This window comes from Mauremys reevesii, linkage group 11 (assembly GCF_016161935.1).
Source record: "Mauremys reevesii isolate NIE-2019 linkage group 11, ASM1616193v1, whole genome shotgun sequence".
Taxonomy (NCBI): domain Eukaryota; kingdom Metazoa; phylum Chordata; order Testudines; family Geoemydidae; genus Mauremys; species Mauremys reevesii.
In genome coordinates, this window is record NC_052633.1 from 71,593,776 (window position 1) to 71,665,864 (window position 72,089).

Sequence of the window (72,089 nt, forward strand, 5' to 3'; positions counted from 1 at the left end):
GCCTTGTCATCATCCTCACGGGAAGCACAGAGCACCTCAGAAACGAAGCATGCGGCGGCATAGAAATCAAAGTATGCGCATTTCACTATAGGTTTGAAATACATTCTCTGGATGTTATATGTCAGCCTCAGGGCTTCCCATTTGGGGTGAGCAGCAGCTCTGCACCAAACAGCGGTCCACATAATGGTATTTGATTGAGCCCCCCCATTCTTTTGCTTTATTTATTTATTTATTTATTTATTGCGTCTTCGTTCTGCATAATTGACTTAATGTGAATTTCAAGGCTGACACTCAGCCGGGCCCTTTTCTCTTGGCTTGTGTGTCCCCTCATGCAGCTGGGCTTCCAACCTTTTGTTTTAATTAAAATTGCAGAACAATAGCAATTCACCTCCAGAGCAAACTTTTTTCCCAAGTCATAAACAACTGAGGTTTATGCATGACCGTGTTTAACTTCTGGTTTCTAGGGCCCTGTTCCACGCACATAAATTAGAAAATGTATTAAGTATCTTAATAAGAATATAAAACAGAGGAATGCTCTTAAAAGCAATGCAGCTTTTTATTATCTCTCTTGCCATGGTGTAGGATCCTTACGTGTTTTTCTCCAGATTTTGCATTTTGTTCAAGGGATGGCAAGCCACGCTGGCTCCAGCTAGCACTCGTTCTGACAAGGCCAGGTGTGTGCTAACATGTGTAGAAGCAGCAGGTATAATTGCTGTTTGTTTTGCAGTTTCTCTTTAATTTTCCCTATGTTAACTGGGAAAGAGGCAACATTTATGTTGTTTATTTCCTAAAATGGTTCGGTAATTAAGTTGACTGGGCTTCCTATTCATCTCCGAGGCCACTTCAAAACGGCCTTTCTGGCTACCAAAGCTCTGCAACAATTCATTGTGCCTTACCTCTCAGACATCACATCCACCTGCTATATATTGCTGCCTGTTCTCGACATCTACCCACTCTGCTCTGCTAGCCATCACCTGAGCTCTTTTATGACCACCCGCCTTTCTAGTCTCCTCTCGTCCACTTCTTCCCCCATCTGTTCACTGTGCTAATCCAGTCTCCACCCACTCCATTACCATCTCAGTCTGCTCTGAAAATCCACACTTTTCCTCCTAGGCCTTCTGTACACCATCTGCCACACAAGGTCAATCTAGTTCTCCTTCACCAAACTCCACCATACTGCATGTTCCACTAACCTTGACCTCCCCTATGTCCTCTCCCGATCCAAATTTGGATATTGCTCTTTGACTTGCACTGCTCCATCTAATGGGAGGTCTCCATTTTCTTTCCTCCTAGCACTTAAATTATTATGTCAGTCTTCTTCTTCCATACAGCAACTTGAAAAATAACATTAAAGATTGACATCCTAGTTTGTCATTGTGATAAATGAAGGGGAGGGGAGGGCTAGCTCCCTTTTATGGACACCCAGTCAGCCAGTTAGCTGTAAACTCCCTCTTGGTAGCTGTTCTCTGCTTGCTTTACCTGTAAAGGGTTAACAAGTGCCCCAGGTAAAGAAAAGGGAGTGGGCACTTGACCAAAAGAGCTGAAGGGAAGGCTAGAACTTTTTAAAATTGGAAAAAGAAGCTTTCCCTTTGTGCCTGTTGTAGCTCTCCGGGAAAGAGGGGAACAGAGGGCAGAACCAATACCGGGTAAAGCTTTAAGCCAGGTCTGAGAAATCTTCAGATCATACCTAGAATTATTTATTTGAACCCCCCCTAAATATGCTAGTAAATTAGGAATGTTTAGCTAGACGCGATCAGGATTATTTTGCTATTTTGGCTTGTGGCTCTCCTCTGTGCTAACCCCAGATGCATTTGTTTGCTTGTAACCTTTAAGCTGAACGTCCAAGAAAGCTAAAATCTAGCAAAAGCCTAAGTTCCAGATGTATTTTCTTCCTTTTTGTTTTTAATAAAATTAACCTTTTTTAAGAACAGGATTTGGATTGTTGTGTCCTACAAGGTTTGTGCATGTTGTGTGATTAGCTGGTAGCCACAGCTAATTTTCTTTGTTTTCTTTCTCAGCTCTTCCCCAGATGGGGAGAGAGAGGGCTTGAGAGTACCCCATAGGGAGGAATTGCCACATGCTCCTTCCTGGATCCCAGGGTTTTTTTTCTGCATTTGGGTGGTGGCATCGTTCACCAAGCCAAGGTCAGAGAAAAGCTGTAATCTTGGAAGTTTAATACAAGCCTGGAGTGGCCAGTTTTAATTTTTAGAATCCTTGAGGGCCCCCACCTTCTGCACTCGAAGTGCCAGAGTGGGGAATCCGCTTTGACAGTCATCTACTCTATGGTTTCTGTTTATGTGGAATGAATCATAGAATAAGGCTGCCCCTCTGGAGAAGGATCTTAGAGGGCATTGGTTCACTTGATGTTCCATGATTTGTGTCTCTTCTCCACAATCAAACCTTGGGTTTTTCATTTCCCATTTGTGCAGTAGGTAACCGCAATACCCATGTGAGGTTCTGATGCACGTCACTGTGATCCATGTTAAATGAAGTTGAACAGGAGCTCCCGGTGTGATTCTGTAGCCAAGAGGGTGAATGTGATCCCTGGATGTACAAGCAGGGCGTTAGCAAGGGGGAGTGGGGAAGAGGTATTACTTCCATATAGGGCCCATTTCTGGAATACCGTGTCCAGTTCTGGTGTCTGCATTTCAAAAAAAGATATTGAACATAGTGGAAAGGGGTCAGAAAAGGATTACAAGAATGAGTCAAAGTCTGGAAAATATGCCTTATCCCGATACACTTAGGAAGCTCAATCTATTTAGTTTATCCAAGAGAATGTTAAGAGGTGACTTGATCATGGTCTATTAGTACCTACATGGCAAAGACATTTCTGTTAGTAGATGGCTCTTTAATCTAGCAGGACAAGGCATAATGAGATCCAATGTTTGGAAGCTAAAGCTAAAGCTAGACAAATTCAGACTAGATATAAGGCATAATTTTTTAACAGTGAGGGTCATTAACCCTTTGACTAGAGATATGACAGATTCTCCATCACCTGAAGTCATTAAGTCAAGACTATATGTCTTTGTAAACGATGTGCTTTAGCTCAACCAGAAGTTAAAGGCTTGCTGAAGGGACTACTGGGTAAGTTTCTCTGGATGGTGTGATGCAGGAGGTCAGATTAGATGACCATCATGGTCCCTTGTAGCCTTAAAATCAATGACGCTATACATTATTGTTTATTATTTGTATTGCAGTAGTGCCTAATCGTAGAGCAGGGCACTGGTGTGCTCAGCAATGTACAGACACTTTAAAGTTTCTTTAATTCTCATCTTAAAATCATCCTTTTCTCATTAGCTTGGGAACATCACTATCAATGGAGAGTTTTGCAATATAGGGTAGGCAGGATGCTATCTAAAAATCAGTAGTATGTACTAATTGTTGATTACAATGTGTAAACTGTATTGAAAAGAGACTAGAGAATAGTGCCATGATGTATAGAATCACAATCTATCTTATACCACAGAGGCATTTATTAAAGCAAACAACTACAGACTATGACAAAGTTCCTCCTCTACCTTGGTGGGTCCTGCGCTTATTGGCGGATTTGCTCGCCTCACAGATTCACCCTGTGGGTCGGGAAACAGCCCAGAGATCTTCCCCTCTGGGAGAAGCCACAGTCCAGGTCAATTCTTCCTGTGTTTGATCAGGAGTTGGGAGGTTTGGTGGGAACCCGGGCCCTCCCTCTACTCCGGGTTCCAGCCAGGGCCCCGTGGACTGCAGCTGTGTAGAGTGCCTCCTGGTACAGTTGTGTGACAGCTACAACTCCCTGGGCTACTTCCCCATGGCCTCCTCCCAACACCTTCTTTGTCCTCACCACCGGACCTTCCTCCTGATGTCTGATAAGGCTTGTACTTCTCAGTCCTCCAGCAGTATGCCTACTCACTCTCAGCTTCTTGCACTCCTCTTGCTCCCAGTTCCTCACATGCACTTTCTCTCCTCTGGCTCCCTGGCTCCCTCTGGCCTGACTGGAGTGAGTCCTTTTATAGCATCAGAGGGGCCTTAATTAGAGTCAGGTGCTTAACAGTCTCACCTGACTCTTAGCAGGTTAATTGGAGTCAGGTGTTCTCATTAGCTTGGAGCAGCCCCTGCTCTGGTCACTCAGGGAACAGAAAACTGCTTATCCAGTAGCCAGTATATCTCCTTTCTACTCTGCTGTTCCCAGCTGGCCTGAGTCTATCACATGACAAATAGGCTTCCACACATTTCAACTTCCAACTTTGTCTCCCTTGTTTATCAGGAACCATGCTCTTCCTGGAACGCTGTATGGCACACAAAGACATCTAGTGGTTGAATAATTTATACAAGTAAACATATCATTACAAATGTTTCCTTTTCTGAGCTTTGGAGTAATGCAAAAATAAAGCCAAGATATATTATAACTATTGGATTCAGGATTAATGTGGTAGAACAGTTATATTCAGTAAAGGACTCTCAGTCCTGTTTTTTTTCTTTATTTCCACCTTATACAGTACCAGGAAATGTATTTAGATGCTCATATGCCATCTCTGTTTGTAGAAAAAATTAAAGTTCCATTTCTTTATCATCTGATTTACTTTGCTATAATAATCTTATCCAGTGCTGTATATTGAATTATATTGTAAAAGAAAGAACCTTTGTTCAAAGAAATTAACACAGAGCTACAACAGTTGTCTTAATTTAAATTCACTGTGAATTCCTTGAAAAATAAATATACCAAATATCCAGCCCACTTCTGAATGTGCTGTGAACGTTAGGTGTTCAAAATCCAGATTGGATTGTGCATCCTTGAACTTCCTCTATATTTTCATTCCAAGAATGGACATGTGTAGTTCTAACAACTGATCCCTTGTTCACCTCACTGAAAGCAAAATGGTGACAGAGACTGATTCATTTCAAAAGAGGCGTGTGTTGTGCAGCTCTTGATATTTACACAAATAGTGCAGACACAGGGCCAATTCTCTCTCTAGTAATACTGCACAAGTGTAGCTGCATGAGAGTAATCGCGGACAAAATTAGCACCCATATCCTTTAATGTACATATGAGGTAAATGAAGGCTTGTGACTTAATTATCTGCAGCAGATCAGATTTTGAACCCTGCATTATGCACCAACAGATTAAATACTCAAAAGTGACTAAAGAACAGAGCTGGTCAAAAAAATTTCTGTCCAAAATGGCTTTTTGACCAAATGTAAATGGTCACCCAAAAAAAATTAATGAAAACTCAAATATTAGTGGCATAATTTCAGTTTATAGAATAAATGGAATAATATGGCAATTCAGTGCCAAAACAGGGAGATAGTCACTATCAACAAATTGGCTTGGGATCTTTCTTATAGTCCTGTTGAATCATTATGAAGCACCTCAGTGGTTTAAAAGGTAGCAATGGTTGGAAAAGTGACTAGGCAAAAATGGTGCCATATTGCTTGTATATTTCCTTGGTTCCTTACAGTGCCATCTGGTGATTTCCTTGATGGAACTGATGTTTTATTTTCCTTAGCACTGCAGAGCTCACAGCTATGGGAGAGTGCGGGGATTTCTATTCAGCCTTATGCATCAGCAGCAAAAGTGAATCTTTATTCCTGGTGGTGATGTAAAGGCCAGAAACAGCCCAGCTTGATTCTCAGATCCCAGGTTGAGTCTGCAGAGCTGACAGTTAAGAAATTCTCTTTTAGCAAAATTCCTCTTATGGAGAAGAATGTCATGATGCCTATTGAAAAGTTAATTTGTAAAGCCAGCATCTTTTAGTGATTACAATAGTAACTGGTTATGCCCTGTGAGCAACTAATGACAATCAGTTGTGATGATGTAATGCTTGTGGTTCCTCTATCTATATTTGCACCTCAGGTTTACAATTGTATCTATTACAGGTTTTCAGATGGAATATGAATTTATTATACTAATTGCCATTAAAAGGTATCCATTAAAACATACATTTTTGCAAACGGTTACCACAGGGTGATATTTGAATCCGATTCTAAATAGAGGGAAAGATTACGGTGTCTGAGACAGTAGCGTGGGATCACTGCCGGCAAACAATGACTTTTTAAATGGCAGCTCTTGTAACGTGATGTTCTGCTTTAGATAGATGTCCCTTAAATGATTAAGATAGGTAACGTTCTACAGAACCATGCAGAAATGGAATTGTCCCTCGGGTGGCCTGCTCATGCAGTTCGATTTTAGCTCAGTTGAATTAATCACTCTCCAGAAAAAAATCTGTTGTTATTCTCCCAAATCACCTCTGGATTCTTAATCCTAGTATCATCTACACAACACCCATGATGCCTTTTTTTTTTCTGTCGGGAACCAGGCTTTTTATTTAAAAAGGGGTTTTAAAAATGAGCACTGTGACATGTAGAACACAGCTTTGTGATTGCAATGTAACCTTGATTTATCCACCCCTTCAGTTGTCTGAAACTCCCTATTATCCAAAACACGGCCATGTCATCTGATAGCTATTAATTACATTGACAATGCCTCTGACTAGCTTTTATCCAGACCTACTCGGCTTCCCCTATGACATCTGGGTAATCAAGGCTCTGCTGTACTTCTTTTAGTTCTCATCATTTTTCTGTTCTTTCAGATGAGAGAAATAGCATCTATCTCTTTTTAAAGGTGGACAGAATAAGTAGACACAGCCAGATGGGCAATATGACCTCTTTCTGTCCCCCAAACAATACTTTATTCAAACTGACAAAAAAAGTCAGTAACGCAGAGTTAAGACTCCCCTCTGGGTGTCTTGTGTGAAACCAGGCTGGCAAGCAGCTCTCTTGGCTAGTCTTTCTGCAGATGAGCAATGTAATCCATCTGCTGCATGGGCGTTAGACTAGTGCCTATCTAGACAGCTTCTCTCTTTTTTGAATAAGGTTTTTAATATTGCTTCCCCAAAGAGCCCGTCAGTCCCGTGCACTAGCTGGGGGTAAATGTTAAGTGATGGGGTGCGCTGAGGCACAATTGGTTTCACCATGGTTTCATCCCCAGGTCTGTGCAAAAAAAATCATTGGTAGAAGGAATCAGCTTTAACAATTTTTTTTGTGGGGCCGTATCTTGTTCACCCCTTGCTCAAATGACTCCAAATGTGGATCACTAACCTGACTCTGCACCTCCATGAGGCACTCTAAATTTCAAGGCAACCTGCGTAAGTCTGCAGATTTTAGAGGACTTAATCCTGCTGTGTACTACTAATACTATTGAGTTGGTTGCATAACACACGGACAACACATTGAATAAAAGCAAAATGGAATTTTTCATCCAATTGCTCCTAATTCAAAAAAAAAAGAAAGAAAAGAAAACAATCACCTTAACTGACAGCCATGTTCTATCTACTTAGATGGTCCCCATCCTACCATCATCTGAGAGCTTCATAAGCTTTAACTAATGGATCCTCATAACACCCCTGCAAGGTAGGTGCATGTGCTAATACCCCCTGTAACAGACAGGGAACCAAGGCTCTCAGAGATTAAGGGACTTGGCCCAGAATTGAACCTAGTTTTCCAGGGTCCCAAGCACCTTCTTTACCCCCAAAGCCATGCTTTTCTGCTGAGCTGAGTACTAGTAAAGGCCTGAATGAGTAGAATATCAGGCTTGGAAGGGACTTTAGGTGGTCATCTAGTCCAACCACCAGCTCAAAGCAGGGCCAATCCCCAGACAGATTTTTGCCCTAGATTTCTAAATGGCCCTCTCAAGGATTGAACTCACAATGCTGGGTTTAGTAGGCCAATGCTCAAACCACTGAGCTATCCCTCCCCCAATGCAGACTAAACCTACCCTCTCCTAGCTGAGGTGGCTCCACTAGGGCACATTTGAAAGAAGTAGCCTAGGGGAGCTTTTACTGCTATTGCCCATTATCTGGGCATAAATATAGGTCTTTCTTTCCAGGACTACCTGCCTGGAGCCCTTCAACACCACTCAACTCATCTTCAGATAAACTAATGTAATCAGGAAACAAAGCTAATAAATTATCATTACTGTGGTGTATTGAAAACTGTGTTAAAACGAGGAGCTATCACTTGAAATTCCGTGGGGTTTTCCCGGTCCTGTTTGTTGGCAAGGGGCCTCTGTAAGGAAGTGTGTGATCTGGGACATTCTTCCATTGTTAGTAAGTAATAGTAATAAGTAATAATTGGAGATATACCAATCTCCTAGAACTGGAAGGGACCTTGAAAGGTCATTGAGTCCAGCCCCTTGCCTTCACTAGCAGGACCAATTTTTGCCCTAGATCCCTAAGTGGCCTCTTCAAGGATTGAACTCACAACCCTGGGTTTAGCAGGCCAATGCTCAAACCACTGAGCTATCCCTCCCCCAATGTGGTGGTGGTGTTGTAGCCCAGGTTATTAGAGAGACGAGGTGGGTGAGGTAATATCTTTTATTGGACCCGCTTCTGTGGGTGAGAGAGAAGCTTCTGTGCTACAGAGAGCTCTTTTTCAGCGCTGGAAAACTTACTTGACACTCTGAATACATTTACCAGAGCTGAAAAAGAGCTCTGTGTCGCACGAAAGCTTGTCTCTCTCACCAACAGAAATTGGCTCAATAAAAGATATTACCTTCCCCACCTTGTCTATCTGGAGTCAGTCTCCAAAGAGTCATCCAAGGGCAAGGTAGAGCCTTGCAACCCATCCTGAACCCAACTACATGTGTTGGGTTCGAGCCCAGCTGAGAACAGCTCAACGCTCTTGGCTTCAGGTCGAGTCGGGCCATCTCTGATCAGGTCTTTCTGCCCGTGGGGTTGAAGTGTCTTGACAGTTGAGACAACAGGACATTCCAACAGACCTAACATGCGTCTATTTCTGAAAGTGTGTAGGGAGGAGCTGTTCATATTTTATGCACTTTTCTTTCCCGTTATGGATTCCAAGACAGAACTTCAGGGTATGTCTACACTGCAGCTGGCAGCGTGTTTCCCAGCCCAGGTAGACAGATACACGGTAGCTCTGCTTGAACCAGTGCACTAAAAGCAGCAGTGTCTCTGGGGTAGCACAGGCAGCAGCAGCTTGCTGGCTGCCTTAGTAAATACCTGCCCAGATGTCCAGCTACGTACTTAGGCAGCTAACAAACTGCCACCTGTGCTACCCAGCTACGCTGATAGTTTTTGAGCACCAGCTCAGTCAAAGCTAGCAAGTGTCTTCTACCTGCACTGGGAAGCACCCTCCTAGCTGTAGTGTACGAGGGAGGGGCTAGTCGTTGGCATTTGTTACTGGGGCGTAAGTGTCTCACAAAATATTCTGTCCCTCAGACTTCATACGAAAGGAAGATTCAATAAAGATGAAGACAATAATCCAAGACAGCATAGCTTTGGGAAAAGGTCACCCATCCCTCTTCTTTCTCTTCAGTATTCAGGCAGGAAGACATACACACGTGGAGAGTGTAATACGGGATATACCTGAATGATGACATACTTTATAAAGGCAGCGCCAGTATTCTAACAACTCCAGTCAAATTAGGAAATACCTCTCTTTCCCCTGAGCCACTGCCCACTAGAAACAGATATTAAACTTTGCACTGCACCTAGTATTCTGCTGTTCTTTGTCATGGTGGGTTCTAGTTGTACTGAAGAGCTGGCTCTTTATCAAGTCACACACACACAACATGTGCATTAAAGGGAAAATGGTGTTGATTTCTTGACTGCTCTCTAAGTACTGAAATCCCCATTGCTGCAAAATAGTTAACTAATGAGTGCCAATAGGTGGCGCTCAAGAATATATCGCCTCGTTCCTGGGTTTTGTAGGATCAATAAAACATGTCGGTATTGTTGCATGGGGCAAATGGCTACCTCTGGAGCTCTTTGCATCAGCTCTTAGCACACATTATCTCGGCACGTTTATCCCAAAGGTAGTATGGGGGTAAATTTGCACGAGGGTGACTTCCTGGTTTTGGAACCTGCAATTCATTTCCGAATGCTTCATTTTGCACCAGCAATGCACTGATGTGAGAATCTGAGTATTTCCCTGTATAACTGTCTGACTGTGGACCCCTGCGACATAGCTAGAGATGGGCACTGACTGAAAATGAATTCTCAGAGCAACGCATAGTGATCAGTGGCTCGATGTCTAGTTGGCAGCCGGTAGCAAGTGGAGTGCCTCAGGGGTTGGTCCTGGGGCCGGTTTTGTTTAACATCTTTATTAATGATCTGGATGATGGGATGGATTGCACCCTCAGCAAGTTTGCAGATGACACTAAGCTGGGGGGAGAGGTAGATATGCTGGATGGTAGGGATAGGATACAGAGTGACCTAGACAAATTGGAGGATTGGGCCAAAAGAAAACAGATGAGGTTCAAAAAGGACAATGCACTTAGGAGGGAAGAATCCCATGCACCGCTACAGGCTGGGGGCCAACTGGTTAAGCAGCCGTTCTGCAGAAAAGGATGTGGGGATTACAGTGGATAAGAAGCTGGATATGAGTCAGCAGTGTGCCCCTGTTGCCAGGAAGGCTAGCGGCATATTGGCCTGCACTAGTAGGAGCGGTGCCAGCAGATCGAGAGAAGTGATTATTCTCCTCTATTCAGCACTAGTGAGGCCACATCTGGAGTATTGTGTCCCACTTTGGGCCCCCCCCATTACAGAAAGGATGTGGACAAATTGGAGGGAGTCCAGTGGAGGGCAACAAAAATGATCAGGGGGCTGCGGGACATGACTTACAAGGAGAGGCTGAGGGAACTGGGGTTATTTAGTCTGCAGAAGAGAAGAGTGAGGGGGGATTTGATAGCAGCCTTCAACTACTTGAAGGGGGGTTCCAAAGAGGATGGAGCTCGGCTGTTCTCAGTGGTGGCAGATGACAGAACAAGGAGCAATGGTCTCAAGTTGCAGTGGGGGAGGTCTAGGCTGGATATTAGGAAACACTATTTCGCTAGGAGGATGGTAAAGCACTGGAATGGGTTACCTAGGGAGATGGTGGAATCTCCATCCTTACAGATTTTTAAGCCCCAGTTTGACAAAGCCCTGGCTGGGATGATTTAGTTGGGGTTGGTCCTGCTTTGAGCAGGGGGGTTGGGCTAGATGACCTCTTGAGGTCTCTTCCAACCCTAATCTTCTATGATTCTATGAACAGCTACAGATAGCCCCTAAAGACCATGTCTCCTCCCAGATGAGGATGGACCCCTGACTCAGGAAGTAATCCTGACTTTAGGGTTCAGGTGAGGTGTTTCCTGGCCAGGAAATGGAAAAGTATTTTCAGAGTCAGCAGCAGGAGGGGAGCTGCCTCTGCCCCCCTCTTCCTGTAATAAAATACATGTTCTCTTGTTTACTGAGCTTTGTCCAGGGACTCTGCCTGCTTGTGTTATTCCAGCCACAAGGACACCATGAGGTCATGCAGCAGTGCTTATCTGGCCCCTGTTACCAGGGTGTCTGAGCGCCTCACAATTTTTATCACATTTATCCTGACAATGCCCCTGTGAGGTAGAGAAGTGCCGTTAGCCACATATTACAAAGCGAGTGCTAAGGTTAAGTGATGTGACCAAGGTCACACAGAAAATCTGTGGCAAAGCCAGTTTTTGGAAGGCCTAGGCTAGTGCCCTGATTAGCCCCCCTCTCTAAAATGGGCAATAGGCTTCAACCACAAGGCTGAGATCTGGATTCAGACTGAAATTTCCACAGGGTCTTCAGATCCAGAGGTTTGTTCATCTCACTTTCGAAATAAAGGCCCAGCCCTGAAGTTCAGATCCAAATCCAGGTGAAGATGAGATTTTATCACTGTAAAAATGAAGAGGACGGAGCAGAGATGGGGGGGAAATGGTTTATGAGAGAGGCACCCAGTCACCAAAGAGAAATAAAGTTCTCACCCGCTAGTGAGGATTTGTGGGGAGCAATAAAGACAGCCATGTTAAAAAGCAGTAATAGTGCCGGGAGGGAGGGGGGAAGGTGTCAGATTACAGCAGTTTAATGATTACAGGGAGATTAAAGTGAAGAACAATGCAATAAGGACCCTGCCTAATATAAAAGGGTTGTCAATAAATGTGTCAGATTACAAGCAAAATCAGATTGCCAAGGTACCCCAGAGACAGAGGAAATGAAAGTATGTCGGGAGTAAAGAAACTGCTTGCCTTGAGTTTAGGAGATTTATTTGTTTGTAATCAACAGAGCTGCCTGTATCACTGGGCACCTATCTGCTCTGCTTAACTGCACAGATAATGGTTTGTTAGCTTTGCAGTAATGCCATTTGCTCCAAGTTATTGAAGCTTCTGAACTAGAATCCTAGAAATGTAGGATTGGAAGAGACCTTGATAGGTCGTCTTGTTCACTCCCCTGCACTGAAGCAGGATGAAATATTATTCTACATCATCCTTGACAGTTGTCTGTCTAACTTATTCTTAAGAACCACCAGTGATGGAGATTCCACAAACTCCTTACATAATGTACTCCTGTGCTTAACTACTCTTCCAGTTAGGAAGTTTTTCCTAATTTCTAACCTAAATCTCCCTTGCTGCAATATAGGCCCATTATTCTTATTCTGTCCTCAATGGATAAGCAGAACAATTTATCACTTTCCTCTTTATAGCAACCCTTTATGTACTTGAAGATGGTTATCATGTTCCCCCTCAGTCTTCTTTTCTCCAGACTAAACAAACCCATTTTTTTTTCAATCTTTCCTGGCAGGTCAGGTTTTCTCGACCTTTGATCATCTTTGTTGGTTTCCTCTAGACTTTCTCCTGTTTGTCTACGTCTTTCCTGAAGTGTGGTGCCCAGAGTTGGACACAATACTCCAGTTGAGGTCTTATCAATGCTGAGTAGAATGGGAAAATTACTTCGCATGTCCTGCTTACAACAATCCTGCTAACATAGGTGCTGAGTCCGTGGGTGCTCCAGGGTTGGAAAAAAAATTAGCCAGTCCTTAGCACCCACTGGCAGCCAGCTCCCCTCTCCCGCCCTGCACCTTCCACCTGCCGGAGGCCATGCCGATCAACTCCTCCTCCACCCTCTCAGCACCTGCCAACTGCTGCAATCAGCTGTTTTGCAGTGTGCAAGAGGCTCTGGGAGGAAGGGGGAGCAGCAGGGATGGGGCACACTCAGGGGAGGAGGTGGAACTGGACAGGAAGAGGCAGGCTGGGGTGGGAACTTGGGAGAAGGGGCGGAGCTGGGGCGGAGCTGGGGGTTGAGCACCCCCTGGTCCTAGAAGAAGCCAGTTCCTATGCCTGCTAATACATTCCAGAATGATGTTTCCTTTTTTTGCAACAGTGTTACTTCTTGTTATTCATATTTACGTTGTGATCTACTATAACCCCCAGATCCTTTTCTGCAGTATTCCTTCCTAAGCAGTCATTTTCCATTTTGTATTTGTGCAATTGATTATTCCTTTCTAAGTGGAGTACTTTGCCTTTGTCTTTATTGACTATCATGCTGTTTATTTCAGACCATTTCCTCCAGTTTGGCAGGATCGTTATGAATTCTAATCTTATCCTCCAAAGTACTTGCAACCCCTCCCAACTTGGTATTGTCCACAAACGTAATAAGTGTATGCTCTGTTCCACTATACAAATCATTGATAAAGATACTGAACAGAACTGGATGCAGGATACATCCCTGCTGACCCCAATTATAATGCCCTTCTAGCTTGACTGTGAACCATTGATACCTACTCTCTGTGTGTGGTTTTCCAACCAGTTGTGCACCCATCTTATAATAGGTTTGTGTAGGCTATATTTCTCTAGTTTGCTTGTGTGGCGGTCATGTGAGACAGAACCAAAAGCCTTGCTAAAGTCAAGAGATATCATATCTATGGCTTCCCTTCCTCCACAAGGCCTGTACGAGTTGTTACCCTGTCAAAGAAGGACATTAGGTTGATTTGACGTGATTTGCTCTTGACAAATCCATGCTGACAGTTATTTATCACCTGTCCTCCACACATTCTCAAAGATCATTCCTGAAGGCTCAGAGATCTCTTCAGCCAGCTCCTTGTGTATTCTAGAACGTATTTCGTCAGGCCCTTTCGACTTGAAGGCATCTAACTTGTTTAAGTAATTCTTAACTTATATATATTTGGTCATCACAAAACGTTTTGGTTGATTCAAAATGAAATTTTTCAATTCAAAGTTTTGAACAAATCAGCAAGGGAGGGGTGTTTCCGATTTTCTGGTTCGGCCCCCAAACACAAACATCAATTGTTTGCTCACGCCTAATACATACCACAATATATATTGTTGCCCTGTTTCCGACCCCAGTGTCTGACAGCTGACATTAGTGTTGCCCACTGCCAAGTGGTAGCAGATGTGTGGCACCTTACAGGTCAGCTTCCCTAAGTGGTGTAATTATAGTCGAGGTATAACATGCTTTATTTACACATATGCTTCAGAACAGAGGCGGTCACCAATAGCATGCAGGAAATCTCTTCCAGAAATCTCATTCCATCCAGCAATGCCAATTCCCAAGAAACTTTGCTTCCTGCTTTATTCTCTATATTTGGAGGCAATGCTTGGGACAGAATACTCTATCATCCATACGTTCTCTCCAATGACCAATGCATAACAAAGCCAAGAACTGCACAGGTTTCAGAGTGGTAGCCGTGTTAGTCTGTATCAGCAAAAACAATGAGGAGTCCTTGTGGCACCTTAGAGACTAACACATTTATTTTGGCATAAGCTTTCGTGGGCTAAAACCCACTTCATCAGCTGCATGGAGTGAAAAAATACAGCGAGCAGTTTATATATACAGCACATGAAAAGATGGGAGTTGCCTTACCAAGTGGGGGGTCAGTGCTAACGAGGCCAATTCAATTAAAGTGGAAGTGGCCTGTTCTCAACAGCTGACAAGATGGAGTGAATATCAAGAGAGGGAAAATTACTTTTGTAGTGCTAATGGGGTCAATGCAATCAAGGTAGACATTGCCCATTTCCAACAGTTGACAAGAAGGTGTGAGTATCAGCAGAGGGAGAATTACTTTTTACAGTGACCCATCCACTCCCAGTCTTTATTCAGGCCTAATTTAATGGTGTCTAGTTTGCAAATTAATTCCAGTTCTGCAGTTTCTCGTTGAAGTCTTTTTTTGAATTTTTTTTGTTGAAGTTAATACTTTCGCTAATACATTTTTTTCTCCTTCCCACAGCTTATCTCAAAAACAGCTTGTCCTAGAAACTTCAAGTGAAGATCATGATGAGATGGAACACTTCCATTGACTTCAGTAGCCTTTGGATCGAGGCTCAAGTGCCCAGAACTAATTTTTAATATTTGGGAAGTTATTCTCCGTTGAATTAGGAACATCAGAATGATCCATTACAGATTCCAGGGGAGTTAAAAAACCATCAAATGACTGTTGGAAACCTTAACGTTCTTTTAAAGTACATTTCTAGCCCCATTTCCTTATGGAAATAGCCTTAAAAGGGTAACTCGATTGATAAGGCGGTTTGTCACAGTGACTTTTCTACAATAAATAGGTAAAATCACAGCTTGCCTCCAACCTTACCAGCTGTGCTTTTGACTGATACCTCCCTAGCTACCAGACAATAGCTCCTAACTCAATTATGCTCCTGGCATAACTGTGCATGCTTTAACGGGGAAACGCTGACCGCTGTAAAGTTTTGATTTCTTTTACATATTAACCTTCACTCTGGATTTATTGTGGATCTGATGGTTGGCTTTAAAATATTAGTGTTCTTTTAATAGTATTTCATTTTCACTCTGAAAAGATCTGATATACACCGTCAACCTTAACAAAGTTCTGTGTCTGGGTGAAATATATTTATATAGCTGTCAAGCTTGTCTCTGCTTAGACTGCCTGGAACAGACACCGTCCTTCTTGATGGTCTGGCAAGCACCTACAGCAAACTGATCATTACCATATATAAATAATAACAATACATTGACATTCATTGGGTTACATTAGTGATAGGAATAATGAGGTGGCATGAGGAGGTTGGAGGTCAGTGAATTAATGGCACAGCTGTTGAGTATTTAGATTTGTTTCAATTTAATCTACAATTCTACTACAGATAGTTATGAAGTGATGCACCTACACAGTGGGTGTCCCTAAATCTCCAGCTGCTAGAAGCATCTGGCCCTGACCACAGGCAGAGACATGATACTGGGCTAGATGAACTATTGGTCTGACCCAGTGTGGCTGTTCTTCTGTTCTTACCTTTAAACTCTTCAAGAGGGTCCAGGGGATTAGCCCTGGAGTTGGGAGACCTGGGTTCACATCCCTGATTCACCACAAGCCTCTCTTGTTTCGCCTTGGGCAGGAGGTAATAGTGCTTCCTCACCTCACAGAGGTGTTATGAGAATAATTACATTGAAGGTGATGAGGTGCTCAGATACTATGGTGATGAAGTACCCTGATCTCATCAGTAGTCTCCTTGAATCTGGAACCTGCTTCTATGATCATTGTAGTCCAGATAAGTGTTGCCATTCACTTCAAAGGATCAAGGCCTTTAGCCCTGATTCAGGAAGATACGGGCCTATCTTATAATTTTAGATGAACTCAAAAGCACAGAACGAATCCTCTAGGAAAACCTGTTTAAAATTGTATTTAAGCATATCAAGAGTCCTAGTGAAGTCAGTGGTGCTACTGACGTGATTTAAGCTAAGCAGGTGCTGAAGCACTTTGCTGGATCAGTGTCTCAGTTGGGAAGAATAGTTTTCCACCACTGAACGGGCTGGAGCTCCATCTCCAAACACCATACATAGATCTCCCAGGATTCACAGGAGCTATAATATCCTGAATTCAAGTCCAGTGTCTTACCCGCAAACCCATTCTTCCTCTCTCACATCTTCACCATAATGCGTGTAATAGATTTTTCTCTTCTGTTCCTCACTCCACCATTCTCAGCCACGTCAGGAGGGTCTTGCTGAATGTGTGGTTGCCAGTTTTCAACACCAGAAATCCACCTTGTTTTTTTTCACAAGCCCATTGCATCCTCTTCCATCTGCACAGGGGCCTTTCTCATTTTGTTCCACTGAGTTAGATAATTCCCTTTGTGTTTCATAATGAGATCCACAGATGAAAAGCGCAACAATTAGTGCAAAGACTTCTTCATGATTACTACTACAAATCCGTGGCAGAATTACAGAAGCATTTAACCAAACTGCAGGGAGAATCTGGCTAATATGAATGCATTATTTACTATACTTTTTTTTAACCTCTGGTTTCTTTTTCTGTTGGTCCTTGGTTTTGTGTGTGTGTGTTTGTTTTAATATATCGCTCTTTAACCCCGGGATGTGGCTGGGTTGGATCTTATAGTATTTATGCATCCTAATGGCGCAGAATGAAATCTGCCACCTCTGCTGATGTTGTTATTAATCCTGTTGTCACAGAATAATAGATGACAGAGATGGAAAAGACCTCCGAAACTATGTAATCTGTCCCCATCCCTCCCCAGGCACGGCAGCGTTCTTCCCTACAGCATATCTCTAGCACTTTGCCTAGCCAGGTTTTAAATGACTCAAGTAATGAGGTTTTTCATGGGGCTACTCATCATCTTACCTCTGATTATCGCTCTGGCAAATGGAGTTTGCGTCTCTCTCCCGCTCCTGATCCATCTCTCTCTCTTTATTACCTCCGGGCCCAACCCACCCCTTGCCCTCTGTCTTGTACCAAGCTTGAGTAGCCAGACTTGGTGCAGGAGTTTTCTGCAGGCGTTGAGGAGTCCTGCTCACCTGCCCATTCCTTTGAGTCTGCTCCATGGGGATTCACACCCAACAGAGCAGCTTTCTCTCCTCCCATTGCCTGGCCTCGCAACTTGAGTGGGGACCCACAGTCCCTTACGTACACATGCAGTAAATTGGCACTTATTCCTCCTTTGCAGCTGCAGAAGGATCCCACTGTGTGTTTCCTCTGGTTTTCTAGTTCTTGTTCCACTATTTCCTCCCCCCCGCACACGCCAATTCTCTATTATTCTCTGTAGCACCCTCAATGTGGCTATTTTCTACCTTGTGTTCCTGTTACTCCCTTTGCATTTTCATTCTGATTTCCCTTCCTTTTTTAAGTTCCTTTTCTCACTTTGATTTTTTTCTCCTCTTTGTACTTACATTGCTCATCAGCCTTCACCACTACAAGGCAGGACAATTCCTCTTTGTCAGGGAAGGAAGGATGGGCTGTGGTTCAGGCACCGGATTGTGTCTGAACCACAGCCCGTGAGACCTATGTTCATTTCCTGGCTCTGCCCATGCTTCCTGGGCAAGGCAATTTCTCTGGGCGTCAGCTCCCCATTTGTCCAATGGGGGATGATCAGAGTGCTTTACCTCCAGAGCTGGGGGCAGGGAAAATCCCTTACTATTGGCAAAGGCGGTGGGATTAGTAGAGCGTAGAGCTGGTTGGGAAATCAAGGTGTATAACCCCAGAAGAGTGATCTGGGCAGTTATCAGGGATGGAAGAGAGATTCTGAACTATCCAATAACAGAGCAAAGCTTCAGAGGAAAAAAAATGCTATGAGACTCTTGCAGGTCCAGCAGGGGCTGATGAAGAACAAACATTGACTGACAAACTCGGTGACATAAGAGCTGTGGTGTCTGACTCTCATTTACCCTAAGGCAAGTGGTCCCCACATTTTTACCTCGTGCTCCCCCTCACCCCTGTTTGCGCACACACACACACCCCGCCCCAGAGCCAGGGCTGGGAGTGGGGCCATCGCTCCGGGAGAGGGGTATGTGGGCAGGGCTAAGGGAGCGAAGGCTGGGGCCACAGATGGGGGTGGGCCGGGGCCGGGAGCAGGCAGGGGCCTTGGGGTGGCAGCCAGGGGCCAGCAACCGGGGTCCTGGGGGTGGGGCCGGGGCCAGGAGCAGAGCTGGGTGGTGCTCCCTCCCTGCCTCTCCATGTGGGCTGGCCCATGCCCCTCTACAGGGGCGCACCCCCCAGTTTGGGGACCTCTGCCCTAAGGTGTCTTTGCACCACTCTGGCCGCATAAAGGAGCCATACAGTGGGCATAAATTACCTCACACCGTCAGAGCGGGGTTTAGTGACACTGAGGCCATGTCTACCCAACTAAATTAAGTCGACCTAACATAGGTCATCATCAGAGGAGACTCCAGGCTCCAGCACGCCAAGCGTGTGCTTGAGGTGGCAAAATGCCTCCACAGGCAAACCACTGAAGGCAGCCTGCCTGCCATGCTTGGGGCAGCAAAATGCCTAGAGCCGCCCCTGGTCGTCATACAGCGGCTGTGATGATTACATCACTTGCGCGTGCCTACGCTTCGGTCCCTGTGTCAGCGGTGCACGTTCTCACCAGGGGTGCTCATATCGATTGTACTGTCAGTGGGGGGCATTGCGGGAAGGCTCCTGAAAGCCAGTAACAGTCGACATAAGCAACGCAGTGTGTACACTGTCACTGCTTCGACCTAACTACATCAACCGTGGCTCTACGCTGCTGAAGGTGGAGTTACTAAGTTGATGTCAGGTTTCAGAGTAGCAGCCGTGTTAGTCTGTATCCGTAAAAAGAACAGGAGTACTAGTGGCACCTTAGAGACTAACACATTTATTTGAGCATAAGCTTTCGTGGGATACAGCTGACTTCATTGGATGCATAGAATGGAACATATAAGAAGAGTGTATATATATATACACACACACATATCCAGAGAAGATGCCATACCAGCTCCAAGAGGCTAATTAATTAAGATGACCTGTTAAGTTGATGTCGCGGGGCAGTTACGTCGGTGGGAGTGAAACGTAAGTGTAGACATTTCTGTAGTTAGGTTGACATAAGCTGCCTTGCGCCGACCTAGCTCTGTTGTGTTGGCCAGGCCCGAGACTCAAGCTCTTCGATTTTGGTTAAACATGTGCTGTAATGTCTCTCAAACCCATTATGTGAAAAACGGGCTCACATTGCAAACTGGCTGGCGGGCTGTGAGCACAGGGCATTGTGCAGGGGGTTATATTTAATATCTTCATTAATGAGCTAGAAGAGGGAGTCAGCAGCAGCACACAGAGGATGTTCACTGATTTGTTTCTTCTCTGCTGAGCCCGTAAGTGACCATGTGCATATGTCACTCAGCATTCCCAGTAATTGATATGCGACTTCCAGCCTCAGACAGGGGGTGAAGCTAGTTCCCTTGTCCCTCTAAAAAGAGAAGCCAGATCCTCCACCGGTGTAAATCACTATAGCTCTGTTGACGAGACCTCCAGCAATTCACACCAGCAGGCTGCAGCAGTTCTTTAAAAGAAAAGACAATAACAATGGTACAAAACGAATCACAGGCGATATTTGGCCTGCAGCGCTGTCAGCTTTACAGTCCCTGGCATGCGACCCTCCTTGGACTGTGTTGCTCATGCTCGGAAGCTGGTTTCCCTAAGGAGGAGTCTGACCTCTTCCAGCAGAGGCAGAAGTGAAGCCCAAGGGAAATGAAAAGAAAGGAACATTTTTATTCTGTCTGGTTGGATCCTTGTCACCGGGGACTCGGCAGAAGCTGAGCTGTCCATGGAATCCCAGAGCCACAATACTGACTATTCAATACATGGCTGGGAGTTTGCTAAAGCCAAAGTGGAAATGACCCAGTCAGAAAACAAATTGGCAGGCTACTCCTGTCCTCTGAGGTACAATGGTCCTTTTCCCCTTACAAGAGCCTGCTCATCCCTCCCAATATACATACACACGCACACACACACACAAACAAACACACTGCCCTTCTTTCTTAACAAATAGTTTAGCTGAATAGTGAGAGGTTGGCTGCCATGGACACTGGAGTCCTCTCCTGGCCAACAGAACAGGTCTAACAAGTGGAGCAGCAGTGCAGTCTCTCTCCAGGTTGTCCTGCTGCTGAAGTGACCATCTGGAAGAGACGGAGGATGGTTCTGTCTCCAGGGCCCACGGGACTCTTGGCAGCTCTGCTGAGGTGCGCTATAATTTAGTGAAGGACGGTCGTGAGGTGGACTCTGGTCTTTCGGGAACTAGATGGGAAGCACAAAATGAATTTAACTAGGCTACTGCATGGCCATGAAATGGTGGCAACTTTCAGTCATTATCCTTGAACATTTGAACCGGCAACTTTGAGGTGAAAGGATCTGCATCCTGTTACCGGGGCCCTTGGTCTCATCCTTTCTAGCTCCCTCAAGTGTGTGCGCGCACACACATACACACACAAACACCAGTAGTTTTTCTAGCTGAGTATTACTTTCGGCATCTTCATGATTTGCTCACTCTTACTCCTGCCCTGGTCTAGAATTTTCCAAACTAGACGATCTTCAGGTGTGCTCAGAGGGACAAGATGGAAGGCAGAGAACTTTGCCTTTACACTGCTTTTTCTGATATTACTCTAGTACCTACTGCCAGGCTGGTGAGCAGCAGCCCTTGAAAATGGGGAAAAAAAAGAAAAAAAAAAGGCAGGACAGGGCCATGTCCCAAAAATAGGGGCAGCTGGCAAATCTCTTGAGTAGATGCACAGTGCTCAAAGTAGGGAAAAAGCAAAGAAACAAAAATACAGACCTCGGATGAGATGAAAACTGGATAATGCCAGAGATGGTTCCAAGGTGCCTGAGCATGGTTAGGCAGACAAATGCAGCTCCTTGCCCCCAAGCCTCTGGTAGGACATTAAAGTGAAGATTGATACAGCTATGCACACATCAGTCTAATTATTGCGGCTGGTTAATGGTCAGATGGCCTCTGAGACGCAGTGATTGTGTAGCTTGTTCAAAGCCTTGTTTGTCGTTTCCAGGTAAATAAATTAGCTCCGGAGCTAATGCTGCTCCGTGCCACTCAACGGGGCCAGCAATTATTGTGGGACACTGTCATAGGTCTTCTCCCCTACTTGGAGCTTTTGGGTTCCAAGATGGGGACCTGCATGGACTCCTCTAAACTAAAATCCTAGTTTAGATCTGTTCTCGCTGCCCCCAGTCAGTTTTAAGTGTCTGACACACTCCCTGTTCCCCCAAAAACTTCCCCTGGGGAACACAGATCCAAACACCTTGAATTTCAACACAAAGGGAAATAATCCATTTCCCTCCTCCCCTCTCCTAGTACTTAGGAGAGATACCTGGATTCAAATTCCTTGAATCTCAACACAAAGAGAAACAACCCATTTCCCCCCTCCCCTCTCCTAGTGCTTAGGAGAGATACCTTGAATCAACCAAAAAGGGATTCACTTTTCCCCCTCCCCTTCCCCTGAAAATCCAAACAAGGGAAGAAATCAATCAAGTTCTAAAAAGAAAAGATTTTATTAAAAGAAAGAAAGAAAGAAAGTACACTATCTCTGTAATACCAGGATGAAAAAATATTACAGGGTCTGACATATAAACTTGGAGAGACTTCCCCCTCCCTCCTCCTCAGAATAATCAAAGTAACAGCAAACAGAAATAAAGAATTTATCCAGCAACACACAACTGCAAATGCAGAAATTAATTAGAAGACTAATTCGCCTTTCTAATACTCACTATACTGGATAGTAGGAAATACTCCAGGAGAACTTGGAGACATGTCTGGCCTCTCTTAGATCCAAAGAGAGCCCACAGAGCAAACAAGGAACACAGACAAAGCCTTCCCTCCACAGAGATTTGAAATTATCCTGTCCCTTGATTGGTCCTCTGGTCAGGTGTTCCTCAGGTTACTGAGCTTGTTAACCCTTTCCAGGGAAAAGAGACTTTAACCCTTAACTATCTGTTTATGACAGACACGGATATTTTTCTCTCAGCATCCCAAGTTCTCGATCTCCCTACCTATTGCTTCAGATCACCAGGTCACTCAAAAGCCGTTCCCTCCAGCTAGCCCTACATCTTTCTGGCCAGGATTCACAGCTGCCGCCAACAAGTCTCCACACTTGTCACTCTGTCACTCCTACTGCTCGATATATGCTTAGCCTCTACGATGTTAGTTACAATGTTTGGTGTATTAAAGGCAAGCTAAGCAGAGCACTCAGAGAGCAAACAGAGGAAACGAGGGAGGTAGAGGAGGACCAGGTAGGTTGCCCCAATGCCAAGGTATTTGCCTGCAGACTCTGCAGGAGGAAGCTGCGTGGTGTCCGGTTGACTCCTGTGCTATATGCAGGGCACGTTCGGATCATGGCAGTGCAGAGCAGTGTGCAGATTCTAGGGGTGAAATCCTGGCTTCATTGAACTCCCATTAACTTCAGCAGGGTCAGGATTCCACCCTACCAGGGTCCAATCTGACACTGGACACTGCTCCACAGAATGTGTGACGCTGAGGGATGCTCGCCCTGAATAGGACTCAGATTGGGACGTTGATTCCATCCCGCCCCGTGCCCAGTCTCCCTCCTTTTCTCCCACTGTCCATTGCCCTCCCGTCTTCCCTCTTCTGTCCCTTACCTGCCAGGCTACCCAGAGTCAGGAGCAATGTCAGGGCTGTGCAGGCAGCTGCAGAGGAAGCTTAGCTCCCATGGTAGCAACGAGGGGAGACACAATGCCGCACTAACCGATCTGCTGGGCCCTGGGATGCAGAAACCAGCTGTGGTGCAGGGAATTCTAACCTCCCCCTAGACATGGCTCTGCTCCCTCCCCTGCACATGGGGCTGAGAGCCGTGTACAGCCCTTAGGCCAATTCTGCTCTGGGTGAGACCCTTCTAAAGGGAGTATTCACAGGGAGCCCTATCTGCCCTCTGCAGAGCTGCATAAAGGGGCCCTGATGTAAATGAGGATCAGGCCCATAGTGCTGACAAAAGGCTGCATTGCAACAGTCCTGCCTTGATCTAGCCAGCGCGTGGTTGGGCAACTGAGCCCTGCAGAAGAGCTCTGTGTCAGCTCAAAAGCTTGCCTCTCCCCACAACATAGAAGCTGGCCAATAAAAGATATTACCTCCCCCACCTGGGCTCTCCAGTCCCAGCCACGTCATCTAGTGCTTGGCAGATTTCGGATGCACATAAACAGGCGTTCCGATGAGCTCAGTTCCTAAACCGAGAGAGACTCACCCAGCTCCAGACCTCAGACAAGCTTTGACATTGGTCTCCAAACAGCTCTGGCCCAACCTAGGCGCCTCCCTCCTCCGTACTCAGGCATCCTCCGAGGTTTATCAACATCCCTTATCAAAGCCCTCAGCAAGGATGCTGATCCGGCTTAGCTCAAGAAGGAGCTCCCGCCGGTGCTCGAAAGATGCAATCGCTGCAGGCTACATAATCAGTCTGTGTAAAAGACCAATCCTCCCACCAAAAAATGAAGCAGAAATTAAACCTACTCCTCAAAGGAGGAGGGGGGAAAACAACCTCCTAGCTCATCGGGGACATAAAAAAAACCCCAACAATGATTAAATACAAGTCAGCAAATGACACAAAGAAAGAAAACTACATAGAGGGAAGCTAGATCGCCGTTGACCTACTGCGTAATTTTGCCTTGTGTCACTTCGCCTCACTGTGACTCTTGGCTCTTTAGATTATTAGTTTTGCTGGGCAGGGGCTGTGTTTGTACCTGCCACCATTTTATAGAGAATGGTAATAAAAAAAGAGATGCAACCCATCATCACCTAGGGCCACATTCAGTAGTCACAGCTGTTCCAAGCAGGGATGGGGGAGGCTGTCATATAGGTGGAGGATGTGTTTATATTGGCTTCCTTGCTAGCCTGTCAATCCAGGTGCATCCTCTTTTCTTAGAAATACATAAGGGCAAGAATCATGTATATTGAAAATTGTGTCCTACCCTCTCTTCCTTCCACACACTGGCAGATTAAGGTGGGGGATTTAGAGGCTGCAGCTCGGGGCCTTGGATTTTGAGAAGTCCCCAAACATAGATATCCATAGATAATTAGGTCAAGCAATGCGTAACACTACTAGTATGTGCCGAAATTAAAATGCTTTTGTTTGGTTTAACTTGCATTTGGCTTTGCTATTGGTCTATCACGTTTAAAAAACAGAACTGCAATAACAAAGGTAATTTCACAATAGAGGGTTTAGCAATGGGCGGGTGTTGGTAAATCAGTAAAGGGGAGGAATTGAATATGCAAAGAAGGCCCCTCAAAACTGTAACAGCTCCGGGCACCTATCAGACAGACTCCAGCCCTGCACCCACTCAGCCTGATTGAAGTAGATACAGCTCCAAAGCTGTAACTTCAAGCACAACTGGGTTATATGGGTCTTAACCTATGGGCTGTGTGGGCATGGCTCCTCCCAGCGCCGGTCGTCTATACTGGCTCTTGTGCAACTCAACTTAATTATGGGAGAGATTTGTTTCTGAGAAGCAGAGAAAAAACCAAACAACTGGCCCCTTGGAGCTGCCGGAGAAGTTGGCCACACAACTCTGTCTATACCCTCCAGCAGCAGGACTCCGCCGTCCGGAATGTGCACTCAGACTGTGCCATGAGGCTAACAGAGCTGTCCTTGTCCACAGTGATTTGAAACAGAGACATTTCAGGCTTGGGAAATGCCTCTAAATGCCAGGATTCAGGCCGGGCGTGCAGAAGAAATGTTTTTCTCTCTGTTTAGTCTGGGAAACTTGAACTTTGGGGTCCGGGATTTCGCTGAGCAAACATTGCTAAAGCTGCATCCTTTTTCCTGGCGGCCTTCCTCTCCTTGTTTGGCAAAGAGCCCCGAGAAAGGAAAATGACCATCATTCTCTAGCTTCATTACTTGCTGTAAACACCTCCGTTCCCAACTGCACGCAACGGAAAGAAAAATCAACCTGTCTGTGCGGGACGGCACGGAGCGAGAGCACACGGTGGCAGTCTGTGGCTTGAATGCATATTGCCATACCCTTCCTCTGATTTACCTCCCCCTGCATAATTGCATAGCTCTATCGTATTTTCACTGCTGGGTGCTGATTAGCTGGCTAGTGGGATGCGCTAAGATGGAGGTTTTTCACAATGGGGTGCCTGAAATTAAGCTCTTAAATTCATACTTAAGCCCCTTAAATAAGTGGATGTTGAGCACCCAAAGCTCCCCTTGGCTTCAGTGTACTTGATGACTACATGGAGGCACTGGAAAATTCACCAGAGGGAGGGGCCCGGTGCAAAAAGCAGTTGCAAGCTCCACTCTATGCCAAGAGCTCACAGGGGCTGGTGCAGCATCAAAAGTGGGTGGGGCTAACTAGTCAGAGGTGTGGCTAGAGAGGCAACGAATCAGAACTTCCCATGAACAAGACCTGCTTTGAAAGCTGCTCTCCGTTCTCCAGAGCAAAGGGCAAGGCGGGGCAGTAACGCTGCTTACTGTCCCTCAGGGCAAATGACTCCTGGGGGCATAGGGACAGTAGCTTGTGCAAGGAGGGTTAGTCCACCATCCCCAGGGGGATGAATCTGTCTTCAGGCATCTGAACGGAGCTGGTGCTGGCTGGTTTAGACTGTAAGGCCCAGATCTGCAAAGGTATTTTGACACTTGACTCCCATTGATTTCTATCCTTCGCTCAAAATACCTTTCAGGATCTGGGCTCAAGTCCCTTGGATCAAGGGCTGAGGTTCCTTATATGTTTGTACAGCGCTGAGCACTGAACAGCATGGGATCAGACGAGCCCTTTAAAGTCACAGAGGGTGGTGCTTTACCAGAGCGTCTCGCTTCCCATCATCCCCAGACCACAAGTGGCTAGAATAATGCATGTCATCAGGATAATTTGCTCTTCATCAAGGGTACCAACCGGGGAGGATAATTTATCAAGCATTCCTCAGCAGCCTGTAGGAACTGGCAGCATGTTAACAGCAATTTACCTGACTGCTGGTGGAATATGCATGCTGAGCTGCCCCCTGTATTTGAGAGCTCTCCTTGGCTGTGCATAGTGAGTCCTCTAGTGGCGAACATCAGCCTTCTGCAGAAAGCCATCAGCCTTCTGCTCCCTGTTCACCCAGCAGCTTCCGCCTTTTCACAGTAAGGACAGTTCAGAGGTTTTCCAAAAAGCCATCCAGCCGGGCCTTCCCACAGAGAGGGCAGAAAGGCAGTGTGTGATTTTTTTTCAGTCAACCTACGCAGACACACACCTGCCGCAAAGTCCTATGTGATGGCACTGGGAGGAGGGTGCAGACCCGGGAGGAGAAAGGCGTGGAATAAGACGGTGCATCCAGATCTGGGGAGTGGGTTAGTCAAGGGAGTTAGCGGAATAATAGAAGGTGGATTCCTGTGGAACAGGAGAATGCAGGGACCCGTGAGGTAAAGTCCAGGATAGAGGGGAGACACCCTGCTTTCTCAAGGCACTCTGGTCACCAGAGAGCTCAGTCACTACCAAGTAAGCCCGGTGCTCTGGGGCCACCCTGCATCTGCAGGTGGGGCAGCAGTGTCTGAGCCAGCCCTGAGCCCTACTCCTTGATGGGGTCACGCCGCCCTTTCCTTTCAGGTTAGGAAAGCCACATTAAACAGCCCATCGCTCCCTTCTCCCAGTCGGCATGTGGGACAGTCACCCATTTGCCTGAATCCCAGGGATTGAACAAATCCCATCACAGCCTGGTGACACTTCTTTGCTTCCAAACCGGAGCTGCATTGTGGTTTCAGGAGGCCCGCTAATAAATTGCAGACCTGGGAATACCTGCTGGGACCAACCCATTTCACAAGGCAGACAGGCCAGCTAGCTTCCAATACCCATCCTTAGAGAGCATTCTAACCAGAGGTGGTACTAAGCAAGCCCATCCAGCCGGCTGCGTTAAACTCTAGTGGCAAATCCTACTGCAGGCCGTGTGCCTACATGAGAAGCTTTTTGTGCTAGTGTGTCTTTGTGGGGGACGTGGGGAAGTGCTTGGAAATGGATATTCTGTAAAGATCCCTTTTGATGAGCTCAGGGTTAACTGCCGCTGTCATCAATTATTCACGGTCCCCAAATGGATAAGGCAAATACGGAATTCAGACCGTACGCTGCCTCTTCCACCCCACACCCACTCAGCACTATCGCCTCTTAAATACGGCTGGCGGGACGTGAGCATTTGATGTTAATTAGCTGTAATGATAATTGCAAAGAAAGTGCTTTAATCTGGGAGGCGTGAAGTGGTTTATATTAAAAACAGAGTATTAGAGAACGCCTTACGTGCTTAAATTGCATCCTAGAATACCCAGTCTCCCCATTAGTTAATACTTAGCCTGACATGGTGGTTTGATGGGGGAAGATGATCTGATAGCATTACAGTTAAAGCTGTAGGACCAGATCCTGAGCTGGTGTGAATCAGTGGAGCATCTCTGAAGTCAGTGGAGATTTACAGCAGTTTAGCATCTGGCTTCTTCTAACACATTATACAGCATGTTTTATTTTGTAATGTTTCTGCTCTAACTAAAACACCCTGTGGTGGTGAGAAAGTGGGCAGCATTTTAAAAAATCTCACTATTTTTCACCATTGCTGCCGTTGGCTTACATGCTGACTTACAAATGCGCACAGCTGCTGCAGCAGGTGAAAACACACCTGCAGCAGCGCGCGCTAATGCGCTGCTGCGCCACGCGCGCCAGGTGTCAGCCCCCCAGCAGCGAGAGCTGTCCTCCGCCTGTCAGTCCAGTATGGAGGTGTGGGAGTGGGCTGAGGAGACGCTCTCTCCAGCGCGCGCTGCTTGACTACCACTCGCGCAAAGCGCTGCCACGGCAACGCTTTGAAATGCAAGTGTAGCCACAGCCTGAGTTTGGGAGAGTGACACCGAGCGGGTTGGCATCAGTGGTTCTTTATAGTCAGCTTCACTTTCTGGTTCTCAGCAACATAAGTGGCTGGGTTTATGTAACTTGCTGGCCAGTGTGCATCATGAGGTGTGTCCCTCTTGGACCCAATTCACAGAGGAAGTGAAGCAGTTACAGGGCCTGCGTCTTTAGGCCCTCTACTCAAGCTGTAGAGACTCTCATGCCTTTGATCACAGGTGTGTTGGCCAAGACGATGGTTGTCACGCTTGTGTTGCAAATACTTTAGGGAAAACTTTAAATTCCCCCTCCCTTCCAAACTGCTATGTGTATTGAACATCTGTACATAGATATATATCATCTGACATATCTTCACACGCACACACATTAAATCAATTTTGATCCACATTACGTTCCTAAAACATTTTTTTTAACAAAACCTAGATCTGAGCTTTAGCCAGTGTCCCACTCATTGTGTCTCATTAACGTGAGTGAAGCAGAGTGTCAGTGTGTTGTAGGGCTGGCAGGCTCCCATCAGGGGCTGTGCTGAAAAAGTGTGAGCTGTTACTTATCCCAGTCACATACATCTAAGCTGTGTTGCTCAGGTCCACGCATTGTAAAGGCTGGAATGTGCAGAAAAAGAGCATCTGAAAGATGGCTGAAAATGGCCAATGGAATGGGGAGGGCTTGTCTAGCTCTCTAATGGAAACCCATTGCCCTGGCAAGAAAGGCTCCGAATGTGAGTGTTCTGCATTCATCTGCAAGGAGACAGGGCACAGCAATGGGCTGCCAAGTGACACCCCTCCTTCCTGCTGACATGCAAAACTGCTGGAGCACATTCCAGAGGCTGCTGCATTCTGCTGGAAGGAGGTATTGCTGCTCCAGGGGATTTCCCTAAAGGATGGGAAATGGGGAGATCCCCAAAATGTAGCTGCTGGTGTCAGGGGAGACTGACCCCTGTCGTGTGATGGGGCAGAACATTTTGCAATCCTGGCTCCCCTTAGGCCACTGAGGCCACGAAATACCAATAAGTTTCTCACCAGTGCTCCTGTGTGTCTCCCCCTTATCAGACAAAGTGTTCCCGTTACACATGCACCAGGAAAGCAATGGAGAGGATCAACTAAGCGGGATTTGCGTTGCTGTTTGGAAGAGCTGGGCTCGGTCTCTGCTCCCCTGTTGACAAGAACTGGGGCTGAGAAAGAGACTCACAGATCTCTTCAGTAACCCCCTCTGGACAAGTAAAGGGGTGGCAATGATCTCCACAAGATGTCCTCCACAAGATGTCCTTCAATGCGCCCCACTGAAAGGGCCTCGGTTTACATTTGTGTGTAGGGAGGAGAAGAGCAGAGGCTAATGTGATTGTGTTTTTAAACCTCCATAAATCAACTCAGACATTGTAAGGGGTAGAAGCATCTGAAGCCCCCTGGATGAGAGTCATTGACTTTCCTGACTAGCTCTGGGCAACCACTTCCGATTGGCCAGTGTGGCTACCTTGGCGCTAGCTACATAGCCCTGGATCTGTAATGGAATGCTAATCTGTATTATTCTGTTTGTCACCAGGTGGCACTGTGTGTAAAATACTTCATTTAAATGAACTTCAGCCATACCTGGCAGAGCACTGAAGGATCTTCTGATGAACACATCTCATGGGTATAAGCAAATTCTGTGTTCAGTCCATATCTGGTACAGAAGTACTTGACATGGTATCAGCAATGGAATTAAGAACAGAAACAGAAGGGAAACAGCAACAAAGGTTGCAAATGCAAGGAGTAAAGTTAACAGGACCTCATGAAGATGGCACTCTTCAATGCCCCAGAGAAGTTCAGCTTTGACAAACCTTCAGAACGCTCAGCCTGGAAACAATATTTTGCAAGCTTTGATATTGCTAACAAGCTTGACAAACAAACTGGAGTCAGACAGGTATCTCTTTTAATGTATGCTATGGGGAACCAGGCAAAGCATATCTTTAAATCATTTGACTTTACTGAAGACAGTCACAAAGTTAACTATGAAAGGGTTCTGGCTATGTCTGATGCATACTTTATACCTCTGAGAAATGTGGTGTATGAAAGAGCATGTTTTCACCACAGAATTCAAGGACCAGGGGAAATGTTGAATGTTGTATAAGAACTCTGCATGCATTGGCTGAAAACTGTGATTTGGGGAATGCAAAACATGAAAATATCAGAGACAGGCTGGTTATTGTATCAGCAGATAAAAACCCTTCTCAGCAGCTACAGCTGAAGAGAGATTTAGTTGTAGCCACAGCTATACAGAAAGCAAAGCAGTCTGTGCTGGTGAGCCTGCAAAACCTAGAGCAACTTGGCACACTTGAAAAAATCTGATGCTAGCTTAGAAACTGTAAACAGACATTTGAGAGTTAAAAGTCATTATCATAAAACCCCCAAGGCAAGGAGAGAGAATTCCCAGGTAAGAGGGACAAATTCCAGCCTACATGTACAAGGTGTGGAAAAAATCATATCCCAAGAGATGTTGCTTGTCAAGCCAGCAGCACATGCTGTAATAAACATAAGAAATATAGCCATTTTGCTGCTATTTGCTGCACCAAAACTGTCAGGGAGTTGACTCATATTACAGACAATCAAGAGCCATTGTTTCTCGGATCCATCTGTGATGATATAGAGCCTGCCTGGAAAATAAAATTGAATATTCATGGCAAGACTATTGGTTCAGTCAGGAGCTGATGTCACGGTCATCTCAGAGGGGACTTACAGTCACCCACAATCCCTCCCAGAGCTGAAGTCACCTGACACAGCTCTGACTAGCCCTGGAGATATTCTGAACTGCATGGGCCAATTCACCACAGAAACACCTGCAGAGACAAAAGCTTTGCATTCAGAGTACATGTGACAACCTTCTCAGCCACAGAGCGGCAGCCATGATGGGCCTAGTGAGAAAGGATTTGATGATAGATTTTTGAGAGAAGATCCAGTAGAAATCAACTTGCAACAATTCTGAAACATACCGTGAACAAACACCTCTGCCAGAAAGACTAGCTGCATATTTATGCAGATTCAGAGGACATTATTACCTGGTCATTGTGGACTATATTTCCAGATGTATAAAGTACTTGAAAGACATAATATCTTGCAGTGTTATTGAGAAACTAAAGTGCCCTTTTGCTCATATTGGTATTCCAGAGCAACCAATGATGGACAATGGACCACCATTCACTGCAGCAGGATTTAAGTCATTCCGAACAAAATATGATTTTGATCATATTACTAGCAGTCTACATTACGCACAAGTGAATGGAGGGGCTGAGAGAGCCAAGAAAAATCCTACAGCAGGAAAATCCATTTGTGTTCTTCTGAGTTACAGATCAACACCAATAGCTGCTACTGGATATAGTCTAGCACAGCTCCAGATAGGAAGACAAATCAGAACTACTGTTCCAACTTTGGAAAAGAATCTATCTCCAAAGTGGCCAGACATGAAGAGAGCAGCCAAATTGGATTAAAAAAGCTGAAAGAGCTTCTGAACACTTTTACAGTGGATGTCACTCAGAGAACTGCTGGGTCTAGAACTGGTGACCACGTTAGTGTCTTGGATGAAGGAAAAGGATGGACAGCTTCTGCGGTCATAAAGAAAAAGAATTTGGCACCCAGATCATAGGTGGAGAGTTCAGTAGAAACCATTGACATCTATAGCTTGTTCCTCAGAAAGAACAATCAACAGAGCAAACACTACAGATGGCAGATGCAGAACAAGAAAAAGAAGACTCAAGGATTCCCAAACCAACCACAGGACTGGGGCCATAGATCATTGCTATACTAATGGGACTTGCATTTAACAGACAGATGACCAAGTTGTTTATCAGGTTGTGTCATTAGGAAAAAATGATTCAGAGACACTTAATGAACTGATGCACAGTGAACTTCAACCGTAGTGTGATGGGGGAACATTTGTAAATGGCAGGAATGCAGAACTCAAAGCAGGAGATGGAATGGAATGCTAATTCATATGCTAATTTATATGACACTGTTCAGCCACTAGGCAGCACTGTGTGTAAATAAACCTCAGCCAAACTTAGCAGAGCTTTAAAGGATCTTATGATGAACACATCTGGTGTGTATAAGCACACCAGCTTGGGGAATAGTTCAGTGGTTTGAGCACTGGCCTCTTAAACCCAGGATTGTAAGTTCATTCCTTGAGAGGGCCTTTTAGAGATATGGGGCAAAAATCTGTTGGATGTTTTAAGTGGGGATTGGTCCCACTTTAAGCAGGGGGTTGGACTAGATGACCTCCTGAGGTTCCTTCCAATCCTGATATTCTATGATTCTATGATAAGCTCTTTGACTGGTCCCTATCTGGTACAGAAGTACCCAACAGGATCATAGGCCCTGATCCAGCAAGCACTTAAGCAAGTGCCTAACTTTAAGCACATGAAATAAATTTGAGTGGGATGACTTATGTGCTTAAAGTTAGGCCTGCACCTAAGGCCCCGATTCAGCAAGGTGCTTAAGCACATGCCTAACTTTAAGCATATGAGTAGTTGCAGTGAAATCAGCGACATAAGCGTCATGCTGGATCGGGGCCATTGTTCATTGCTAGACTAATGTGGCTCTTCGGAGCACAATCTCTGTTTTTAGAAGGTCCTGCAATAGCATTAGCTTGATGGTCCAGTATCCCGCAGCTGAAACTCAAGAAGTTTTCAGGTACCACACATTTGCAACTCCTTATGTTAAGTAGCAAATTTACTGGGTGCCCTGGATTGTCCTTGTAGACTGTGGCACTCCTACCAGAAGAAGCAGCCTGCAATAAGAATGATTACAACATGCATAAAATTGAATCGGAGAGAGGAAAACATCCTTGAAATAATACTGCTTAAATTGTACAGCCTACAGCCGCACAATGTTCTCTCCAAGCAGGATAGATGGCTCCCCGTTAAACAAATACCATCAATTAGAACCAGTTAATCTTCCCATTAGTTTCCCTCCGAGCTTTTAAAAGGCTGAGACGGGTTTATTGTCCCAAAGTGATATGTCAGCCATACCTCCCAAGTATCATTGGTGCAACGCAAAACCTAAGATCCAGACTGTACTAAATTATTACAGGAGCATAATAGAACAGAAGGGAAAGAAGAGGCGAAAAGGAGTGGGTATATTTCTCCAGAGAGTGTAAGTGTAAACTACATAATCATAAGCCATATACAACGACATAAACTCCCCCATAAATACTCTCCCATGTAGTGCTCTTTAATCACGATGAAGAGGGAAGCTCCAGCTTCCACAGGAGATGGTCCATTCTAATTTGTAATCATTTCTCTCCTCTCTGTCATGATTCTGTATTACTCAGAAGCTTCTTATACCTCCCCAGTTTCGTCCTTCAGCCCCAGGTTAAAAAGAAAAAGGGCCGTATTCTCAGGCTGCGTAAATGGCGTAAGCCCAACTGACAACAGTGTGACTCAAAAGAATCATTGACGTCAATGGAGCTATGCTGATCGGCACCAGCTGAGGAGTTGGCCTCCGATTCTCTATCATACAACAAAGCAAGGGAACGGAAGTGCAAATAAGAACACCTTTGGCCTACAAATGTTGTGTTAATTTAAATGGAAAGCAAGCACCTGACCCAAAGGGATGAAGAATCCATTTTGGTGCAAGAGATGCCAATAGCAACTGATTCAAATGGCCCCGGAGGAGAGCAGCTAAAACACAAGGCCAAAAGTCTGCCCTGATGTAAGTCCTGTTTTAACCATATTATTTTTAATCAGTGCCCTTTCATGGAACCCGTTAGTCTTCCATGAGAGAAGAGTGGCTAATCAAGATCATAGTTGGAGATGACTTTTCTTTGAAGAACTTGAAGGGAATTTCAGAGAACTCAGCACAGAAAGCAGGGAATGTGTCCTTGAAATGACTGCATCACAGGAGAAAATCACATTTCACCAGAACCTGCAAGAATGAAAGAAGAATGGCATTGGCTTTGAAAGCATTAGGCACTTGATTCATCAAAGTACTTGGTTAAGTTAAGCATGCCCATAGTCTCCTTGAAATCAGTGGGACTTAAGCATGTGCTTAAGTGATTTGAAGTCTAGATACTGTTAAGAAATGAGGGGGGAGGCACTTTAGCCAACCGAATTGGGAAGACAAAGCGAAGAGAGGAGTCATAAGTGGGTGAAGTACCTGTGGATGGCTGAATGACATTATCTAGGCCAACTCCCTCTGGCAATAAGCGCTAAATCTGTCTGAGTTGGAAGAATCTACAGTATCTGTTTTGGAGGAACAGGAAATTAGGGGTCAACCAGAAGCGAGAATATGGCCCAACCTTCTACATTGAAGGAATATACATGGAGGAAGACAGGAGAGCAAAGAAACAGAGAAGATTGTGAATGTGGTCAGTAAGCAGATTGTGTGGTCGTGTCAGAAGAAATAAGGACAAAGGCCTAAAGATGGATACATTCAGGCAGATAAGCAAGTGACAAAGGTGGAGAACTGAGCTCGCTCCCAAATAATCCAGGGGGATAGTGGTGGACCAGCATGGTCAGATATCTCATCCTGCAGAAGTGGGTGGCTGTGAGAAAGGGCCACTTTTATAGCCCTTGAAAAGGGAACTCAATGTTCATTTGTTTGTGAGGCTCCTTGACAGAAAGCTTTATCAGCTGTGAAATTAGCCCTTCATGCTCCCTTAAGCCAATAGGGCAGCACTCAGGTACCTGCCACAGCCGGTGCCCGCAGTTGGTCCTGATTAGCAGCCCCGCGCAGATTTACAACAAGGGGCACTTGAAACGTGCATGGTAAAACTCCAGTTGTGGCACTAAATCAACAGGGATGCAGTAGCTGGGGTCTGAGGACACAGAAAACAAAACTACGTTATTATCTCCTCTGGCAAATGGCCACCCGCCTTGCTCCATTTACTGTACACACACACATACGCACACACTAATTCAGCATTGCAAAGCAAAAAAAAAAAAAAGTCTTTAACACACTATGTCCTCTTGGGCAAATAAGAAGCAAAGCAGCTCTATTTAGCAGGGAACTAAAACTCCATTCTGAGGCACTGGAGACCGATTATACTTGTGCCCTCTGCTCTCAGTGCTTATAGGAGCCTTATTTACTTAAGTGTGGGCTGCACACTAGAGACTTGTAAACCACTACTGGAAATTTAATGGGGTGTCTCCAGTCTGTGGGCTGGAATACTGGAATGGGTGCATTCACTGGCCAAAGTCTTCCACCTCCACAAGAGTAACCAGGGGGGATAGCTCAGTGGTTTGAGCATTGGCCTGCTAAATCCACCATTGTGAGTTCAATCCTTGAGGGGGCCACTTAGGGATCTGAGGCAAAATCAGTATTTGGTCCTGCTAGTGAAGGCAGGGGCTGGACTCAATGACCTCTCAGGGTCCCTTCCAGTTCTACAAGATAGGCATATCTCCATACATTATTTAAATAAAACTTACATATTACCTTATAACATGGGATATAGACATTACAAGACTAATGAATGCAGCAATTTATAAGTGTTTTATAGTGTCGAAACACTAAACAAACACCTATCTTGATATGATATGAATTTGCCAGTGCTCAGCTGATGCCTACAGCCCTGGCAAAGCTGGCACTTGGTCTACCAGCATAACCCTCTCCCCCAAAATCTCATAGGAAAGATCTTCTCTATTAAATTCTGTAGATCTAATTTCCACAGTCCCCTCCTGATTGCATTCTTATGAAATATTCTGGGACTTGCCCAGATGGAATCTAGGACTTTTCCATGAAGGACGCCAAGAAGAGTTTGGCCACACGGCGATAAGATCGTATTCTACAACATGAATGTGGGAGCCAGGCACTCCTGCATTTTAATACCAGCACTGTCTCCCTCTCTCCCTCAGTGTCCCCAGGTGTAAAATAAGGCTAATGATATTGCCTTCCCTTCCTCACAGCGGTGTGGCTATTAATTAGTTCACATTTGCAGAGGCTTAGATTGGTTCTAAGTCTTAAGCGGCTCTTGAGGAGACAATGGAATCCAGAGCTGAGCAAGAGAGAGGTGCCGGACTGCACATCCCAGCCCCAACCTGGTTCCTGGCATCCCAGGCGAAGACAGCTGTAGCCTCTGCACTGCACACCAGGGACCCATGGAATCGATGCCTCCCTGGTCATTCCCCCCCTCCCTAGCTCCTGTGGCTCACTTCTGGAGAAGGGCTTTCTCTCAACTATCCCCCAGGAAGAGGGGAGGTTATGGAAATCTTGCAGCACCCCCACCTACTCCTTTGGTGGATTTTTGCCTGCTGAATGCCTGACACCCTGCTGTACACCTCACTTATGTCAGGGCTCCGTTTGGCCCAATTTTTTTTTAACACATTGGGCTGGATTGTAACGTTCTAAGCTAGCCCAAGCAAGGGACCACACATAGCTGCTCTGCCAGGATCCAGGAGCAGAGCAGGGGCTGGAGTTTGACTCGGAAAGTCACAGTCTGGTCCCAGCAGCCCCCTGGTCCCTCTCTTTACCCAGCATGGATTATTCACTCCTCTGTGGTACCTTGAGGGGCGGAGACAATGGCACGGGGCGGAGGCAGGGGGAGATGCTAGCCTGCTAATATCTGCTCGCCGCCCGCACAGGCCTCAAATAGGCAGGTAAAGCCCATGCCGGGGTGTTTTTGTGCTCCCCTGTGGCAACGTGACGGCTGTCCTCTTGGCTGATGCGGCGGGGACAGAACTGGGGACTTTCAGGGCGGAAAACACAGGCCCCATACCGACTCACGACCACTCATGATGTGGATCGTCTCGCAGGAAGACCAGTGAGACACCCTGCCCCGTGGGTTACACAAGCCTGCAGAAGCTGCACCATTCTTGGACGACAGGTGCTGCCTTGAGGCAAATGCTGACCACCTCCCTGATGTAAGTGTGGTGCTGTATTCTGATTCCACACAGCACCAAGTGGCTGACAAACTACTATCCGTCAGGTGCAATTCAATCAGGAGGAAACTGGCAAGAATATATAAAATGAGTTGCCTGTGGCTTTTGAATTGATTAAATATTTAAAGGCGGGCAGAGGCACAACTCTTAGAATTAATAATTTATCCCGGCTTTTAACCAATCTTTGATAATTGGCTGCATGGTACCATGTAGTGCACACCCTGAAATAATGGGATGGAAATCTGCATTGATCAACACAGCATGAGGTGCCTCCTTCCCGAGCAAACGCAGCCTCGCTAAACGCTAGGGGCAGTTTGTCCTAAATTTAACAGCAATTAGGGCCTGATCCCCAGTGCTTCCCAAGGCAAAGAACAGCCCCAACAACCATCCGTGTCAATCTGGGAATTGGGAGAAAGCTCAGCACCTCTTAAGAGGCATTCTGCAGAACTGGGTCCTTGATATGGTCATCGCCTGCATCCTATCTTTGGTGGGAGTAGCAAAACCAATAAACAATATTAGACATCAGTGTCCGTTTATATATAACAAACCTCTGGAAGCTCTGCTCAGCTTCCTGGGTATGTCTCCAGAGCTGGGAAATCGGCAGAGGAGATAACAGTGGGTAATAAGAGGAAAGAAGAAAGGAGATATTGGGGGGGAAAACAAATAATCGGTGTTCAGATTCACTTTGATGTCAGTAAGACAAACTGGGCTAATTTTCTTTGAGCATCCCGGAGAGGAATTGAATCTCATTTTACTCCGGCTTGTTCAGCCATGGAAAAAGACTATTCTGGTGTCGTTTCGCTTCCTGGCACAAAACACCCTGGAAGGAAAGTTTCTTAGATATCCTCTAACCCACATGCAGCCCCTCAGGGTTATCCACTGGCGGGCCGTGAGACAGTTTACATTGACCATCCGCAGGCCCAGCCACCCACAGCTCCCAGTGGCTGGGGTTCGCCGTTCCCGGCCAGTGGGAGCTGCGGGCGGCCGTGCCTGCGGATGGTCAATGTAAACCAACTGTCTGGCGGCTGGCCAGCGAACTACCCTGATGGGCCACAGGTTGCCCACCACTGGTCTAGCCTCTTCTGCAGACTGAGACGAGAATGCGTCACGAGGCCTCAGTGTCACGAGGCCATACGGCTCCCTCTTCTCTGCCTACGCTCACTGCACAGAGCAAAGAGTTTGCCAGGTCTCCAAAGTCGCTGTCAAAGGCTACCGGATACTGTCTCATTCACCGGTTCTCCAGCGAGACCCGCACGTTTCGCCGTGCTGCTCCGGTGACTTGCAATAACCTTGATGAAAAATAACCCTTTGGCAGACTGGGAGCTGGCATCACTTAGTCACTAGACCACCATCTTATAGAACTGACTGTCCCAGAACACAGAGATAGAGCAGAGCCAGCTCCTGGGCCTTCTAAAATACCCATCCAAATAGATTAGCATCTGCAAGCACACAGCAGTGATGAGAGCTTAGTCACGACAAACTCCAGAGAGATGGATTGTGGTGACTGGAGCTCACTAGAGGCCATCATCAAATTACTGTGACCTGCACCTCTCCAGAGCAAAGGGGAAATTGTGACTCTGGGGGGGTGGTTCCCTTTCTGCCTCACAATCTAGGTCTCTGTTTGCACCTGGTACTTAGCCAATGTGCCTGGGGAAGTGCAAGGGGCTTCCTCAGTCCTGGGCAGCCCATGACAGTCACAGCTCCTGTGCTTGGGGTGAGAAGTTCTGAGCCATTTCCCTTTGTAATACATGAGTAAAACACGGCAGCTCACTTCCTTTTTAATGTCTATTCATCAATGACCCGAGAATCCCTGTTTCCATTGCATACCTTTCCATCCTCCTACCCTGCCCTGCCCCTGTCCACCTGCTCAAGTTCAATTTAGCAGTGACATCCAAAGTAAATATCCAGTATGCATAGCCAATGGAGCAACAAAGTCCACGACCAAACCGTGAAACATTGACCAGCCTTCTGATCAGGTGTCCTTACAGACATGCAGTCTTGCCCAACTGGTGTGCAAAGCCATGAACAAACTAATTGCCCTTCAATGTGTCTTTGTGGAGATGCAAAGACTGTGCCTGCTTTTGGATGGGTTGGTGGTTGTTTATCCACTCCTCGCTACCCTCTCTTTGCTGAAGGACCGTGGCAGGTCCTTTGGAGGATCTGATGGTCATGTCACGTGAGCTTGTACACTTTCCCTCAACTGAGTGGGGAAGAAATGCTAAGTCTAAGGATGTGGATACACAACAGAGCTGTAGTGCTGCTAATGCGGACGCTCTAAGCCATTGGGAGAGAGCTCTCCCATCAATGTAATTACTCCAGTCCCTGCGAGTGGCAGTAGCTCTCCTGCTGACATAGCACTGTCTACACCAGGGCTTAGGTCAGTGTAACTTACACTGCTCAAGGGGGTGGCTTATTCACACCCCTGAGTGACATAACTTATACTGACCTAAGCTGTTTTAGCAAGAGTAAGGAAGAAGCATGTTAGGTGCCTGTGTTGAAGGACCAAGGAGTGAGCTGATAAAGTAGCCATGTTGGGAGAGTGCCCCCTGCTAAAATGTTGCCAGCACAATGTTGAAGTGAAATCCACTGAAGTTGTTGCAGTTATATCCACTCCTACCAGGGTGATTGAGAACAAAGTGTTTCATACAATATTTTGAATGGAATTGGAATGTACACAGTTAAATCATAGAATAGCAGGGTTGGAAGGGACCTCAGGACATCATCTAGTCTAACCCCCTGCTCAAAACAGGACCAATCCCCAACTAAATCATCTGATTTTTTTGCACCCCAGATCTCTAAATGGCCCCCCTCAAGGATTGACCGCACAACCCTGGGTTTAGCAGGCCAATGCTCAAAGCACTGAGCTATCCCTCCCCCTGGATGAGTGCTTTGTCACTAAAATGGCTGAGATGATTAAACATAAATACCGGTAATAGCGCGTGTCAAACATTTTCATTTTGTTGTCAGAAAACACCAGATTCAATTAAATCAAAACATTTGGTTGGGAAGTAACATTTTGTCAACATTTTTGTCAGGAATTTATTGAAACATTTTGTTTTGAGAAGGTGAAAATGTTTGGTTTCTAGAAGGTGGGAAAATGTTGTTTTGACTTAGCGTCAGGATAGAATTAATGGTTGAAACGATAAAGTCAAAATGCAGCTTTTTGATCTTATTGAGACAAACCGTTTCAATACAGTAGAAATGAAACCTTTTTTGAATAGTCCATTTCTCAAAACCCCCCAGAGATTTGTGACTATTCGGCCCAATTAGGGACAAAAGCAAGTTTTAAAATCTCAGAATTTCACATAGGATGGAAATTCTGAACATTGACCAGGTCTGAGAAGAATAACATAAGCCTCAGGCAGCGTCTCTGCGAAGCACGTAACAATAATCTTTGCTTTCACTGAGGTACAGAGAGGGGAAGTGACTTGTCCAAGGCCTGACCTACACTTAAACATTAGATTGACTTGGCCAGATTGCTCAGAGCTGTTGTGCTCTGTGTAGCATAGTTAGGTCGACCTGACCTTTGGTGTAGATGCAGCTAAGCTGACAGAGGAATTCTTCCATTGACCTAGCTACCACCTCTCCGATAGACAAATTAACTACACTGGTGGAAAAACTCCTTCCATCAAGGTAGGAAGCATCTAAGTGCTGTAGCTGTGCTGTTGAAGTGGCTGTAGTGTAGACGTGGCTCGAGCCACAGAATGAGTCAATGAAAGAAGCAGGAACTAAACCCTCCTGTGCTTACCTCTAGCTTCTGCTTTAACCACTTGGACATGCTGCCACGACAAGCGTTCCCGTTTGCAAAGTGACGTTTGTTGCAGGGAAAGTCCAGCTAAGTAGCCAATGTGCATCAGTGACTTTTGGGTCACAGCGCCTTTCGTTGTGTTAATTTACGGAAGTCTCTAGCACCGACAGCTAACCAAATCCAGGTTTCTCAGGAAGCTCAAGGCGCAAGGTGGAGTGCGCATGCGAGCAAAGGTGACGTGGTGCAAGCAGCTTTTCTGGAGTAACGATGGCCGGCAGAGCGCAAGAGCTGATTTTTTAATGCCGATAACAAGAGGCTTTGAACTCTAAGAGCAGCCCTGGTTCAGGCTTAGAAAACACCTGGTATGTCTCAGGGACAAAAGAAGAAAAGGAGATGGTTGCACGCAGTGCAAGAATAGCATCACTGCCCCTTCAGCGCAGCACAGTCTCTGCTGATGGCTGGTCTTAAACGTCCACTTTGCCTCTCTGCTACAGGGCAAACACTGTGTGGGGGAGGACGAGTGAGCTAGCAGACAGCAGCAAAATAAAAACCAGAGTGTGAAATCTTCCTAGCCTCTGTTCTAAGCCCTCTGCATCCCATCCCCTTCCTCCTAGGGCTGGCCACCAAGCCAAAGAGCCCTGAAAGCGTAACCATGTCCTCCTGGGGACCTGCTTCCTCCCAAGGGGTAGAAACTCTGCCATGTAATATTGACTCCCAGTTACCAGGCCTGGGATAGAGCCCCCACCCCGATAGCCCCAGCAGCTAATGTAGAGAACGGAACCCAGCAAGATGGTGCCTTCACAGCTCGCTCAGGGACATCCCGCATGTAGCAGACCAGTCCTTCGCCCTGCACAAAGCCTCAGCAAACTCATCTGTGCAAGAGGATCTCTGAAGAGGTCAGAGGGAGAGGACTGTCCCCTAGGCTACAGCTCACCTGTGCAGCCTATGATCCGCAGCCTGTGCATGGCCAGTGGAGCCGCTTCGTTGCAGATTCACTGGCCTTGGCCCTCGGCCGTCCCTTTCTGCTCCCCAAATGTCACTGTGTCTCCAAAGCAGACTGATTCTGCCTCTTTGCACATCTTCGCTGGCCTCTGGTCAGGTCACTGGATTTGTCCAGTAGGGCCCAATCCTCATTCAAATGCAGTCCTGCAAACAGCACCCCATCGGCTCCAGTGGTAGCAAACACTACACCATTAGCAGGGGCAGTGGAACTGGAGGGGCAGAAGAGGGGTGCTAGCACCCCCACAATGGAAATATTATGGGAGCTGATCTATGTTTCCACCCCCACCCTCCGCTTGAGCTGCCTCTGAGCCCCACTTCAACTCTTCCCCCTAACTCTGAGCCCCGTCCCTGGCCTGAGCCACCTCTGAACCCTGGATGCCAGCAGGGGAGTAAGTAGGAACCAGGGTGACCAGGCAAGGGCCAGGAGCTGCTACCCCCAGCAAGAGGGACTCCCAACATCCAGCTTCTGCCCTGGTGCCCCGATGCTCCGTGTCCCCCATTTGAAGTGAGCTGCTGCTGCCTCTGCCCACAAGGGTTCAGAATTTAGCCCAGCTTTTATAGCTTGGCTAGATAAACCAAGTGAGATCAAAGTATCCAAAGGGAAGGTCACAGGGTCTCGTTCCATGCATTAAATGTGACTCCTCTCATTGTGTCCTCGGTAAGGTTGCATAGCTCAGGCATCTGCAAAATGATAAATTACCCAAACAAACTGGAAAAACAAATGGCTTGAATTGCAAATGTAAGTTGCCCAGCACAGCAGTACTTAAAGCTGGTCTTCACGATACGTCACTTTCAGATAAGTTAATAAAGAACTGTAGGAGAGAATGTGTTTTTAGTAATCATTCCTGTATACAGTAGGGAGAGCTCCAGGCTAGTCAATTAATTCTGGACCATAATTATGAACGAGGTTCAAATTGTATAAATCAGCTTTTTTTTTATTATTTAACTTTCCAAATTGGATTCATAACTCAGGATTAAGTAAATGCATTTGGAATATCTCACAGCTCTCGCTGTCCCCGAAAACCGGCACTCCAAGGATGCCAGTCTCTGGAGGCATAATTTGCAAACACTTCCCATTTCAGAGAAATCACAATAATTATAATGATTATATAATAATTATCATTATTATAATAATTTCAACCTGTCACCTGTCCAAACGACTCCTGGCACCTTTACATCGTGTAATAAAGAAAAGGTTAAAGTGACCAAATAACTCAACAAAACCTGGTCGATCTCTGATAAATCTGCAGTGGAAAGTAAGATTTAAAGAATAAAACCTCAAACACAACAGTCTCACCCTGGATCAGAATAAATGCCACATACTGCTATGGAGAAAACAATTACAGAGAGAAAAGGTAAAGGTCACACAATACAGAACACGTTGCATTTATATTGTCGCTTTCTTCAGAGGATTTCAAAGCACTTTACATGCATTAATTTTGTCACACAGCACCTAATATATGTGTTACCATGCAAAGATAATTGGAGGGACAGAGAGGTTAAGTCACTTGCTTCAGAGCCCCGAGTGAGTCAATGAAAGAGCCATGAATTGAACCCAGGAGTCCTGAGAGAGAGTAGGCTTTCTGGGACCACAAGACCAAGTTGCCTGCTTTAATAAACCACTACTGATTGCACAAAATGTGTACAGCTCATAACATGCAGTCAGATTAGATTCAATTTAAGTTAATTGCTTAAGCAGATGCTCTGTAAAGAATCAGAGCTCTGATGCCTGTTCATTTGCCCTTTAAAAGCTCCCTTGAAGGCATCCCTGGAGCATAGCCTTGGTGAAGCTGGTCTGCTGCCTGGGAGTGTGTCAGGGCATTTCAATGGCATACAAGACAGCTAAGCCAGTGGTTCTCAGCCAGGGGCAGGGCCGGCTCAGGCTTTTTGCTGCCCCAAGTGGCGAAGAAGAAAAAAAAAGCCGCGATCGGCGGCACCTCAATGGCAGTTCAACCGCCCCGCTTCATTTCTTGGCGGCAATTCAGCAGCAGGTTCTTCGCTCCAAGAGGGACTGAGGGACTCGCCGCTGAATTGATGCCGAAGACCCGGATGTGCCGCCCCTTCCGATTGGCCACCCCAAGCACCTGTTTCGTTTGCTGGTGCCTGGAGCCGGCCCTGGCCAGGGGTACATGTACCACTGCAGGTACGCAGAGGTCTTCCGGGGGGTACATCAACTCATCTAGATATTAAAAAAAAAAAAAAAAGCCAAGTGCTGCCGGCGGAACGAAATATTGGGACAAATTGCATCCCGACCAAAGATCAGTCGGGACGTGGGACAAACACCTAAATATCGGGATAGTCCCGATTTTATCAGGACGAATGGTCACCCTAGTTGCCCATGATCTGCCCCTTTGCATGACTGATACAGATGGAAATTAAAGGAAAACCACCAACTTGGAGACATTCTCAATGGGTGATACAATTTCAACTGCAAAGATGCAGTTCCCAGTCACATTGCTTTAGTCTAGTCCCAGGTATTGGCACTATGCGTAATGGGCATAATACATAACTGTGTACCAGGATTTATGTTTGCAGCATGGTTGTAGTCGTGTTGGTCTCAGAAATAAGAGATACAATGTAGGTGAGGTAACATCTTTTACTGGACCAACTTCTGTTGGTGGAAGATACACAGAGCTCTTCTTAAGGGCTGGGGAAGGAAGCAGAGCATCTGAGTGCCTCTCCCAGGTTTTTATGTTGCTTATATTGCAAGTAGGAGACAGAGTCCTTGTTAATGAAAATCAGTAGATTTCAAACAAAATTAAAATTGGCTTAAATACAAACAAATGTTTCCCCAGGTTACCATTACATTGGGAAAGAAAAAAAATAATCTTAGCTAAAATGAGATCTGACCATAATTGTCATCCCAAACGATAATCAAAACTTTTTTACCTAAGACTCTAAAATTTGCACTCTAAGCCAAGCCAGCAAACACTCGTGTCTGCATCTAACAGTTCCTGTTGAAAGCCCAGTTCCAAGAAATGTCTCAAAAGAATCTAATCTCACCAGATAGCCAGACCAGTTTCTGAACCAAAGTAAATCATCTAAGCTGTCAGACTTTGAGTTTCTTATCTAAATTCCCACACAAACAGTGTTTTAACTTACCATTAGCTCAGATTGAACAATAAATAATAGTGTTATACAAAATACATGACGAGGACATTGCAGTTAAAAATCATATGCATTAAAAAGCATGGATATAAGCAGCTTAGTGTTGTTTTATTGCCTTGGGTTAAGGACAATATTGGCATGTGAAAATTCACCTTCCACATTCCAATGCTAACTTTAACTCTGGTCTCTTAAATAGATGTTTGAAGGCTTTCAATATAGAAGAAGATGCAACTAGTAGGTGTTTATCTTTGACTAAATACATAATTATTTATTTAGACTGATATACATACAAAAGAACATCTATCCATATACTCTAGGCACTTTTGACATGACATGAGACTACAAAATTAATACCCAAGCATGATTAAAGTGCCGTGGTACAATTGAATATAACCCACTACCAGCAAACCAGCTCAATCAAAAGCTCAAATTACTCTCCCCTTCCAACAATTCCCCCATCCTTAAAATCCCTTTCGCCCAAGTTCCATTTAAAATACTTTGGTTATAACATGTCCAATAGCAATAGACTCAAGGAGCTTGATCTATTTAGCTTAACAAAGAGAAGGTTAAAGGATTACTTGATTATAACCTGTAAGCACCTACATGGGGAATGTTCAATGTATCAGAGAAAGGTATAATATGATCCAATTGCTAGAAGTTGAAGCTAGAGAAATTCAGGGTGGAAATAAGGTACAAATTTTTAACAGTGGGAGTAACTAACCTTTGGGACAACTGACCAAATGTCGTGGTGGATTCCCATCACTAGCCATTTTTGAGTCAAGATTGGATGTTTTTCAAAGAGATCCAGTCTAGGAATTATTTTGGGAAAGTTCTATAGCTGGTGTTATGCAGGAGGTCAGGCTAGACAATCATATTGATCCCTTCTGGCCTAGGAATCTATGGAGCTATGAAATATGAGTTTTGTAGCATGACCTAAAGAACATCATTGGGGCAGGTAGTACAGCACTTGGCCACTAGGGGCTGATAAAGGGGTGAGGCCTCCAAGTCCTTGACAGGATGCTTCAGAAGAAAATACAAGAAAGCCTTTAGACCGCAGTTATGGAACGATCTCAGGGAGATCTTCCAGAGCCAGACGTTGGCCTAGCCCTGAAGCATGAAGACTTCAATTCTTTCCAACAGCCTTGTAATGTTGGTTGACTTTTGAGGCAGTCACAAAACGACCTGAACGGTGGCACTTTTGGTTGAGTTGTGCTTCCAGGATTTGTGTGTGGGGGTGGTGTCTGATCAAACTCAAAACACTAAGTGGAACTCCGGGGATGGGGAAGTGACCCTAATGCAGAGCTGCAGCTGAGAAAACGTGCATTTTGAATGCCCTGTGAGCTCCAAACAATAACCTCTCTCTAATTATTATACGAGAGTGGGTTTTTTTCTCTTGAACTGACTGGCTCGAAACCCATCTGTCCTCAGCTCAGATTGAATTTAAATCTAATCAAATATGCTTTGCTTTAGAGCACTCATTTGTCTTGTTTAACCAGATCTATGCATTTCTTACACAGGGCTTGCACTGGGGCTTTTTGGTTTTATTTTCTAAAATGTGCTGGCCTCAGCACTGCCTAGCTTTTGAGGGAGCTGATAGATGAAGATCTGGGAGCATTTGTTATGTGCAAGAGCAGAATCCATTTGTATTTCCCTTCCCCTGGCCCCCATGTACAATTAAGATGCAGACCCAGTGTTCCCAAGATAAAGCAGCGGCTCAGGCTATTGCTAGAGAAGAAAGATTACACATGGGATGATCAATAAATTGACATCTTCAAGTTGTCAGCTGCTCCTCCTCCTTCCAAGTAAATTTCTGCAATGACAACAACAAAAAGTTGTCTTCTCCGGGACTATTTTCAGGATGGTGGGGTCTGATTGGGCAAAGTGCTGGTGAGCGCATCCAGAGTTGTACTCAATGCCCTGAACTCCTATTAGCAAGAGGGGCGGATGGAATTACAAATCTTATCATGCAGCGCCTTACAGGGCCTTCCTCGTTTACCTAAACTGGGGCTCCTTGATTTAACAAAGACATTTGGCTTGTCTTGACATCTTGTCACAGTCTTTCTCCCACATTCTCTTTCTGTATAACTCAGGCTATTGTTCAAGCTGCAGCAAATGTTAGTCAATCCAGACGTTGTTCAGATGCTGGATGGGAAATCAGGCTGGTTCTTGCTGCAATGATATGAGAAGAAAGACATCTAGTGAGTGGTTCTACCTAAGGGCACAGGCTAGGCCGTTGAGGTCAGCATGAGCACATCAGGCCTGTGCTTAAGTTCCTCTTGTGGCTTCCAGTTAGCTTCCAATACCAGAGTAAGGCTTTGAAGTGAACTTTGAATGCTGCATAACAGAGGCGATGCATGGGGGGGAAGGACGTAGGGTCTTGTGCCCCTCCCCCCACCCCGATTTGCTGCTTGGCTTGTACTGAGCATGTTCACACAACTAAGCATGCTCAGTAACATCTGCTGAAGCCCCTGCCCTCACTCTACCTCCACCCCACTATTGGCAGGTACAGGTCATCTCTGCCGCAAAACCTTCCTACCATAAGTATGGCACTTGCAACATTGACACCCCTTATACCTCAAGATCCCAAATGAGCTGCCCCACACACACTCAAAAAAAATCTCAAACAAGTAAATGGCCACGTGGAAAGTGAACTGTAATAATCTATCCAGGTGATGACAAAAGCATAGAACACAGTTCATGTAACACCTTAGATACATTCCAGTGTCACTTGGACTACAAAACCTGTTGGCATTGAGTCTCCCGGTTGGAGAATTATTGATTAAGGATCCGATTTTCAAAAGTACCTATGGTATCTAGGTGCCCAGTTCCTATTGACCAGAATTTCTGTACATCTATACAATGGTTCACTGTCAAACTAGGGAGACATATCTAGTGTGTTCCCGCAGGGGTTTGTCCGGGATCTGGTACTATTCAATATTTTCAGTAATGATCGGATAATAGAGTGGAGAGTATGCGTATAACATTTGCAGATGACACCAAGCTGGGAGGGGTTGCTAGCACTTTGTAGGACAGGATTGGAATTCAAAATGATTTTGATAAATTGGAAAATCTGAAATCAACAAGATGAAAGTTGATAAAGACAAGGGCAAAGGAAGGAAAAATCAAATACATAATTACAAATGGGGAATAACTGGCTAGGTCATAGCACCGCTGTAAAGCATATGGGGGTTATAGTGGATGATAAACTGAATATAAGTCAACAATAGGTATGAAAAAGGCTAATATCATTCAGGGGTGCATTAACAGGAGTATCTTATGTAAGATATGGGAGGTAATTGTCCCACTCGATTCAGCACTGGTGAGGCCTCAGCTGAAGTGCTGTGTTCAGTTCTGGGCAGACACTTTTAGTAAGATGTGGAAAAATTGGAGAGAGTCCGGGGGCGGGACAACAAAAATGTTAAAAGGTTTAGAAAACGTCACCTATGAGGAAAGGTTAAAAAAAAACCTGTGCATGTTTAGTCTTGAGAAAAGAAGACTGTTAAAGGCTGTTAAAAAGAGGACAGTGGTCAGTTGTTCTCCATATCCATTGAAGACAGGCCAAGAAGTAATTGCTTTACTCTGCAGCAAGGGAGAGTTAGGCTAGATATTAAGAAACACTTTCTAACGATCAGGGTAGTTACACACTGGAATAGATTTTCAAGGAGGTCGTGGACTTCCCATCATTGGAAGTTTTTAGGAACAGGTTAGATAAATACCCATCAGGAATGGTCTAAGTATACTTGGTCCTGCCTCAGCACAGGGGTTGGACAAGATGACCTCTCGAGGTCACTTCCAGTCCTACATTTCTATGATTCTATGATCTTTGGTCCAATTCCTTAGATATTCTCCTTTAGAAGCTTCTCCCCAGAGATTCATCTATAGAAGCTTCTCCATGCAAATGGCTTGATTCTTCATTCTACAGGCAAGCCCCTCCTGTACAATTCACTCTCTGCACAGAGGTCATCGCTTGTCAAGTACTGTGGCTAGATTTTAAAAGGACTGGATCATTTTATGGCCAATAACATTTTTAGTGCTGCAGACAATCAGACGTTATGTATCGCATCATGAGCTGATCTCCATTGATGTCAGGAAGAAGTTTTTTGCACCCATTCATGACACTCCACAATTAGCATTATTGCAGGGGTTGACTGTCCTCCGGTGCATCATGTATTGGACACTAGCAGGTAGGACTTGAAAGGCCAATGGTCTTATTTGGGATCGTAAAATCCAGTGTATCTAGGATATGGTACCATCTTGCCTTCTTCTGTGATGTCTCATGTCTGTCTTCTCTCTGGGACATTTGGTCCCACACTTAAAATCTGTTCATTCAAGACCTGACCCAATGCCCATCGATCTCAAAGGAATGGCTCCAAAGTACTTCAGCATGCATTGGATCCTGCCTTCAGTTTCCAGAGCAGGTTTGTAAATTGCACTTAAGCCAGGTACATCAGGGAAGATTTTTTTCCCCCTCTAAATAATTAATCCTACTGAACCATGAAATAGATTAAATATTGGGCACTCAGAAGCCATTTTAGCATTTAATCCAATCTGAGATAATTCAGTCTACCCAAGATAACAAACATATTGATATGGCCAGGCAGAAACAAGTCTGCATATCTGCTCTGAAGAGGGGAAAAGAGAACTAAACTAGAAACACAGCGAGTGTTACTTTCTTTCTTTGTAAATCATGTTTGGCACCATATAAGTGTGGAGAGATGCATTATTGTCTCTCTAAAGGAAAAGCAACTGGAGGGAGTGACGTTAAATTGTGAAAGAAAAATATTGTAATATTTATATACAAATCCAATCAGGCACAGCTGTAAAAATAAAGCGATCATAGCACAGTTTAAAGCAAAATGAAAATCTGCAGCCGTTCTGAGAATAAATTGGACTTGAATGGTACACTAGAAAATGTGATCTATGGCATGGATTAAAATAAAGAGACATAGCACAAAGCCTGTTAACCAATTTGACTGTGAACAGCGTTAAACAGTCATTGCCATCTGCTAGCCGTCATCTCTTAGCTTTTCTGCTTTCACACATTTCCAGCAAGCCTCCGCATCAGGGGAATCATGAGAGAGATTTTTTAGAACCTATTTGGGAGACTATTTCTGTTTAAAATACTGCAAGACTTGGTATCTTTGCTTTGAGGACAATTCTTGGTAGACTGATGCATTTCACAAATAGCCTGAGGAGAGAGAAGATATGGAATTTACTAGGATCATCCTTCACATCCATAGTGTATGCTGATTTTCAGGGCTGATTCGTTTGAAACTGGCTTTGTGCCAGAATTCCAGAAAGACTGGGTTTTTTTGGGGGGGGGAGGGGACTCTTTTCTACCTATCTTAAGTACTTATATGGCCCCCTGCCCCAAAGTATTTGAGCACATCATCTCATCGCCTTCAATCCACTTGTCCTCACAACACCCGTGTGCACTAGAGCAGCGCCTATTTTACAGATGGAAGACTGAGTTATAAAGAGAGTCAGTGATTTGCCCACAACCGCAGAAGAAATCACTGACAGACCAAGGACTTGAACCGTGATCTCCCAAGTTCCTTGATCACAGAACCATCCTTCCTCCATCCTTCCTCTCTTGGGGGAAGACTGTAGAAACTGAGATCCTGGGCTTGGAAATCAGCCCCTGATTTAGCTGCAAAGCAGCCCTACAAGGTCTGCCGAGGTTTCCTTCAGTTGAAAGGGGGCTCCTCCAATGATGGAAAGCCAATGTAGCTAGTTCTAGGTCACCTGCTCCCCACCTCTGCGTGAGGAGGTGAGCCCAGAGACGTGGCACACAGTGCCCTGCCTGATCCCCAGCTGGTTCTGAAGTCCATATGGAAGGTGAGGTGCAAATTATAGCAGCCCTCTAGCTGCATCCTGGCCCCCGAGAAGTCCCAAGATGGGCAGAAAGGTAGCTTCTTCCTCCTCAGCGGCACCCATGAAATCATTACTTGTAGCTGAGGATATTCGCCACCTCCCCATCCCTGAGTGAACTCCCTACCTACTTAGACAGTGTGCATTACTGTAGCATCTGAAGGTCTTGAAAGCATGCTCCTGCTCCCAGTAAGTCACTGGGAATCTCACTTCAGGTGGAGCAGGCCTATCCCCTAAGAAATATGGTGTTTTGGTGCTAAGAGAAGGAGTTGACCACTGTGTTCCTAGCTGACCTCTCCCTTCACTATTGCTTTAAGACCACTGGTTGCCATGCTCCACCCCAGAGATGGCTGCAGCATCTGGAGGTGCAGGGTGTTATATTAATGTAGGTCATGGTGACCCTCCTGTGATGCCCCAGTGTGTGGCCTGATTCTGAGAGGTGAGATGTTTTGCAGCGCCCAGTGATGTAATTCTCTCTTTCTTCTGAGAAACAATTAAACAAAGACACTTCCCCAGGACCAGCCCGTACAATGGGTCAGCGCCCCACAACTGGCGTCCGAGTTCTGCACGGCACTGGCAACTCTTCTGCAATTCACCCCCACTGACGTTTTCAACCCCATCAGCCTGGCAACCTTCCTCCCAGCCCCTGGGAGATGACAGCTTGATCTGTATCTCTTTAGGGACACGTTTTTGACACGAGGTAGGTTTTGATTGATGGTCTTCCACCATATATGCTCAGCTAAACAAGGTGTTTGATTTTATTATTATTGCCACTCTTGTTGTTGTGATGAGCTAATCTGTCACTCGCGTTGTTGAACACCTCTGCACCTGGAAGAGTAAGTGTGTCACGGCAAACAGTGGCAAATCTCAGTGATCTCACCTGGGTTGAATGAAGCATTATTTTTGCATTTCTTTTCAAGGCCTGGGTAGCAAATCCTGCTGCTGTTGAAGTCAAAGGCAGAGCTTTGGGATCCTGTGAAATGAGCCACATACCACCAATGTAAAATCTGTTGGCATTAGTGTTCACGTGTGCTTGCACTTCGTGGTTATGCCAAAGAACAAAAGGAGAAGTGCTACCACATCATGGGAAAGGTTGCTGGTGGGCTGAGACCACTGCTGATCGTGCTGATCAGGATTGCTTCATTGTTTCCACACCCGCCTGTCTGTCTCTATCTGTTGTCCCTTGTCGTGTACTTACATTGCAAGCTCCTTAAGGATGGGGATTGTATTTTGGTTGTGTCTTTGCACAGCACCTAAAACAACAAGGTCCTGGTTCGTGACTAGGAATTATAGGTGCTACTATAATACAAATAATAATAGTCTCCGGTTTTCATGAACCAACCAGAAGAAAGAAGCCATCACAATTTCCCCAGGAAGTCTGATCTCAAGAGACCTCCAGCTAAATGTGGCTACCCTAGACAGTCTTGGCCCCGCCCTCAAGTCAATGGCAAAGCTTTCATTGACTTCAATGGGGCCAGGATTTCATAATTTAACATTGATTGTGCTTATCTCCAGACAGAACCAGAACTCCTGATTTTTCAGGGTTTGCCCATCAGGATAAGACGCCTACTCACAAACTTAATCCCGTAAATGGCTGGGCTACCCAGCAGAGAGGCAGGATGGTCTAATGCATAGGGCACCAACATCAGGAGAGCTGCATTTTACTCACTGGCTCTGCCACTCATTTGCTGCATGACCTTCCTTCATCTCCTGAGCTTCTGTTTCCCCTCCTACCTTCTATTTGTCTTGCTGCTTGAGACTGTAATTTCTGCAGCACAGGGTTTCCATTACTATGGGTCTGAACAGCACCTGGCAGAGTGCGGTCCTGACCTTGGCTGTCTCTACTGTAGTCCTGCTATTAATTATAATCTGTCATTAGCTCATTCCAATGAGCCCTTTATTTTACCTAAAGATAGAGACAAAGATGGTTAGACTGAGGCCAGGTCTACACTATGGCAGGTACAGCGGCACGGCTTCGGCACTGCAGATGTAGTGCTGTCATGTAGACCATTTCTACATCGACTGAAGGGTTTTTTCCATCCATTTAGTTATCCCACCTCTTTGAGAGGTGAGTCGACAGCAGAATTCTTCCATCAACCTGGCTGCAACTACACCAGGGGTTAGAGCGACCTAACTATCTCATGCAGGCCAGGGAATCTTTCACATCCCTGAGCGATGTAACTAGGATGATCTAATTTTTAGGTGTAGAGCAGGCCTGGCTCTTTACCCTTTTGTCCTCTTCTGTTTGATGACTTTATGAAGCCAGAACTTTTTCATTTTTGTAGCATAGTTTATGGGTAATTTAATTTTCTTTTGGCACAAGAAAAATTGGTGTAAATCCAAATTCATCCTGTGAGTGCATGTCAAGCATTCCCGTGATCAATATTTACAGTCTGTTAATGTTCCTTTAACATCCTTCCTTTGTGAGATATGGAAGAACCATTCTCCATTCTGAAGCTACTCATTATCCTTTGTTCTGGCCCAAATAGTTTCCTTACAGATCAGGTTATGTTTTGTGATCATGTAAACTTTTCGTGCATGTGTTTTTGACCAACAGTTGGGACTAACCATCTGGAGTGACGTCTTTGCATATTTGCTTTCACACCTAAAACACACACACGAGGCAAGCCATTTAATGATCATCTTGCAAAGTGATGTTTTGGAATCACATCAGCAGGAAAATCAATGTGATAAGAATGCTGTTTAATGAGTCTTCCTCATGATGTAGTAATTGAAGGGAGTTTTCCAGAGTATGTGTCATGGTAGCCGGAGCTGAGTTAAAGGAGCAGAACCCTGGTATACTAAGCATTCTGAACTTCACCAGAGCAGTATTTTTTGACCTGATCTAGATGGACCATATTTCTAAAATCAAAGCCTAGGATACTTTTGTGGCCACATTTTTAGGATCTTGAAATCCTCATATCAAAGGCAAAACCATGTGCTGGCGTCACTACTGCCAACTTCTGCCTTCACACAGGCACCTACATACTGGTGTATTTCTCAGAGTGAAGGATTTTTTTCCAGTAATGCAATGTTCTTAATGAATTTGTCTTCAAACACCAGACCAAGGTCATTAACATTCACTCCGACCAGTCACTCATTTAACTATTCTCTTTACCCAAAAGCTGTTAAACACACCGAACACTTACTGCACTCAACTGCATGGGCCTGGTAAGTACTTCTTCACACAATGCACAGTCAACCTGTGGAACACATTGCCAGGGGATGTTGTGAAGGCCAAAAGTATAACTGGGTTCAAAAAAGAATTAGCTAAGTTCATGGAGGATAGGTCCATCAAAGGTTATTAGCCAAAATGGTCAGGAATGCAACCCCATCCTCTGGGTGTCCTAAGCCTCTGACTGCCAGAAACTGGGGCTGGATCACATGATAATTGCCATGTTCTGTTCATTACCTCTGAAGCGTCTGGCACCGGCCACTGTCAGAAGGCAGGATACTGGGCTAGATGGACCTTTGCTGTGACCCCAGTATGGTCGTTCTTATAAACTCAGAGCAAATTCTTTGTGATAGAGCAATATATCTGGAGCAAACATTTTCCCTTTCCAAAAGATTTCTTGGATAGAAGGAAAAACGGAGACATTTCAAGACTCTTGAAAGAAGTTCCCAGGACACTGGGACATCATATGAAGAACTGGGTCTATCCTGACCATGGTCACCCTAATTAGATACAACTCTGCAGAAACTGGCCATTTAGGGACAGTGGGGTCACAAGGACAAATTCAGGCATTTCCAGCCTTTTAGTCTTATGATTGTTGCCAGTGGTCTTCATGAAGTTCAAGATGCCACTGAATGCCCAGTCCCCACAAATGTGAGTCAGTTACATTCTTTTCTGGGACCACTGGATTTCTATGGATGGAAGCTTCCTTCTTCTGTTTGCTACAATGTCAAGGGCAGGATGCTTAGCCGGTGATACGTTGTCTGTAAAAACTTTCACCAGTGGCGGCTCTAACCCCAGATCTTCTTTATGATCCTCTCCAGTGAAGTTTCAAAGTTGAGCCACAGGTTGAGTGCTGTCTGGGAAAAGCCTGGGGGCTTTTTTTTCCCCCAAGAGTGGGAAAGTTTGTTTTCCTCTTTGCAAAGTTTTAAAACAGCTGGAAAGCTTTTCATCAGATTTTCTAAAATATCACTTTGGGGTGAGGACCTGCATAAATTAGAGCTGAGGTCACACACTTTGTTGCTTTTGTAGGCTGAGCTCATTGCACATGCCAAGGGGTCCTTGCATTCCTTCATTCCCCCTACAAACTCCCTGTGTGCTCACCTCCCTTCCCACTCTATTTCAGGGACCTATACCCGCTAAATCGATCACTGATGCATCGATCACAGCAGCGTCGATCCTCCGGTAAGTGTAGACAAGTCCTGATTTGATTGAGGTGCAGACAGTTGTAGAGGTTTCTAACCATCAGAGCAGTGAAATTCTGGAACAGCCTTCCAAGGGGAGAAGTGGGGGCAAAAAGTGACTTCAAGACTGAGCTTGATAAATTTATGGACGGGATGGAATGATGAGACTGCCTACAATGGCATATAGCTGATCTGCAACTGCTAGAAGCAAATATCCCCAAAGGCCAGTGATGGGACACTAGAGCGGGAGGGCTCTGAGTTACTACAGAGAATTCTTTCCTGGTGCCTGGCTGTTGGTCTTGCAGAAATGCTCAGGGTCTAACTGATCACCATATTTGAGGTCCGGAAGGAATTTTCATATAGGTCAGATTGGCAGAGATGCTGAGGGGGGCTTTCTTTCCTCTGTAGTATGGTCACTTGCAGGTTTAAACTTGTGTAAATGGTGGGTTCTCTGTAACCTGAAGGCTTTAGATCGTGATTTGAGGCCTTCAGTAACTCAGCCAGAGTTTAGGGGTCTGTTACAGGAGTAGGTTCTGTGGCCTGCAACATGTAGGAGGTCAGACTAGATGATCACGATGGTCCCTTCTGACCTTTACGTCTATGAGATCTCTAGGCGCTTACCACAGTGTAAAAACTAATATTACTGAAACCCCAAATCTCCAGTGGTGTTTAGATCTCTACAGCCATTTCCCTGTTTATAGTGAAGGGCTAGATGATCCTGTATGACTCAGATTTCAGACAATCGTGAATAATTATCATTTTCTTTGAACATGTTTTATACCAAATTTATGCAGCTAAGAAACTCCCCGACTCAGGATCTGCACCACTGTCTGGTCTAGCTTAGGTCTTTCTCATCTTATTTAAACAAAACAGCATGCTCATTTTTATGGCACATTTTCTTCATCCACACTAGCTCTCTTTGGTCAATACATCACCGGCTTTTATGTTGTGTTTGACTATTGAATCTGAACTTTGAAATTGGCAAAATTAAAGTCCTTTCACAGTAGTTTATCTTTCCAGTTATTTCTATTTCTTTTCATTAATCATATTTTCCTTCAAGGGTGGTTTCTTTTATTACCTTGTTATGGACACAACCATTTTATTTCTTTTATTTTTTCGAGTGCATTTACTTTTTCCTACATGTATTGCATTTATAAACAACACTGCCTGGGAGGCATCTGGACATTCAGAAGGTGGAAGAGAAAGGATGTTGCCAAAGTCAGAGCTTTCATATACATGGTCCCATTTGCAATTAATTTAGGAGCCATTCCTCAGCCGGTGGATTTATCATTCTGCATCCACAAAACCCCAAGGCACTTGGATTATATTCTATGCATCTTAAACAGTCCATACAATCTCAAAAAGAAATCTATGTTTTATAATAAGTTAAATAAGACGGGCCAAAGTGCCGGCACTATAAATCTTTCATTTGCAGAGAGATTGAAAAGATTTGGACTGTTTACCTTAGCGAGGAAAGCAATCAGACGCAATATGATAAATGTAGTCAGGACAATGAATGATATCGAGAAGGGAGGATGGGCACTTCTAGTGACATTTTGTTTTCTAACATAAGAAAAAGGAGGCATTTAATGACATTGAAAGGAAGGGTTGGAGAGGAATAAAGTGCCACGCTCTTGCCAGGGGAGGATATCCTCAGTGAAAACACTATGGAAGACAGCTGTAGGGCTGTTCTCTGAGGACCCCCACAAAAGCCTGGGTGTAGGAGATGAGAGGGAGCATGCAGGCAGACATTCAGGCCTTAGCTGAATCCCAGGATATGGGATTTATGATTTGCTTTCCGTGAATATTTGCACGTGCATCCGTGAAATTCACTTTCCTGGGGTGTTCCTGCGACGAGTGGTCAAACCCTTGTATGCGCATGGAACGTGGAGAGAAAAGGGTCACAAAAAGAACAATTCAAACTGAAGCTCGTGGGAAATGCTTTGCATTATTCCCCCAACTCTGGTTGAAGATTCTGTGGAACCCAATGGCCGTTACTTCTACCAAGACTGATTTGACCCACAGGCATGTTGGGTGTGGCGAGGGTGTACAGAAAGCTTGCTTTCTCTTAGACCCTCCCAATTAGTTGCTTTTCCTTCAAATTCCCCATTTCCTTCTTCCAGCTCAGGTTGAGATTTTCTGTACAGTGCAGGGGATTTAGTCTGGGATAGAGGATATCAGGCTTTCTCTGCACCCCACTGGAGGGGTCGCCACCTTGACAAACCTGCCTGTAGGAAAAATATCACCTAGAAACGGGAGGCAGTGAATTTAGAACTCCAAGTACTGTCTAGAGAGGCCACTCAGGCTCTGGTACCAGCAGAACCAACAAGACTTAGTCCTCCAGTGGCTAGAAAGGCCAGAAAGAGGCAGTAGCCAATCAGGACCCACCAGATGAGGTACAAAGGCTTTTGCCTGCTTATTCTAAGGAGAAGGGTGCTGGGGCCAGGGTGGAGCTCCCCAATCCTAACCTAAAACACCTCGGCTCGGGTCAGAGTATAACAAACTAACTGCACTTTCCGCTGACGTGTGTGAGAAATGGTTTGTTGTGGAGTTTAAAAACTCAGTGGCCATTTTGACTTGAATTTCAGTTCACTACAACCAGACTAGCAAGAGGCTCTCTGCCTGAGATGCCTTGGTCCTGATGAGCTGTGACACAATCCCACATCCTTCAATAAGGACCCCTCACACTGCTGTGAATTTCTAAACGGCAGTGTGTAAATTCCACCTATTTGCACCTCCACTCCAAAGCAACTCAGTGTCAGTTACACTCCATTGACCCTTAGATTCAGTTTCTGACAAATTTACACCCATCATATAGTTTACACGTCCACCATCCAGCTCACTGTTGAATTTGGCCCAGGGTCACCTGTGGAAGTTGCACCTGTTTACACTGGGCTGTTTTCAGCTGACTTTGGCCTGGACTCTGGCCCACTGATAACAATGGAAATACTCCCACTGACTTTGCATCAGGGCCTCTGAGAAGAGGATGCCAGGCGTGGAGTTCAAACCTTTGGACTGGGAAACAGGCAGACAAGAAAAGCAAGGTGTAGACTGCAGTGCCAATAAACCTGGAGTTTCAAAAGTTACGGCTATTGTGGGAGCTTATCTTGGGCCCTGCGCTGGCACAAACCACTTAGGCCATCTCTTTTCTTTTTGGTGCAATTCAAGGAAAGCAGATTTTTTTTTTCCAATTCAGTGTGAGAAGTGGCACATTTTTCATCCTCATTGTCACACAAAGGAAAGCCATTAAAAAAGTGAAATACCATCGAAAGGCAACGTGGCAGGAGGATATAAATGAGCCCACCTATGCCCCAGAAATGGCCCAACTTAGTTTTCTATCTGCCACATTGTCTTGACAGATAGAGATACCTTTGACCATATCGGCAGACCTCTGGGGAGGGCTGTCTTTTTATTCCCCTTCCCTTGATCAGAGCAGAAACAAGCTCCTTTCCATCTGCTTTTCCCTTCAGTCTTCTTTGTTCATTAATAATATTTATTATTGTTTCAGCTGGATTTCTAGCACGTTAACTATTTAAAGCTCAGATCCAGCTCCCAGTGAAAACCTAGGGCAAAACTCCCATCCTCTAGAAGCAGAATCAGACCTTAAATCTAAAATTGGATTTAAATTAATTGAGTCTTTCCTGATTCTTCTCTCACAGAGGAAATTTGGTCCATTGAATTCAGTGGTGTTCCATGGTGTACAGCCTAGATCAGTGGGATCAGAATCAGGCCCTATGTTTCCAAGCCGTGCTCTACAAGGGTGTATCCATGTCACATGGCCAAATGGAAGGGTGTCATGGCAAAGTAACTGGACACTTTCTAAGGAATTAGTGATGGCTGGACTACAATAGGTACCAAAGCCACATCCAAATATTGCGCTTTTCTGCAGTGCTTCAGTTGTGAAACTCCTCCCACAATGTATCAAAGCAGATATATTATTATTATCATTACTCAGCACTTACACAGGACGTTTTGAGCATGGTTCTGTGTTCCTTGTATTTAAGACACCTGGGTTCTGTCTCCAGTTCTACCACAGCCTTTCGGTGTGACCTTGGGCAAATCACTCTTTCCCATCCCACCTTTTTCTCTCTTGTTCATTTATATTGTAAGCTCTTTGGGGTCAGGGACCTTTCCATACCATGTGTTTGTGCGATGGCTGGCACTATAACATAAGAACGGCCGTACCAGGTCAGACCAAAGGTCCATCTAGCCCAATATCCTGTCTACCAACAGTGGCCAATGCCAGGTGCCCCAGAGGGAGTGAACCTAACAGGCAATGATCAAGTGATCGCTCTCCTGCCATCCAACCTCCTCAGGCAAGGAGTTCCACAAGTTGACTGTGCGCTGCGTGAAGAAGAATTTCCTTGTATTTGTTTTAAACCTGCTGCCTATTAATTTCATTTGGTGACCCCTAGTTCTTATATTATGGGAATAAGTAAATAACTTTTCCTTATTCACTTTCTCCACATCACTCATGATTTTATAGACCTCTATCATATCCCCCCTTAGTCTCCTCTTTTCCAAGGTCTGATCTCAGTTGGGTGCTTTAGGCCCTATTCTAATACAAATAATAAGTAGAAACAAAGTGCATAAGCGTCATTATCCCCATTTTAGGAAGGGGTAAATTGAGGCATGGAGCAGTTTAATGACTACTCCAAGGTCACCCAGTGAATCAAGAGAAAAGCTGAGCACACAAGCCAGGACTCTTGACTCCAGTCCCATGTTCCAGCCACTAGTCCGTTGCTACCTACCTCTATTTAGCATGCTACTGGGAACCACAGAAAAACGTAGAGCAGATCGGGGGGGAAAGTGTATTGGCTGTCTGGGAAATTATTAGAGAGACAAGGTGGGTGAGGTAATATCTATAATTGGCCCAACTTCTGTTGGTGAGAGAGAGAAGCTTTCAAGCTTACACAGAGCTCTGCTTCAGGCCTGGGAAACTAACCAGCTCTGTGTAAGGGTGAAAGCTTGTCTCTCTCCACAACAATTGAAGTTGGTCCAATAAAAGATATTACCTCACCCACTTTGTCTCTCTAATAGCCTGGGACCAACAGGGCTACCACAACACTGCATACAACAATGGGAAATTATTGTACAGCTAGAGACGGGGAACAGATCTGATCTCAGTTACTCCATTGCCTGGAATGGAATCAGATCAGATTTACTTTAGTGTAAGTCAGAGGAGAATCTGACACATATTTCAGAAGGCGATATTGGATGGAACACGGGCTTCCAAGCTAGCTAAGAGTAAATCATTGCTTTGTTGGCTTTTTTCCACTGTCTTCATTCTACTCATTCTCCTTTGGCAGATAGCATCCCATTTCAGGGAATCAATAGATGTACATGTGTGTGGGGTATGGTAATTCAGTGTTCAATACGTGGTATGCATATCCCCTCTGACTCCGAGCCAATGGATATGAATCTCTTACATGGGTAAGGAATGGTGTCCCTAGCCTCTGTTTGTCAGAGGATGGAGATGGATGGCAGAAGAAAGATCACTTGATCATTACCTGTTAGGTTCACTCCCTCTAGGACACCTGGCATTAGTCACTATCGGAAGACAGGATACTGGGCTGGATGGACCTTTGGTCTGACCCAATGTGGCCGTTCTTATGTTCTTATGTACATCCAAGCTACTGCAGTTAGTCCTGCAGCACAAGCTTTAATAGCGAGTCCCTGATTCAAACCCTGATCGCTCATGAGCAATATGGTGGCCTGAATGTTGCCAGCTCCCATGACTGGCCCAACAAGTCTCATGGTATTTGGTGTTTTTCTTAAAGCCCACCTCTTGGAGGAATGAGCTCAGGTGAGCGAACCACAGGAAATTTCTAGCCCTCACAGTTGTGGAGAAAAGCTTCAATTGTGACCCAAGTATAACCCCAGGGCTCGAACACCGGAAGGCAAATAAAACTTACCCTAATTTTTTTTTGTTCCAAATCTCATCGTTTTTAAACCAATTATGTGACTTCTGGAGGGCCGGACTCATGGTTCTGGACTGCTTGGAGATGACACTATGCAGGCATCACCGTACATTCAAGATAGGGGTGAAACTCGTGATGTTCCAGGATCACTGAACCCATCAAATTATTAGGAGGGTTGACCAAACTCGGTTGAGTTCATAGAGCTTTTACCCTGTAATTTAAACCTGTTCCCACCCCACCCCCAACAGTGATTTAGATGCAAAACAACATTTTTTCCTTGCTAAAGGGAACTATGTCCTATGTTATAAGGACGTGCACTCCCTCCCACACACCCAAGAGCTAGTACCTACTAGGAGTTGTGTTTCACGCTACCTCATGTATGTAGGGTATCAGACAAAACTCCCCCTCCCGCTCTGCCCAGGGTGTTACATTGATTTAGGTCCGCAGAGGATCTGGCCCTTCTGTATGGTGTGGATCTCCCTTGACTCCAATGGAGCGAGGCGGATTTACATGAAGCTGGGGATCTGCCTCCATTGACTCCGATGAAGCTGCTGCGCTGCACACCAGCTGGGGACATATGGCCCTGGCTTTAAAAGGGTGACATCCCAGCGCAGTGCCTTGGAAACTTGGTACCTGCTGTCGCCGTACAGCAGCTGTGGTGGGAGCCAGCAGCCAATGGGTTAATGTACTGTGCTAGTAAAGAAAATGGAATTGTAGCTCGTGCGTGCACACACCCACACCCACACACACACCTTTTCAAGCCCTGCTGCACACAGCCACGTCTGTCCTTCGCTCACTCCACCCCGGATGGTCACTGCTAGTCATCGCCTGAATGGAACTGGGGCTTCTGCCTTGTTTTACCTTTCACCAATCGGTCCAGGAAGGACGCACGCAACACAGTTGTCAGCCAGATTGGCCCCGACAACTATCATATGCTTTACTTCACACGCTAACTGCCTGCTTCCCTCCCCAGCCCTGCTGTCATTCATCCTGAAGAGCAGGTGCATTATTGCCTGTTTACAGCATTTCTAGCTGCTGTAAATAGCTGGATTTGCCAGGTGTAATTGCTGCTTAGTAAGGTGTGTGTGTTGGGGGTGGGGGGGGGAAGGATATACAGTGTTGCCCTTAAACAGCTGAAAATCTGGCTGCTTCTCACCCCTCCACCCCTTTCCTCTGGTAAGCTGCCTTCTTTTCACGGTCCAACCTTTGTTGCTCCTCATCCCTGCTATCAATCATTTACTGCTTGACACAAACGATTTCCATCAACAGGCCACAGGCATCCAACGCCCAGCCGTTTGCATTATTCACACTTGTCAAGAAAGAAACAACAAAAACCACTCGGATGTTTCAAGATCCTTAAGGCTTGAGTGGTTTCCCCCTATGTTGGCTTGCCAGAGATGATGCTCTTCGGCTGGCTCTGGGTTTGAGGGAGGAAGGGTGCAGGGAGGTGAACTTCTCGTATGGGGGGGCCGCTGGAGAGGACTCCTGGGGTGTAGTCTTGATTCTCATAGTCTTTACTTCACTATGATGATGTAGATTTCATAGCAGTTAAATCCAGAAAGGATTCTCCAGTATATCACGGGCCATTAAATTTCCCCCAGATACCCTTATGTTGGGCCTTAATTAAACCAAAGCATCTCAGGAAAGTAAACTGTTGCGTGTCACAAGCAGAGAACAGGGGATACCTAGGTGCCACCAATCTCGTCTGACTTCTGGCACGATACAGGCCATACAGCCTCACCCACGAATTCGGGCCTGGTGCTCATCGCTGTTGTTTGACACATTTGTTTGTGGCACCTTTTCCCACTGACTCTCTTCAGGCAAGTCTCTGAATCGGTACTGCAGTTCCGCATCTGCAAAATGGGGCCAATATTCCATTCCTCCCACCCTTGTGGGTCCTGCCTATTTAGACTGTCACCTCTTCGGACGCTGTCTCTTGTATGTGCATGTACAGCACCTTGCACAATGAGGGCCCTGATTGCAGCGGGGGCGTCTACACACCCCGTCCAGACAAATTGTAAACATGTCTCCCACCATCGGTAAAGTTTTGCTATGGAAACCTTGAATGAAATGGGCAATTTAAGAGCAAATATTGTTATTGCAAAGCACTCGTGTTGAAAAATAAGCCCTGAGTAAAAGGACTTGGCAAAACTTCACATATTCTTCATCAGAAACCCTCGTCAGCCATTCTGGCAGCTCCAGTCCATTGCGTCAGCAGAATTTTGTTTACCTTCATGTCCTTTTTGAAGCTACTGCAATGCAGCCATTGCGTTCCCCAGGTGACATCTGTCTTTCTTTAGATTTACTTCTGAAGTGCATGTTGAGTTTGATTCCTTCAGTACAACTGCTTTGCCATTTCCAGATTAATTGATTTAGAGGCAACACAAAGCAGCTTTTTTCGGCTGTGTGAGCGCGAAAGCCCAAATTCCAGAGCAGCGGAACAAACATGATCAATAAGCTGACCAGTATGTACATACACCACTGCCCTCTACTTGGTGGTATCAGAACTGCATAGGTGTGTGTCATAAGCCCTACGCTGATAACAGAGATTCTCAGTTAGCTAAGGGGGCAGAGGCCTGTGTGTCTGAGCAGAAGCAGCTTAGTTCTATTCCTGCTGTCTTGGAGAAGGCCCAAGTGGCCATAGGTTGCAGCACAGTGCTCTCTGAGGTGGCGGGAGATGTTCTGAGCCCCCCCTCCAACATGCTATAAAAATTCCTTGGCCCACTTGTGCCACAGTAACCGTTTATTTGCATAGCCAATAGATTAAAAGACAGGGCCAGCATTAGAGGGTAGCAAGCAGGGCGATTGCCCAGGGCCCCAGTCCTAGGGGACCCTGCAAAACTAAGTTGCTCAGGCTTCAGCTTCAGCCCCGGGTGGCTCAGGTTTTGGCTTTCTGCCCTGGGCCCTGGCGAGTCTAACGCCGGCCCCTCTCTTGTTTATATTGGCGGACTCCCTGAAACCCGCTCACGGCCCTTCAGGGCCCCCAGACTGCTGGCAGAGAACCTCTGTGCTACCAGATATTAGTGTGTGTTAGGGGAACAGGGCAAACAATTAATCATCACTCACTTTTAGTACAGGATGGAACAGTAAGCCGACTGTGACAGTGCCACATTGCTGCTTCATGCCAGTGATGCTTACCCTCACGTGTTTAGAGATAGCTTTGATGTGCAGTGGCCTGGCTTCAGTGGGCAATGCATTTTGTTGCTTCATCATGTATTAATGCGACATCATGAGACCTGTTCTCTTCCCCCAGCCAAAATCAGGGACCCTTCTAATGGTACCGAGTGCTGGGTTTGAAGGAAATGGCACAGATTGGTTGCTCACTCAATGTGCCCATAGTGCTAAGTTAATTTTGCTACAAGGCTTGGGAAAAGTAGTACTGAGTACTAATTAATGTTATTAATCAGGGCATGCTGGTGAGTGTCAGGTCAATTTATTATTATATTGTTGTTATGATTCCGAAAGGCCCCATTAAGGATCAGGGCACCAAGTGCACAAATGATTAGAACAAAGACAGTCCTTTTCCCAGACAGCTCATAGTTTATGATGCAAATGAGAAGCAGTGGGTGAATAAACAGACATAGGGAGAGTGGGGGGACAGGCAGCAGGAAAGATGGGAATTTCTTTTCGTAAAACAGTTGTTTTGGTGGTCAAAGTAGTCACAGATAGCCACCAAGGCTGGACAACTGATTCCCATGGTCCGGCTTGTAGAGTATGGTACTAATCAGTGTGAAATAGGATGGCAGAATCCGGCCTTCCATCTTCTCAATACAGCTATTCAGGTGGGCATGGATATGCCTAATGAGAACCCTATTGCCTATGGCTGGAGGCTGCTCTAACATATCTCCCTAGGGTGATTTGACTGCAGTAGCAAAGGTCAAGTGCAGAACTTGTGCATCGTTACATTTTTAGTTAATTTGGGAGGTGGGTCGTTTAAGCTGATAATTTTTCAGCAACTTCATCGTTGTATAAGGGAGTTAAAGAAAGAGGTGGGTCTGCAGGGCCACCCTGGCTGCCCCTCCAGGACCACTGGCATGTGTTGTCAGTAGCTACTGGTGTGGTGCTCTGCTCTTGTTCGATGATGGTAACAGGCAGCTGTGTGCGTGTTCCCTCTGTGTGCTGCCCCGGCTCTGCACAGGTAGCTGACACAGCAAACCCTGAGAGAACCCCCAAAGACCACAGACTCTAGTAAAGTACGAAGGAACCCGAGCCAGGTTTATTGTCAAACGAAGCACAGTAATAGTTGCCTATAGATTCTACAGGACATACTACGAATATGTGCCCCCTGGCAATGGACCAGCTCAGTCAGTGGCAGGACTTTCCACTGCTCCCTAGGCTGGACAAAGATGCGCACTCCGGGACCTACTTTTATACAGCTACAGGACAGATTACTCATCCCTACTGATGTATTGAGGTACAGCACCTTGGCTCATTAGGGTGCTGTCTCCTCCTTTGATCATATTGTTTCAAACAGATCTATCCACTATGCTGTCCTTTTTACCCTGTCTTTAAGATGCACCAGCCTGTTCCTTGTTATGACTGTGGAGTATCCTGATGTCATCTTGGCACAAGTTCCTCTTATTAGCACTTATGTGTGGATGCACCTGCTTCTAACAACCCTCTTCTCGCCAACTTCTGTGAGTGGGGCCTGCCTCTGGCTCACAGCCCAGCTTTTGCTTAGCAAGGGGCAGGAAGGAGAGGCCATAGAGTGCAGCCACCTTATCACAGTGGGCGTCTTTCTCGCCCACTAGTGGCTGGGCCACACACAGGCTTATGACTTTGCTACTCTTTCCGGTTAACGGACTTTGTCCTTGAGCACCAGTGAATAGAGTCTCATGCTTTCTGATCAAGAGGCTTTGGGGTCTGGCCCCACTGATGATCCACCCAGAAGATAGTTACTTGAGCACATCACCTCCAAGGTACATTGTGTTTCTCTTACACACCTGTTGTCTCCTCTGACATTTAGTATGTAAACAATTTGGATCAGGGACCATCTTTTTGTGCTATGTTTGTCCAGTGCCAAACATAATAGGGTTCTCCTGGTCAATGACTGGGGTTCCAAGCTGCTGCCCCAAAGTAAATAATAATAAAATAATGAATGAAGAGGTGATGATTAAGAGCTGATGGACTTGGTACAGTATTTCCAGTGCAGTGGGATTGGCATTCCAAGAGAATAAGACATCCAGGTAACTAGGACTAGACTTCCCAGCACATCTTATATTGACCAGTCCAAGCTATTGTGTATTGTGATAGAGCCAGGCCAGTTGGGAACAGTAGAGTAGTCCTCCAGGGTGCCAGAGGAGCCAGTGGGGCCAAGCTGGCCAAACTTGGAACCTCCAGAGAGGACAGAGAGAGCCATAGGCCTGGGAACCGGGACATCGCCTCCGATGAGGAAAAAGGGATGGGGTGCCGGAGGAGGAAATCAGATGAAAGCCTCGGGCCCTGGTTTTGTAGAGCCAGAGGATAAACACACGCACAGAGGAAAAGAAGGAGGAGCCGCCAGGGAGCAGGCACGGATGGCAGAAGGGGCAGAACAAGGGGTGGCCCCCGTGCCAGGGGCTTCAGAAGGGGCAGCCAAGGTCAGGCCCGGAATCCGCCGCAAGCACAGGCCCTCGCATGAGGAGGGAGTAAGGCCAGGCCACGGGGCAGGAGGGGCGGGGGTCGCGAGGTGGGTGGAGGTCCCACCAGAGCAGTGGGGTGTGACAGGGGCGAGGGGGGAGTGGCACCGTGGGCAGAAGAAGCAAAAGCCAAGAGGGCTTGGGGTGGTCTGAAACAAGGGCGGGCTGCACCGCAGGGAGCTGGCTTGCTGCGAGGGAGCGGCAGGGGTGGGGCGTGGTCTGGGGGGTGGTGGGGGAGGGAGGGGCCGCCAGGCTGGCCAGCTCTGAAACAGGCGGGCGTCAGGGGATCAGGGGTGAGCGCGAGAGAGGCCGGCAGCTGGCCACCAGGTGGGGGCGCGCAGAGGCCATCGCCAGGGGGTGCACGCGTGGTGGCTCCGTGAGGCGGGCAGTCAGAGCCAGCAGGTTCCCTGAGGTCTCCATGGGGACCTTTGACTGGCCACCAGGACCAGCTCGCACCTGTCAGCTGGAGGGGCGAGGTTGCGGGGTGCACGATAGCAGGCTGCACGTCTGGCAGGTCTCAAGCCGCGAGCTCGCGGAGCAGCGGGACGAATGCAGAGACTCAGGTTGGAAAGAGCGAAGACGGAGGGAGGTCTCGTTCAGAGGAAAGAGCTGCAGAGAGAGGCGGAATGGGTCGGAATCGGAAAGAGCCTGGGCAAGGAAGGACCGTGCCCCCACGCCGGGAGCGCGGAGGAGCCTCGTGCCAAGACGCGGCAGCCCACCGGGGCCGGAAGGAGGCCGAGGAGCGGAGGCGAGGCAGACGAGGCCCTGTGACCAGAGCCACCCCCCAGGTGCCTCTGCCTGGCAGGCACCCCAGCCTCGCTACCCACTGGGGACAGGAAAAGAGCCCCGGAGAGCCAGCGGGCCCCCGGGGAGTGCGAGGCCCAGCAGGCTGGGCCAGCTCCAGGCCAGGAGCGGTACCCAGAAGCCTCCCAGAGCGAGATCGGGAGAGCCCCCCGCCGGATCGGCGCGTGAGGGCACTAGAAATCCCCTGAAACCATGCCAGACCTCCACCCTTCACCGCATTGCGGAGAGATTTGCCGAGCGGAGTCGCGCGCCCAGGTAGGCGCCGGCCTGGTCCCTGTGCCGGGCGCCCGACGCATGCCATGAAGCGCTACCTGCAGACGCCCGCTCGCACCCAGTTGGGCCAGGCAAGGAGGCCGCGGACCCAGCCCCGTGGCCAGCCGGAGGAATGGCCCGAAAACCGGGAGGGCACCCCGAACCCAGCCGTCACCACCCGCAGCCCGGCGGACCGGCGCGCACCGCGGGGCACCACCCCGAGGTCGTCCTGGTCGGCCCTCCCAACTCCGCGCCTGATCGCCCCGATGGAGCAGACAGAGGGGGCCACCCCGGCCAGCCTCCCAGCCTCGCCGACGGCCCACCCCCCCCCACCGACCCCTCCGCTGCTGACAGAGAGAGCAGCCAGAAGCTCCAGCCTGACCCCCAGGCAACAGCCGACCTGCCACCTGATCCCAGAGATACCCGACAACGGCAGACCACCCAACGCCGCCCTGCCCCTTGGGCCTGAGAGGACACCTCCAACCATCGCCCAGGCCCTGACCCAGAACCACACCAGGTCCCACCTCCAGACCAAACGACCAGATACGGGGCATCCGGAGACCGGTTCGGCCGGTACGACGGTGGTCCGTGCCTGGACAGACCGCCGGTCCGGACACCCATCCCGCCGAACGTCCACTCTGTCGCTCCCCATGCAGCACGGTCCGGAGCGAGCCCAGATGGCGAAAGTCGAGATGCCGCCCCTCTCTCCACACCGGCGACTAAGAGGAGGACCAACGGCCCAGGGACAGCTCCATGGCTTGACCGCGCCCCGGAGGACGCGACCGAACGGCCAGGGCGCCCCAGGCCGGTGCCCGAACCCGCCCAGCGCCGCAGGCAGTGGAGGCCGTCCACCAGCACCAGACGGAGGGCCCGCAGAACTCGCGGCCCGGAGGAGCCGCAGCCGCCGGAGAATCCGGCCGCACCGGGCCCAGAAGAGCCGTCCCGCTTCCTGATGGACCCCCCGTCGCCTCCCGGTCGATCCACGAGGCAGCCGGCCCTGTCCCGGCCCGCCGCCCTCCCCGCCAGGAGGGCCGATCTCTCCGGGGGCCCCGGCGGAGCCGGATCAGCTCAGAAAGCTTCGCCAGAGAAGTGAAAGGCCGCACCCTCCCGGAAGGAGCGCCCCGCGGAGGGGAGCCGCCCGGCATCTCCGGCGGCAAGAAAGGGGATCGGGCCTCCGCTTCGCCCGGGGGCCTCCGCAGCCGCTTCTCCTCCCGTTCTTCCCGCTCGCCCGCCCCGCTCCTCCGATCCGGGCTCGGCCTCCGCGGTCGGCCCCCAGCTGAGCCGGGCCTCCGCCTCGGAGCTCGCTCCATCCGCGGCCGCGCCGGCGCCGCACCGCCCCGGCCCATCGAAGCGCCGAAACCAGTGTGCCCACCTGCCGCGCCCAGCCAGCCGCCGCTCCCCGCGCGCCAGCCACCGCTCCCAGAAGGCTATTATTAAGCCCCCGCCGCCACGGCCCGGCCGCGCGCCGAGAGGCCGAGGCAGCCACGCACAGAAGAGAAGGCCCGCCGGGGGGCGGCAGGAGTGAGGTGGTGAAAGGTGTCCGCCACGAGGGGAGTGGCGGCACGGCGGAAGAGAAGGACGAAAGGGCGGCGGTGGTGGGCGGGTGGCGGTGGCCGCGCCTGACGCCCGCCGGGCGGTGGTCGGTGGACGAGGTGGGGCTCCGTCGCCCGGTCCAGGTCGCTCGCCCGGCGCAGTGTGGGGCCCCGTCGGGTTCTCGCGGAGGACGCCGCCATGCGGGGCGCTGTCCCGCCAACAGCGGCGGTCAGGAGCGAGGGGTGTGACCGTTCCCGCCCCGGGAGGGAGGCGCAATGCGGGATCCAGGAGCGCAGGCGTCGACGCCGCCCCTCAAAACGCCCCAAGCCCAGCCAGCGGCCAGGCACAGCCGCAGGGGGGGCAGTTAGGCCGCAGCCCCCCAGCCAGCCCGGACCAGGGCGGCGCGGCGCTGGCACAACCTCAGGCCCCACCCAGGTCGCAGCGTCCCCAGAGGAGGGAGAAACAGCGCTCCACTCGAGCCCGCCAAGCCGGGCAGTACCGAGTAAGAGCTGTCCCCCCGGAGGCCCCCTCCCAGCCACCGAGATGACCTCGAGAGAAGGTGACCTGCACCCCCCATCGGAGGCGCCAGCTAGGAAGGCGCCCTGCTCGAGGAGGCGCGGAGACCCGCCCTACCACGAGTGCTGGGGGATCCCGGCAGACACGCCACGTGAGCGGGCCGGGCCACGCCGCACCGCAGAGCCTCCGTGAGGCCCAGAGAGAGTCAGCAAGACGGCAGAGAACCCGTCGGTGTCGCGGAGGTGAGCCCCGCCCTCCCCCGGCCCAGAGGTCGGCAGGCCCTTGCGGCCCGGAGGGAGGGTGCTCCGGCCCCCCGGCCGAGGCCGGGCGATGCGGACCCACCAGTTCCCCTCCCGGCGGGGCGCGAACGCCCGGATTTACGCCCAGCGCTCCGCCTCCCAGCGCCCCAGCGCCTCCGGGCCTCCGCGGGGGCCCCCAGGCCTGGCCGCGGCAGCTCCCGGGCCGCCGGGCCGGCGGCGGCGGGGCGGCGCCCCCCAGGGGTCGGGGCAGGGGGAGGCGCCCGTGGGGCGCCGCCCGGGGGGCGCCGGAGCGCAGGCAGGCCCCACAGGGGCGGCCTGAGGGAGAGCAGCAACTAATGGGTCAGATCAACAGGAGTGGTAGGCAAGAGAGTAGGGCTGGGGGGATGGAGGGGGCAAAGAGAGGGCAGGAGGGCTGGGCAGGGGCACAGGGTGGTGGCCGATGCCAAGAGGACCCCAGGGGGGGGGGCCACGGGCCGCCGGGCGCGCCAGCGCGCCAGAGGACAGGCAGACCAGGGAGGGGGTGGAGCATGGAGGCAGTCAGAGGCAGAGGCAGGGACAGGGGGAGGGAGCCAGGGTGGAGGTGGGGCAGGGGGAGAAACACGAGAGGCTCAGGGATAAAGGGTCTAGTAAAGGGAAACCGGGACAGGGTAGATCAGGAGGTCACTGGAGGGAGATCCTCCCCCCTGACAGTCGGAGGGAGATGCCCAATCCCCGCCACCCCCGCCCGGCTGCCTGCCACTGGGGGGGAAGGGCGGCAGGTCTCGGGGAAGGGACCCTGGAGGCAGCGGCACTCCCCGGGGGACCTCTGGAGGCAAAGGGACCGGGAAGGCAGCAGCCGGCGCCCCCGGGGCAGGCAAGGGAAGGGCCTCAGGACCCACAACGCTCGGGCTCCGGCTCCTGGGTCCCCCGGGGGTGGCAGAGGCTGCCGCCGGGCGCTTCCCCTCCAAAGGCTAATGGGGCTGCCTGCCCACGCCCAGCCTGCGCATCTCCTCCCAAAGGCTGGGCAACAGGGGGCTGGAGGGGCATGAGAGCTAGGAGGGGGGGGGCAAAACGAGGGCCTCCAGGAGGGGCGGGAGTCTCGGGAGGCCTTAGAGGCCCGCTCCTGGGAGGGCTCAGAGGGGGGACTGAGAACCTTGGGAGGGGCACCGCAGGCATCCGCAGGGCAGGGGCCTGGGAGGGAGGGGCGGTGGTCTGCGGGCACGGGGGAGCACTGGCAGTGGCTCGGGGTGGCCGGACGGGGCGGGGGTCTGCGGCGCGCTCCGGGGCTGCGGGCAGAGGGGTGGGCGCGCCCGCCCGGGCAGCGCGTAGCACAGTAGCGGGCTCCTGCGGCAAGGCAATGCAGGCCCCCTCGGGCTCCTGGCGCGCAGCCGCCCGGCTCCGTTGAAGGCCTCGCGCCGCGGCGGAGGCAGGGGGAACGGCGGAGGGCTGGTGTGCCGGCAGAGGGAGGGCGGACGGCAGGCGGGCGGCCAGAAAGGGGCGCCCCAGGATGACAGAGGCGCAGGGCAGGGGGGGAGGAAGGGGGCAGCAGGGCGGGGAGGTCAGGCAGGGAGGAGCTCAGGCAGCAAGGGCTCCAGGTGGCCCAACAACCCAAGGACCCCCACACGCCGCCGCGCCCCACCACCAAGGCACCTCTCAGAGGACCGCATCCGCGCCCTCCAGGGGGCCTGCCGCCCACGAGGCGGGCCAACTATGGTCAGGCGCCATCCTCGAGTGGGGCCCTATGCCAGGAGGGGCAAGGGAGGAGGGGCCCTGCCGCAAGGGGACGCCCAGCGCAGGGGAAGCAGGGAGGAGGCGAGCGGGGCGCAGAAAGGAAGAAGGGAGGCAGGGGGCCGGGGGGGGGGGGGGGCCGGGGCGGGGGGGCAGAGGCTGGGGCCGGGGAGGCACACCGGGGGGAGGCAGGAGGGG